At 44.5% G+C, this 72,089-nt stretch overlaps 1 protein-coding gene across 1 annotated transcript; it reads left to right on the top strand.

The window, feature by feature from the left end:
- The first annotated feature begins 31,688 nt into the window (after nucleotides 1-31,688).
- Nucleotides 31,689-54,379, top strand: LOC106601594 (neurexophilin-1). Its single transcript, XM_014193917.2, has 2 exons — nucleotides 31,689-32,247; nucleotides 52,642-54,379. Exons 1-2 carry the CDS (start codon nucleotides 32,194-32,196, stop codon nucleotides 53,407-53,409), a joined length of 822 nt encoding a protein of 273 aa, XP_014049392.1. The 5' UTR covers nucleotides 31,689-32,193; the 3' UTR covers nucleotides 53,410-54,379.
- The last annotated feature ends 17,710 nt before the right edge of the window (nucleotides 54,380-72,089 follow it).

Genomic DNA, 72,089 nt, shown 5'->3' with positions numbered 1-72,089 from the left:
AGTCATACAGTATCACCATACAGTATCACCATACAGAATACACTGACTACATGGAGAGAGAGAGTCATACAGTATCACCATACAGAATACATAGACTACATGGAGAGAGAGAGTCATACAGTATCACCATACAGAATACATAGACTACATGGAGAGAGAGAGTCATACAGTATCACCATACAGAATACATAGACTACATGGAGAGAGAGAGTCATACAGTATCACCATACAGAATACATAGACTACATGGAGAGAGAGAGTCATACAGTATCACCATATAGAATACATAGACTACATGGAGAGAGAGAGTCATACAGTATCACCATACAGAATACACTGACTACATGGAGAGAGAGAGTCATACAGTATCACCATACAGAATACATAGACTACATGGGGAGAGAGTCATACAGTATCACCATATAGAATACATAGACTACATGGAGAGAGAGTCATACAGTATCACCATATAGAATACATAGACTACATGGAGAGAGAGAGTCATACAGTATCACCATATAGAATACATAGACTACATGGAGAGAGAGAGTCATACAGTATCACCATATAGAATACATAGACTACATGGAGAGAGAGAGTCATACAGTATCACCATATAGAATACACTGACTACATGGAGAGAGAGAGTCATACAGTATCACCATATAGAATACATAGACTACATGGAGAGAGAGAGAGTCATACAGTATCACCATATAGAATACATAGACTACATGGGGAGAGAGTCATACAGTATCACCATATAGAATACACTGACTACATGGAGAGAGAGTCATACAGTATCACCATATAGAATACACTGACTACATGGAGAGAGAGAGTCATACAGTATCACCATATAGAATACACTGACTACATGGAGAGAGAGTCATACAGTATCACCATATAGAATACATAGACTACATGGAGAGAGAGAGTCATACAGTATCACCATATAGAATACACAGACTACATGGAGAGAGAGAGTCATACAGTATCACCATACAGAATACATAGACTACATTGAGAGAGAGAGAGTCATACAGTATCACCATATAGAATACATAGACTACATGGAGAGAGAGAGTCATACAGTATCACCATATAGAATACATAGACTACATGGAGAGAGAGAGTCATACAGTATCACCATACAGAATACACAGACTACATGGAGAGAGAGAGTCATACGGTATCACCATATAGAATACATAGACTACATGGAGAGAGAGTCATACAGTATCACCATATAGAATACATAGACTACATGGAGAGAGAGAGTCATACAGTATCACCATACAGAATACATAGACTACATGGAGAGAGAGAGTCATACAGTATCACCATATAGAATACATAGACTACATGGAGAGAGAGTCATACAGTATCACCATATAGAATACATAGACTACATGGAGAGAGAGAGTCATACAGTATCACCATATAGAATACATAGACTACATGGAGAGAGAGAGTCATACAGTATCACCATAGAGAATACATAGACTACATGGAGAGAGAGAGTCATACAGTATCACCATATAGAATACATAGACTACATGGAGAGAGAGTCATACAGTATCACCATATAGAATACATAGACTACATGGAGAGAGAGAGTCATACAGTATCACCATACAGAATACATAGACTACATGGAGAGAGAGAGTCATACAGTATCACCATATAGAATACATAGACTACATGGAGAGAGAGAGTCATACAGTATCACCATATAGAATACATAGACTACATGGAGAGAGAGAGTCATACAGTATCACCATACAGTATCACCATACAGAATACACTGACTACATGGAGAGAGAGAGTCATACAGTATCACCATACAGTATCACCATACAGAATACACTGACTACATGGAGAGAGAGTCATACAGTATCACCATATAGAATACATAGACTACATGGAGAGAGAGAGTCATACAGTATCACCATATAGAATACATAGACTACATGGAGAGAGAGAGAGTCATACAGTATCACCATATAGAATACATAGACTACATGGGGAGAGAGTCATACAGTATCACCATATAGAATACACTGACTACATGGAGAGAGAGTCATACAGTATCACCATATAGAATACACTGACTACATGGAGAGAGAGAGTCATACAGTATCACCATATAGAATACATAGACTACATGGAGAGAGAGAGTCATATAGTATCACCATATAGAATACATAGACTACATGGAGAGAGAGAGTCATACAGTATCACCATATAGAATACACTGACTACATGGAGAGAGAGAGTCATACAGTATCACCATATAGAATACACTGACTACATGGAGAGAGAGTCATACAGTATCACCATATAGAATACACTGACTACATGGAGAGAGAGAGTCATACAGTATCACCATACAGAATACACTGACAACATGGAGAGAGAGTCATACAGTATCACCATACAGAATACATAGACTACATGGAGAGAGAGTCATACAGTATCACCATACAGAATACACTGACTACATGGAGAGAGAGAGTCATACAGTATCACCATATAGAATACACTGACTACATGGAGAGAGAGAGTCATACAGTATCACCATACAGAATACATAGACTACATTGAGAGAGAGAGAGTCATACAGTATCACCATACAGAATACATAGACTACATGGAGAGAGAGAGTCATACAGTATCACCATACAGAATACATAGACTACATGGAGAGAGAGAGTCATACAGTATCACCATACAGAATACATAGACTACATGGAGAGAGAGAGTCATACGGTATCACCATATAGAATACATAGACTACATGGGAGAGAGAGTCATACAGTATCACCATATAGAATACATAGACTACATGGAGAGAGAGAGTCATACAGTATCACCATACAGAATACATAGACTACATGGAGAGAGAGAGTCATACAGTATCACCATATAGAATACATAGACTACATGGGGAGAGAGTCATACAGTATCACCATATAGAATACATAGACTACATGGAGAGAGAGTCATACAGTATCACCATATAGAATACATAGACTACATGGAGAGAGAGAGTCATACAGTATCACCATATAGAATACATAGACTACATGGGAGAGAGAGTCATACAGTATCACCATATAGAATACATAGACTACATGGAGAGAGAGAGTCATACAGTATCACCATACAGTATCACCATACAGAATACATAGACTACATGGAGAGAGAGAGTCATACAGTATCACCATACAGAATACATAGACTACATGAGAGAGAGAGAGTCATACAGTATCACCATACAGAATACATAGACTACATGGAGAGAGAGAGTCATACAGTATCACCATACAGAATACATAGACTACATGGAGAGAGAGAGTCATACAGTATCACCATACAGAATACATAGACTACATGGAGAGAGAGAGTCATACAGTATCACCATACAGAATACATAGACTACATGGAGAGAGAGAGTCATACAGTATCACCATACAGAATACATAGACTACATGGAGAGAGAGAGTCATACAGTATCACCATACAGAATACATAGACTACATGGGAGAGAGAGTCATACAGTATCACCATATAGAATACATAGACTACATGGAGAGAGAGTCATACAGTATCACCATACAGAATACATAGACTACATGGAGAGAGAGAGTCATACAGTATCACCATATAGAATACATAGACTACATGGAGAGAGAGAGTCATACAGTATCACCATATAGAATACATAGACTACATGGAGAGAGAGAGTCATACAGTATCACCATATAGAATACATAGACTACATGGAGAGAGAGAGTCATACAGTATCACCATATAGAATACATAGACTACATGGAGAGAGAGAGTCATACAGTATCACCATATAGAATACATAGACTACATGGAGAGAGAGAGTCATACAGTATCACCATATAGAATACATAGACTACATGGAGAGAGAGAGTCATACGGTATCACCATATAGAATACATAGACTACATGGAGAGAGAGAGTCATACAGTATCACCATACAGAATACATAGACTACATGGAGAGAGAGAGTCATACAGTATCACCATATAGAATACATAGACTACATGGAGAGAGAGAGTCATACAGTATCACCATATAGAATACATAGACTACATGGAGAGAGAGAGTCATACAGTATCACCATACAGAATACATAGACTACATGGAGAGAGAGAGTCATACAGTATCACCATACAGAATACATAGACTACATGGAGAGAGAGAGTCATACAGTATCACCATATAGAATACACTGACTACATGGAGAGAGAGATATTACTGTACATCTTGCTGGATTTTATTTCACAGACATCTTTACCACCAACAATCATCTCTTCTCTTTTCAACCACCATGGGAAACAAAGATGCAGGAGCTTCATGGTAAGCCCTCAGGTGGGTCCACCAATACAAACAAGAACGTGTCACCTTCCTCTTGGAGTTCAGTCAATAAAATGTTAACCTCTTCAAAGGGCACTGGATTTATGGGCCTGGAAAAGCCTTTAGCAGTTGAACTAGAGGTTAGGCCTTTAAAACGAGAACATACTCCTACCATTATATTAGGTTTTGTGCAAAAAATTAAGAAATCTAATACAATTATTTTGACTGTATTCTTTACATTACCTCACTGAAAAAGTGCCATGATTTTGCCCCCTTATGCCTCTTGGCCTTGTAGTCTTTCTAGAATATTGTATTTAAAATCTCTTTATAGAACATTGTATATAAAAGCCCTTTATAGAACATTGTATATAAAAGCTCTTTATAGAACATTGTATATAAAAGCTCTTTACAGAACATTGTATTTAAAAGCCCTTTATAGAACATTGTATATAAAATCTCTTTATAGAACATTGTATATAAAAGCTCTTTACAGAACATTGTTTATAAAAGCTCTTTATAGAACATTGTTTATAAAATCTCTTTATAGAACATTGTATATAAAATCTCTTTATAGAACATTGTATATAAAAGCTCTTTACAGAACATTGTTTATAAAAGCTCTTTATAGAACATTGTTTATAAAATCTCTTTATAGAACATTGTATATAAAAGCTCTTTATAGAACATTGTATATAAAAGCCCTTTATAGAACATTGTATATAAAAGCCCTTTATAGCTCCATATGGCAAACAGCTTAACATAGCTGTGTTTGGGTAGCCTAATTACACCAATGTATAGTTTACCATGCCATGCTTACATTGACACTGAGTTTTCTCTTATCACGGATGGTGTGTACAGTATCAGTGCTGTTGGACTGAGATCAGAGAGGAGGGTGAGAACAGAGACATTGCTCTTGGCCCACCCTGTTGACATGACTAGGACACTTCTCAATCAAACCCACCTCACACAGTGCAACAGTACATTCACTTAGCTAGAGAGACCATCCCAGAAGTTACAAAGCGGGATTGTGGAATCAGGCAGAGGCGTGGCACTTCATCCAAGACATGCAAACCCCCTCTCTGGCTCGGAGGAGCCCCTGGACTCAGACAGTATTCAGCTGACAGATGGTAGTTAACACAGGTATCGCCTGTCAGGCAGAGCCAATCGAGCTCAGATCAAACAAAGAGGGAGAGAATGGAGAGCTTCCCCATCCTGGCGCTGTATTGTCCTGGCTACAAAAGGACCACAGTTATGTTCTGCTCCTCAGGGCCTGGAGGGGGACAATGACCCCGAGGGTCAGACACAGACAGAGACAGGACAGGGCTTGACACAAGCCACATGGACACTGGGTGATGATAGAGGCATTCTGAATGGACTCACCTGAGACCCAGCCAGCAGGCCTGTATAGTAGAGGCAGTCTGTAGGATAACAATGTGCTGTATGGCCATGTCTGCAGTGTAGGGGCTGAATCTCTTGAATAACCAGAGAGACAGAGAGATAGAGAGAGGAAGGGAGATATACAGAAAGAAAGAGAGAGAGAGAGGGGAGGAGAAGCGAGGAGGGGAGTTGCAGAGAGAGAAAGTGAGACAGTAAGTGCGTGTCCAGCTAAGACAGACAGTATCATGAACATCTCTAAGAGGAGGGAGAGAAAAGGAGAGGAAAGGAGAGAGGGTGATAAAGAGAGATGGAGTCTGAGCCGTGCCCTGGCCGCCGGTGCAGGAGAGCATCTCGATCGATGGCAGCGCCCGGGGTTAGATTACAAATTGAGTTTAGCAAGGCTGCTTTTCCCCTCTTTATTTCCGCAGTATCCCCCAGCGAGGCTCCACTCCAGGCTATTTACGGTGCCCTCTGCCTGGGTAAGTTAATAATGGGGGCCCAGGCTCGATGCACTCCAATTGAGTCATTTGGCCAGGAATTGCTCCGACACACCCAATCAATCAGAGAGTGGCAGGGTCATCCCCAGAGCAGTGCCCCGCCTCACCCCTCTTGGTCCCTCACACCTAATCAATACTCAGGAACTATTCTGGTCATAATTGCATTAGAGTTTTAACACTGCGCAGCAAAAACAGCATCCCCTCAGGAGTCACATGCTGGCAGGCCGCTGAACACGGACCATATTGTTGATCGTATTTGTGTGTTTAGCTAGATGTATTGAACGGAGTTCATTGACCTGTGTTTATCAATTCCGTCTATTGTGCTTATGGTCAAATGCAGCTCCTCCAAAATAATGCATTTCTAATGACTATGAAAATGAAGGCATGCGACAGGCCGGAGGCCTTCCATGGCAACCAACCAGAAGCCAGCGTGGCCAGAGCCAGACATCTGTGTGACAGCAGGTCGCCCAGCAGCACAAGCTGGAGAACCAACACACAGAGACCATGCAGGGTAAATAATCCGTACCTCTGCTCCTCTCCTATCTGCCTGTAGACAGAGTCTGTGGGGCTGTACATGACTCAACAATGTCATAATACTATAATGTCAATATGCAGCAACAGCAATGACATCAAGGGAAACTGGTTGGAGGCCAAGTAAACAAAGATATGAAGGCTTCTGTCTAGAATAGTAATGAAGCTGGCATCACTGAATAATAAACCTCATTGAAGTATTGAGACCAATGGTCCTGCATCTTAAATCACTGACTTGCTTTAAACAATGGTGATACAGTACTGAGGGTGATGGTGAGGCTGAAGGTTAGCTATCAGCAGTATATCTGATGGTGAGGCTGATGATTAGCTATCAGCAGTATATCTGATGGTGAGGCTGATGATTAGCTATCAGCAGTATATCAGCAGTATACCTGATGGTAAGGCTGATGATTAGCTATCAGCAGTATACCTGATGGTGAGGCTGAAGGTTAGCTATCAGCAGTATACCTGATGGTGAGGCTGATGATTAGCTATCAGCAGTATATCTGATGGTGAGGCTGATGATTAGCTATCAGCAGTATAACTGAGGGTGAGGCTGATGATTAGCTATTAGCAGTATACCTGATGGTGAGGCTGATGATTAGCTATCAGCAGTATATCTGATGGTGAGGCTGATGATTAGCTAACAGCAGTATATTTGAGGGTGAGGCTGAAGGTTAGCTATCAGCAGTATATCTGATGGTGAGGCTGATGATTAGATATCAGCAGTATACCTGATGGTGAGGCTGATGATTAGCTAACAGCAGTATATTTGAGAGTGAAACTGAAGGTTAGCTAACAGCAGTATACTTGAGGATGAGGCTGAAGGTTAGCTAACAGCAGTATACTTGAGGATGAGGCTGAAGGTTAGCTAACAGCAGTATATTTGAGAGTGAAACTGGTTAGCTAACAGCAGTATACTTGAGGATGAGGCTGAAGGTTAGCTAACAACAGTATATTTGAGAGTGAAACTGAAGGTTAGCTAACAGCAGTATACTTGAGGATGAGGCTGAAAGTTAGCTAACAGCAGTATATTTGAGGGTGAGGCTGAAGGTTTGCTTACAGCAGTATACTTGAGGGTGAGGCTGAAAGTTAGCTAACAACAGTATATTTGAGGGTGAGGCTGAAGGTTAGCTAACAGCAGTATACCTGAGGGTGAGGCTGATGGTTAGCTAACAGCACTATACCTGATGAAGAATCTGGTGTTTCTGAGGCTGATGGTATTGAGGATGACAGTAGTGGTGTGGGCGGAGGCAGGTTCCAGGGGGCGAGGGAGGGACGAAGCCACTCTGCAGGTCAGGGTGTACCAGTGGTGGGTGTGCTCAGCAGCTGTTTATGGCTTAACCACGGGACACTAATGAGACAGAGGGAGGCAGTTAGGGCAATTACACTAAAGGTCGTCTGGAACCTAGGAAATCTGAAGCAGTGAAAGGTGGGGGAGCAAGAGGGGGGTATGAGCTGGTGTTTGGCAGCCAAGCATGTGGCAGTTATGGCAGCCATTTTAAGCCCCCGAAGCCTCACACCACAGCCAACCAACCTCCTGGCTGTCTTGATTGATTGATTGAATTTATTTGACAATTTGTAAAATACATACATAAGAGCGTTCCAGCCGGTGACGCCTCCACATACAATTTAAGAAAATCATCAAGGATAACACAATAAAGCTTAACAGCTTATTTCCATTGTGGTGCTTTTGAAGAGGGAAGAAGGGAGGGGGAATGCAACAAGGTTAGTCGGCAATAGTAGTGGCAACAGTCAATGACAGACAAAACTGTTGTTTGTTTCATAACATGAGATAATTAGTACAATTTCCTTTCCAAATAGACTACTCTGGACAGGTACTTCTCCCTTGTCTCACATGCCCGTAGTATATAAAACAATCAATCCCTAATATATACAAGACAATCACAATATAATTAACAACAGGTACTGTACCAAAAGGCAGACCATAAACGATCCCGGTCATTTCCTCCTCAGCCACGTACTATAATCTTACTAATTACTTTTGAGACATGCTACTATTTAGCCATTTTTTTCAGTGAGAACTTGAAACTATAAGTTTCAAATTCTTTGGAAGACTATCCCAAAGAATGGCAGTTGAGTATAAAAAAGTTTCTTTCCCCATACCACTTTTAAATCTAAAAGGAACAGCGTCAGTTTCACTCCTTCCAGTTGAATAGTTATGGTTATCCCTTACTAAGTTAAGGTAGTTACACTACCTGGGGACCATACTGTGGACAATCTGATGAACCAGACACAATTTCATCTGAGAGACTCTCTCCTCCACTTTGAGCCATCTCACGCTTTCAAAGTGGGAATAGTCAAGATGCGTATGTGCTGGAAGTTTAAGAATAATCTTGACTAATTCTTAGTTTGTCTTCTTCTTCACATTCCCCCCAACACCCACACTCTCTCCAGTCAGAACTGGAAACCATGTGACTGAGCCTCTCTCTCTCTCTTTCTCTCTGTGTGTGTGAGAATGTCTGTGGGCTGAAACCACATTAACCAGCAGACACAGAGTAGAAGTTACCAATCTGATCCCAAACAAAGTGGGCTGAAACCACATTAACCAGCAGACACAGAGTAGAAATTACCAATCTGATCTCTGTGACAGAGAATGAAGGAGAGAGGGAGAATAAAATACATGCACTACCATAGAATACACCACAATGGTTGAAAGTGGTATCAGATGCCTTCGTGGCCTCGGTGAGATCTGAGAGTCTGGTGAAGGAGCATGAGAGAATGAGGTGGTGGGGGGAACACAACTCACTGGGAGGACTACGTCCACTGTGTCTGTGCAGTAGACCACAACACTGAATCACAGGTCTGTTACCCAGAGAGGCTGTTGGGGAACATAACATGGGGTCAAAGGTGAACTCTGACATCCTTGGGAGCAGACACGACACACAGATTATACTCGTTCTCAGAGGAACCCTGGGATTTCTAACATCAATAAGCAACACTTATTCCACATCAATTCCTCTTAGCAACCCGCCTTGGCAACCAATAATAATAAACTGCACCCCCTGATTGTATGAGGAAACTTCAGGAAAGGTTGATTGACTGGGAGGAGTAAAGGGAAGAGAGTGGGGGGGAGATGGGGTCACGGGCGGGGGTGTGGAGGCAGACAAATTGAGCAGTAATTAAAGTAATCATCATTAGAGATTATTGTGCTTAATCTCTGATTTAGAATGACAAAAGCCTGCTATTACTGCGCATAAAAAAGGTGGAATGGGCACATTTGTCACTTCTCTGGGGAAAAGAAAGGAGGGTTGATGAAAGAAGAGAAGAATGGAGGAGGGAGAGCAGAAACACTGCTCTGTCTGTCTCTCACTGGTTCTTTGTCCCCCGCCAATTTGAAGGTTAGTATTCCACACAATGGAGGTATGATCAGAACCCGATGTAGGGTCTACAGGTCTAATCCCCCCTATTGGAGACTCTAAATGATGATCATGAGAGACAGCAATGACTCACTCACTGCCAACACACAGAGAGAAAAGAGACAGGAGAGAGAGAGAAGAGGGACAGGAGAGAGAGAGGGACAGGAGAGAGAGAGAGACAGGAGAGAGAGAGAGAGAGACAGGAGAGAGAGAGAGACAGGAGAAAGAGAGAGAGAGACAGAGACAGGAGAAAGAGACAGGAGAGAGAGAGACAGGAGAGAGAGAGAGAGAGAGACAGGAGAGAGAGAGAGACAGGAGAGAGAGAGAGACAGGAGAGAGAGACAGGAGAAAGAGAGAGAGAGAAAGAGAGAGACAGAGAGAGAGAGAGAGACAGGAGAGAGAGAGAGGCAGGAGAGAGAGAGAGGCAGGAGAGAGAGAGAGGCAGGAGAGAGAGAGAGAGAGAGAGAGAGAGAGAGAGATGGATGGATGGATGGATGGATGGATGGATGGATGGATGGATGGATGGAAAGGCATGTCAGTCATGTTGTCACTATGACAATGTTCAATTATTGTACCAACCCAAGTTCTATTGTCCAAATGAGTTGTAACATACCACACATGTCATTAGGACTTTGATTCAGCTGTTAAGAAAACACATATACTGTAATACAGACACGACCTGTTGTTCCCTCTCAGTAGAATTCTATATATCAGCAAGAAAATACATGTGTTAAGATTACATAAAACATCATCTGGGACTTCAAAGCAGGCACCAACAATAATGATGCTGTCTACAACCTAGACAAGGGGATCCACACACACACACACACACACACACACACACACACACACACACACACACACACACACACACACAAACCAACAACATAACACTCACATACTTCATGTTAATGAGTCTTGAAGTTTCCAGTGTTTTCTCTTGAACCTTTGGTGCTAATGTAGCTTCTCACATTAGCTCCTACTCTGCATTCCTCTACACTGGACCCCATACTGGGCAATAAACACACAGGTGAGGGTTGGCACACACACACATGCGCACACACACACACACACACACACAAAGGTCACGCTCTGGCAGCACCACACACTGAGAGGCAGTGGATCAAGACCATTACCTCCATGACCACCTTACCAAGCCCTATGAAAGCATGTCATTATATAGTCAGACAGACCACCATCACACAGTGTGCTTCATGCATGTTGTGTGTACAGTAGTACACCCCAGACAGGTCCTGCTAATTAACCACAACAGTGGCCAAATTACCAAAGCACCCAACTAGACCACCAATACGGTACAAACCAGGCCATGTGGACTGTAGTGTAGTGAGCTGAAGTCAAGTGTATCCATGCACTGTGGTTTGGCATTCCTGTGTGCCAGCTTTCACAGCAGCAGCCATCAGTTAAAACCGGGTGTGACAACTGTTTACATACCCGCCCACACAACCACCCGCCACCTTCCTGTATGATCCACACATATTCAGGCTGGAGGATTGGCTGTTGTGACAGTCCACAGATGTAGATGGAAAATGGCTTTGTACGTATGCCCTGTGTAAGATGCATATGGTATGGTGTACGTAACGTATGGCTAAAGTCTACAGTGCATATCTGTCATATGTTAATGGTCAGCAGGCTATATATTGGCTATATGTTTGAAGTGATGGAGCCCCATTCCCTCTCGGTTAATGTCGCAGAACTACAGTGTATTTCCTTTGTTAAACTCGTTTACTTGATTGGAGGGATTACTTCTCGGTGGCCGCTCACAATACATTACATAGTCCTCTATGCATAATTAATGAGGCAATTGGTACCAAGTATCAATTATGAGGACGGAACAGAACAGCAGTGTCCAATTGAAGATCGCAACCATCTGCTCCAATGGTAGTGTCACTAACCACTCTTCACGCTGCTCTTCTCTGCTGCCTATGAACAGAGAGAAAGAGAGTGTGAGAGAGAGAAAGAAAGAAAGAGAGAGAGAGAGAGACAGGAGAGAGACAGGAGAGAGAGAGGGAGGAGAGAGAGAGAGAGAGAGAGAGAGAGAGAGAGAGAGAGAGAGGAGAAGAAAGAGAGAGGGAGGAGAGAGAGACAGGAGAGAGGGAGAAGAGAGAGAGGGAGGAGAGAGAGACATGAGAGAGAGGGAGGAGAGAGAGACAGGAGAGAGAGAGAGGGAGGAGAGAGAGACAGGAGAGAGAGAGAGAGAGAGAGAAGAAAGAGAGAGGGAGGAGAGAGAGAGAGACAGGAGAGAGAGAGAGGGAGGAGAGAGAGACAGGAGAGAGAGAGAGAGAGAGAGAGAGAGGGAGAAGAAAGAGAGAGGGAGGAGAGAGAGACAGGAGAGAGGGAGAAGAGAGAGAGGGAGGAGAGAGAGACAGGAGAGAGGGAGAAGAGAGAGAGGGAGAAGAAAGAGAGAGGGAGGAGAGAGAGACAGGAGAGAGGGAGAAGAGAGAGAGGGAGGAGAGAGAGACAGGAGAGAGAGACAGGAGAGAGAGACAGGAGAGAGGGAGGAGAGAGAGACAGGAGAGAGAGAGGAGAGAGAGAGAGAGAGAGACAGGAGAGAGAGAGGAGAGAGAGAGAGAGAGAGAGAGAGAGAGAGAGAGAGAGAGAGAGAGAGAGAGAGAGAGAGAGAGAGAGAGAGAGAGAGGAGAGAGAGAGAGAGAGAGAGAGAGGAGAGAGAGAGGGAGGAGAAAAGGGCATAAATAAAACTAAAGCAGGCCCCAATCCAGACCAGCTGTGTCTTTGTCATCTGAGCACCATGAGCAGGATGTTTCTAAATGTCAGAGATAGAGAGAACGAAGAGAGAGGAGAGGAGGAGAGGGGACAGAGAGGGGGGATAGAAAGAGAGGGAACAGGGAGAAAAAGAAGAGAGAAACCTGAAAAAAAGGTGAGACTCAAATAATGAGATGGAGGAAAGGATGAAGACAGTGACAGACATCAACAGAGAGACGGAAAAAGAGAGATGTGGAGATCATGGCATTTCACTACGACAAAATAACAAGGGGGGAGAGATACAAGTATAGCCTGTTGGGATAGATTAGTCTGTATTCAGGGAGGGCTGTTGGAATAGATTAGTCTGTATTCAGGGAGGGCTGTTGGAATAGATTAGTCTGTATTCAGGGAGGGCTGTTGGAATAGATTAGTCTGTATTCAGGGAGGGCTGTTGGAATAGATTAGTCTGTATTCAGGGAGGGCTGTTGGAATAGATTAGTCTGTATTCAGGGAGGGCTGTTGGGATAGATTAGTCTGTATTCAGGGAGGGCTGTTGGAATAGATTAGTCTGTATTCAGGGAGGGCTGTTGGAATAGATTAGTCTGTATTGAGGGAGGGCTGTTGGAATAGATTAGTCTGTATTCAGGGAGGGCTGTTGGGATAGATTAGTATGTATTGAGGGAGGGCTGTTGGAATAGATTAGTCTGTATTCAGGGAGGGCTGTTGGGATAGATTAGTCTGTATTCAGGGAGGGCTGTTGGGATAGATTAGTCTGTATTCAGGGAGGGCTGTTGGAATAGATTAGTCTGTATTCAGGGAGGGCTGTTGGGATAGATTAGTCTGTATTCAGGGAGGGCTGTTGGAATAGATGAGTCTGTATTCAGGGAGGGCTGTTGGAATAGATTAGTCTGTATTCAGGGAGGGCTGTTGGAATAGATGAGTCTGTATTCAGGGAGGGCTGTTGGAATATGTTTGGCAGTAAACCACATCCTGTGAGCCAGAGTTAAAGCAGAGTGAAGGAAGGAGGGGGAGGAGGGAGGTCGCAGAGCAAATGAGATACATATTCTAAACATTTCAGTGTACACATGGGAGAAAACTTAGGTTTACCACAGACTGAAACACAGTTCCTTCACTATTACACCAGTCCAATAGACTGACAGACTCAGTAGACGTGTCATCATCATCACAGTCAGACAAGTGTGATCGTCCTCACAGTCAGACACCATAAAACACCAAGCATATAGCAACAATCCTGACAGTTATTCCAGCCCAGTCTCTTTTTCTGGCCCTGTCGATAAACCAACCCAGCCATAACAGTGTTAACCTTATTTCCAACTGAACACAGACCAGTACTTTAACAAGCTCAACCCTGAGATGAGGTTCAAAGAAAGGAACTCTTAGAATAGCTTAACAGCAGGTGTGAAGTTATAACATTGTCTAAAATTGGTTGATAACATGAAGGACTACCAGGAAGGAAAAATACACAGAGGTACCTTTTCAGAAAGTTGAATAAATACAAATGGAGCTGCCAGCTTGTATGCCATTTGATCTGCTGGGTCTTGGAGCGCGTTCAGAACTATACTTAAATAGAAACAGGCGATCATAACACAAGCTGCGTGTTTTTCCTAAACAATGGGATGACATGCAACTAATCCAATGTCTTTTTCCACTAGGGAGAACTCTTTCATTTACGTCTCAAATTACAATTTCTGATCGAGTGTTGACATCTGGAATTTGCCACATTTTTGCTACATCCATGAGATTGGTACCAGAGCAAGCAAAGAAAGAAAGAAAGAAAGAAAGAAAGAAAGAAAGAAAGAAAGAAAGAAAGAAAGAAAGAAAGAAAGAAAGAAAGAAAGAAAGAAAGAAAGAAAGAAAGAAAGAAAGAAAGAAAGGAGAGGAGTGTGTGTGAAGGATGATGCTCCGAACCCCATTGTCTCTCACTGATCGTCATTCACTCAGATTGATCTCTTTTCTAGCAGAGACTCCTCTGCCTTTAAAAACACATTTATAAAAATAATTCCCCCTAATTCTGACAGCTGCCTGGAAGGCATTACAGGAGGCGACACATCCCAGACCAGCACCAGGAGCGAGATTAGAGCATTAACCAGACAAATTAGCCTCTGTGCTTCACTATGGCAACATTAACTCTCTCCCCCCTTTGTAAACACAAAGTCCTCATGTTCTTAATCTTTCTCCTCACCTACCATTCAGGCCACCCGGGTTCCACCATGCACAGATCAATCTCTCTCTCTCTCCCTTTCATTCTGTCAGCTACATGGCCAGTGATAAGGCCAACATGGTGCAGTCAAGGCCATTTGAAGTGATGGAAAAACAAACAGGTTTCAAAATGGCCGACAATGTTTGGGGGTGTGAAAATAAACGGCTGGAGGAGACATTACTTGCCGTGTCAGAACACTGATTTGATGTGTTTGCTTACTGTTCTGACAGACTTTCATGCTTCGTCATGAAACTCTCAACGCTCACAGCCATTCCTCATTCTAGGTTTAAACATGAAATAATGAAAGTCTTGTGAGTAATACCAGTTCACATTACACCTTGCCTCTGGATATCAAAGAGCAGGACTAATGTACAGTATTATAGCACCAAAACGGAAAGAACCGCTGGCGCCAGAGGAACAGGAGCTTTCTCTCTTCCCAGGTAGAGACAGGATCAGGCTGTGTGCTACTGCATTACAAAGCAGAGCACAACCACTATCCATCATTGGACAGGACAGAGGCTGGTAGAGCAGAGCAGAGGCTCTAGCCCTCCCTGGCCCTCCATGACCACAGGTCCAGGGGTGAGTTCAAAGACCAGGTGGAGAGACTCCAACCCCCTCCTCTCCCTCTCTGAAGGAGTATTAATCACAGTGATGAATCTGTGGGTGTGAGGGAGTCATCTCTGGAAGGTGTTGACAGAAGGCTGGTGTAATCAGGGACATCTGATCCATATACAATCAGAGCTGAATGATCACTTAACAATGCCTCAACTACGCTCTTCAACAGTTTTTATACATCACTCTTTGTGGTGATGCGCAGGGTTGGGTAGGTTATTTTCTAAATGTATTCCGTTGCAGTTACTAGTTACCTGTACAAAATTGTAATCTGTAAAGTATTTTTGGATTACCCAAACTCAGTAACATAATCTGATTACTTTCTGTTATTTGTATTGGTCTGTTTTCAGTTGGAAATCAGGTTAACACTGTTATGGCTGGGTTGGTTAACTTTCCCCTTAAGAGGCATTAGAAGAACACAAAAAGGATCCTTAAAAAACATTTGGTGTGTTATTATAGTAGTCTCTGATTTGTGGTTAGACTCGCTCAGCTGGAACAAACTTTTCTTCCTCCTCGCAAACATCCTTTCTGATTTTAAAAGTAATCATCTAGTTTTAAATAGTATATGTATTCTGATTACAATATTTTTGCAGGTAACGTAACTGATTACATGTACAACCCTGCCGATGAGTCATATGAAGTGGGACATTTCCCTCCCTTTCTACCCACACAAACGTAGGCCTCCTGATTGTTTGGTAGAAACATCGCTTGCTAAATTAACTGCGCTATCGCTAGTCACATTAAACATTGTGCTTTGTATATAGAGTGAACAGAAAACACCAGCATTTGGTTACCATTATTCACAAAATGTTAAGCATTGTTGTTTGGTATCACTAGCCTGTACTAGGTCCAGGCTTCCTAGATGAGCGCGAGCTGATCTAGTTCCCAGCATTACACCACGATAGCTTCGCCCTCATGTGGATGCTACAGTAGCAAGCATACTAGGTAGTGCTAGGTATCAACAGCCAATCCAGTAGGGGCTGGAAGCTGTAGTGAGCTTCGATTGGTCAATAGCGCCACAATGTCGCAGATTATTTGCATAATATTCAGCTTTCCCAACTTTGGTCCCGCCCTGTTCACGCTTTCTCGCCCATGTTCACATAGCCCAACATTCCCCCTGCCACTTTGCTTCCCTCCCTTGAAAATGAACAGCTTCCGATGTTTCATCGCCCCATATCGTGTTCAGTTAAGAGGTACCGTTAGCTACGTCTCTCCCCCACGGGATGGTTGAGCTAATGTAGGCTAATGCGATTAGCATGAGGTTGGAAGTAACAAGAACATTTCTCAGGACATAGACATATCTGATATTGGCAGAAAGCTTAAATTCTTGTTAATGTAACTGCATTGTCCATTTTACAGTAGCTATTACAGTGAAAGAATACAATGCTATTGTTTGAGGAGAGTGCACAGTTTTGAACATGAAAAGTTATTAAAAAATAAATTAGGCACATTTATGCAGTCTTGATACAACATTTTGAACAGAAATGCAATGGTTCATTGGATCAGTCGAAAATGTTGCACATGCCAATGCTGCCATCTAGTGGCCAAAATCTAAATTGCGCCTGGGCTGGAATAATACATTATGGCCTTTCTCTTGCACTGCAAAGATGATGGTACAAAAAGACACAAAAAAACGCATGTTTTTTTCTTTGTATTATCTTTTTCCAGATCTAATGTGTTATATTCTCCTACATTCATTTAACATTTCCACAAACTTTAAAGTGTTTCCCTTCAAATGGTATCAAGAATATGCATATCATTGCTTCAGGTCCTGAGCTACAGGCAGTTAGATTTGGGTATGTCATTTTAGGTAAAAATTGAGGCGGATCCTTAAGAGGTTTTAAGGGGTGTTCTCATAGTTTTTCACGAATGAGTTAGTTATTGACCATTATAATGTTAAGTGTCCAATAGTATTGCCGTTAAAGTGTATTATCACTGTTCATAAAAAATGTAGTCTACCTGTTTAAAGGTGAATGGTTTATGCCAAGTTAGGGCAGATCCTTTAAGGATCCCCACTCTCTCCACTTAGGGAAGAGCTGCTCTTGAAGTAACATGTTGCTAGAAGTTTTGCTATTACTCAGCTGTGGGAGTTTGCTTTTGAAACTGTCAATTCTAGGGTGTTTTTGCCTTGGCCAAGTAAGTTTATTGGTTTTTTTCAAGTTAATTATTTGTGTCAACTATTTTCATCATTTTTACCATCTGTACATTTTTGTAAATACAACTCTCAATTCTGGATTCAGTCTTCTTCATCACTGCCTGCACTGTAAATAAAAACCATCTATTTGTTCACCTGAACCTCTGACTGGATCAACAGTTGTTGTTCCACAACCAACTAAATAGGCTGCCGGGTCCTATTTCTTAACACCCTCCATCTCGCCCTCTTGTTTGTCATGTATTTTGTTTCTGATGGAATAATCTCCACCATCATCATTCCACATAGCCAGATTAGACAGAGCGCTACCACAACCTACTCTAACTCCCATCAATCAAACCGTCCTCTCTCCCTCCCTACCTGGTACCAGTCAGTCACCATACTGTCCTGGTATAATCAGCAGCACCACAGGCCTGTACGAACACACAGCAGCTCAGAGAGACCATAAGGACCAGAGAGAGGGACTACGTCAGTCTGCTCTGTTCATCCTCAAAGTCACTTTTCTCCCAATAAACAGACATTTTCATAAACACAGAGAAAGTGACTGTATATAAATGGAAACTATTCCTGGAATGACTGAGTGCATGTATGGTGTGTGTGAGTATATTATTTCATATTCTGTTTTTTTGGTGGTGCAGTGCAGTAATCCACCTATAATCTGCACATAATCTGCAGGTAATCTACAGGTAATCCAGCTCTGGGAAGCATCTTCAGGCCATCTCTGACAGGATAACTGGGACCTTCATGTGGTTGACCATCATGGTCTGGTTTATCCTTCAAACCAGTTTAATGCCTCTCACACTGCGGTATGCACACTAAAACCAGACCACTGCTCCAATGAGAAAGAACTTGTTCTCATAAGGAAATGTGCTCTGGGCTTTTTGTCAGTCTGTTAATGCATTATTTTCAAATACTTCAGATGTAGGATCTTCATTTGATCACCCTGTTGCAGGAGAACTTTCCTGCAATGCAGGAAATGTAAAACTTGTAGGGTATTTTAGGTTTAAAAAGGTTTCTGAAGTTTGTAATTTCCACTTAGAAATTTCTGACTTGATTTTCCCTAATGGAAAGTGTATCAACACCTACAAAAATGTCCATTAATTATAATCCACATAATAATTTACATTTCCTGTTGCTACAGGATTATTTTCCTGCTGTAGCAAACTTGCTCAAATTAAGATCCTACATCTGGAATGCAGGCAATGTTGAAACGGTTCAGTGCCGGCACTAGTCACGGTCCCCCCCTCTCCTCTTCAGTATGTGTATTCATTGCTGTATTGGATTAGCTGTGTTTATAAAGGTCTGGTCTGAGTACTGTTCAAGAGCAAAGGTTTGAGGTTTAAAATAACTGGTGGGTGGATACACATGGACAACATTAGCACTATCAGAGAGGCAGAGAGGGGGAAACAGAGAGAGGGAGTAGGAACGGGGATGGGAGGAGTGTAGAAAATGATAGTAGGACAGATATTTAAGAGTGATACTGTCCTACATTTGTGCTGGCCCATGAGTCAGTGGTGCCCTTCCTGTCCTTTGGTCTGGGGCCAGGTCTAATATCCAGGCTGTGTCTGAGGGTCATAGCTGACAGACAGACAGATGGACAAATCGGTCATCACTCCCATCAGCACCACCACAGGAGCACTGCATGCTGGGACAAGATCAGTTAGAGGAGGAGGATCACATCTATTTACAGGAGCAACATTAAGGATACAATATACCCTTCAGACACTTTCACTATCTCTCATACCCTCCCTCTCCCTCTCTCTACCTTACCATCTACTTCTCTCTCTCTCTCTCTCTCTACCTTTCCATCTGCTTCTCTCCCTTCCCATCTGCTTCTCTCCCTCTCTCTCTACCTTCCCATCTGCTTCTCTCTCTCTACCTTTCCATCTGCTTCTCTCCCTCTCTCTCTACCTTTCCATCTGCTTCTCTCTCTCTACCTTCCCATCTGCTTCTCTCTCTCTACCTTTCCATCTGCTTCTCTCCCTCTCTCTCTACCTTTCCATCTGCTTCCCTCTCTCTCTCTACCTTTCCATCTGCTTCTCTCTCTCTATCTTTCCATCTGCTTCTCTCTCTCTACCTTTCCATCTGCTTCTCTCCCTCTCTCTCTACCTTTCCATCTGCTTCCCTCTCTCTCTACCTTACCATCTACTTCTCTCTCTCTCTCTACCTTCCCATCTGCTTCTCTCCCTCTCTCTCTACCTTCCCATCTGCTTCTCTCTCTCTCTCTCTACCTTTCCATCTGCTTCTCTCCCTCTCTCTCTACCTTTCCATCTGCTTCCCTCTCTCTCTCTACCTTTCCATCTGCTTCTCTCGCTCTACCTTTCCATCTGCTTCTCTCTCGCTCTACCTTTCCATCTGCTTCTCTCTCGCTCTACCTCCCATCTGCTTCTCTCTCTCTCTCTCTCTCTCTCCCTCTCTCTACCTTCCCATCTGTTTCTCTCTACCTTCACATCTGCTTCTCTCTACCTTCACATCTGCTTCTCTCTACCTTCACATCTGCTTCTCTCTCTACCTTTCCATCTGCTTCTCTCTCTACCTTTCCATCTGCTTCTCTCTCTCTACCTTTCCATCTGCTTCTCTCTCTCTCTACCTGTCCATGTGCTTCTCTCTCTCTACCTGTCCATCTGCTTCTCTCTCTCTCTCTCTCTCTCTACCTCTCCATCTGCTTCTCTCTCTCTCTCTACCTTTCCATCTGCTTCTCTCTCTCTACCTTTCCATCTGCTTCTCTCTCTCTCTCTACCTTTTCCATCTGCTTCTCTCTCTACCTGTCCATCTGCTTCTCTCTCTCTACCTGTCCATCTGCTTCTCTCTCTACCTGTCCATCTGCTTCTCTCTCTCTACCTTTCCATCTGCTTCTCTCTCGCTCTCTACCTTTCCATCTGCTTCTCTCTCTCTCTCTCTCTCTCTCTCTACCTTTCCATCTGCTTCTCTCTCTACCTGTCCATCTGCTTCTCTCTCTCTACCTTTCCATCTGCTTCTCTCTCGCTCTCTACCTTTCCATCTGCTTCTCTCTCTCTCTCTCTCTCTCTCTCTCTCTCTCTCTCTCTCTCTACCTTTCCATCTGCTTCTCTCTCTACCTTTCCATCTGCTTCTCTCTCTCTACATTTCCATCTGCTTCTCTCTCTTTCTCTCTCTCTCTACCTTTCCATCTGCTTCTCTCTCTCTACTTTTCCATCTGCTTCTCTCTCTCTCTACCTTTCCATCTGCTTCTCTCTCTCTCTACCTTTCCATCTGTTTCTCTCTCTCTCTAACTTCCTATCTGCTTCTCTCGCTCTACCTTCCTATCTGATTCTGTTTCTCTCTGTGTCTGTGTCTGTCTCTCTCTCCCCTCTCTTTCTCTCACCCTCTCTCTCACTTCCACCTCCTCTCCCTAAGCTTGTTCTGTTTGGTTGCCTTGCCTCCAGTGCAAATAAATACACTTCAGTGATATCGGTTTTCCGTGCTGCTCTGACCCCCAGACGACAGAAACATGTCAAACCACACAAATAAATAGCTCCCCTGGAACCCAAATAGTCTAATTTCTCAGATCCTGCATGAGGACCATCTCAGATCCTGCATGAGGACCAGCTCAGATCCTGCATGAGGACCAGCTCAGATCCTGCATAAGGACCATCTCAGATCCTGCATGAGGACCAGCTCAGATCCTGCATGAGGACCTGCTCAGATCCTGCATGAGGACCAGCTCAGATCCTGCATGAGGACCAGCTCAGATCCTGCATGAGGACCATCCCAGATCCTGCATGAGGACCAGCTCAGATCCTGCATGAGGACCAGCTCAGATCCTGCATGAGGACCAGCTCAGATCCTGCATGAGGACCAGCTCAGATCCTGCATGAGGACCAGCTCAGATCCTGCATGAGGACCAGCTCAGATCCTGCATGAATACCAGCTCAGATCCTGCATGAGGATCATCTCAGATCCTGCATGAGGACCAGCCATGGAGTCTTGCAGAAGAGTGGGGTCACCACATCCCATGCCGGAGGAAAGGAGAGCCTGGATTGAACACCTCTCCCTGTAGCCCAATCCTCTCCTGTTTCTGGATCCAGGCAGGGGGTCTACTGCCTCATCCATCCCATGGAGTATGCATCAAAACCTCAATATGTCAAGTAGAGTTGAGTCAGTTTCATCGACCTGGGCTGATACTACGGAGTGGAAGAGGTATAGAGAAACCTATAGTCTCTGACCCTAAGCTCTCACCAAACCCAGACCTAAAACTCACACCAGCCACCCAGTCAGTCTTTACCTTCGGGTTCCCATGCTGAACAGAGGGAAATGTTTTGCTATGGTAATATTGGATAGTGGAGGTCCACTGGAGAGACGATTGGATACTGAGAGAGAGAGAGAGAGAGAGAGAGAGAGAGAGAGAGAGTGTGTGTGTGTGAGAGAGAGAGAAAGAAGATGCTTTCCTTTCAACCTGAGGAAATTAAAATTGTTTTCAAATGTTTTCCCAGCTTGTGAGAGTTAGAGTTCATAACCCACTAATCACAACCACAAGGCCAAGTCTATCACCTGACACACTAATTTCACACACTAACGCAGAGACACTCACTGTCTTAAACTACAATGAAACAGATCACATCATTCTAAAACCATTCTGATCCAGTTCACAACTCAAAAGAGGTTGACAAAATGACATTGGATTCATTAAAATGCACATTCCCGTCCAGTGCCAATATGATCATGCATCCATGTACCTGTGTGTGTATGCACTACAGTCTTGCAGTCCAGTAGTCATAGCTACCAACCTCATACATGGATACTGTACCTCATTCAGAAATCTATTTCCACACTATCTGTCTTTTCTCTTCTGGTCCTGATGAATATTTATGTTGACCATGTTTGCATTAGACTGTGGTGCTGTCATCATTAGCTGGAAGCAGCTTCAAAGGCTGAGGAACCATGTCTATGCTCATCACACAATATTTACAGTGGTTTGCAAGCAAAATAAACATTTTCTGGACATGCAAACACGAAGAGTTTGATTGGGGGCCCTGTGGCTATGGGCCTGGGCCTATAATCAACATACTGGTAATTACGTCATGGGATTGATACTGTATATTACGGAATGAAGCAGCTGCAGTGTTCTCATGGTGCAGAGTCTTATACTCCCTCTAGTGGTGGACATTATTAGAGACATCACTATGACCCCACACCAATATCTGTGTAAAAACAGATTGAGACACTTACACCAAGTCTGAAGCCATCCTCTAGCTCTCCTCAACCCCTCCCTTCCTGTCCATAAATGAGTCTGTGTTTTTAATCTGAAATTGTCCTGCTCTGATCACTCAGCCGCCCCCACCCACCCCCGCACCCTGCCACCTCCCCCAGAGGCACACCCTGCTCTAAAAGCTTTTTTAATTACGGTGCCCATTAGAGTTGGGCTGGCTCTCTGCTCCGCTCTGTCCTGCACACAAACTGTCCTGCTTTGACTTAATGGCAAAAAACCTGCAGTGACATTGACCTGCTCCATGTGTCTCTCATCTCACTTATGAACAGAGAAGGGATGTGAGCTGGACGCTCATCAGTGGAAAAATAGAGTGAGGCGGGAGAGAGGTAAAGAGACAGAGTGAGGGGGAGAGAGGTAAAGAGACAGAGTGAGGGGGAGAGAGGTAAAGAGACAGAGTGAGGGGGAGAGAGGTAAAGAGAGAGTGAGGGGGGAGGTAAAGAGAGAGTGAGGTCGGAGAGAGGTAAAGAGACAGACAGAGGTATAGAGACAGTGAGGGGGAGAGAGGTAAAGAGACAGAGTGAGGGGAGAGAGGTAAAGAGAGAGTGAGGGGGAGGGAGGTAAAGGACAGAGTGAGGGGGAGAGAGGTAAAGAGAGAGTGAGAGGGAGAGAGGTAAAGAGACAGAGTGAGGGGAGAGAGGTAAAGAGAGAGTGAGGGGGAGGGAGGTAAAGAGAGAGTGAGGGGGGAGGGAGGTAAAGGACAGAGTGAGGGGGGAGAGAGGTAAAGAGAGAGTGAGAGGGAGAGAGGTAAAGAGACAGAGTGAGGGGAGAGAGGTAAAGAGAGAGTGAGGGGGAGGGAGGTAAAGAGAGAGTGAGGGGGAGGGAGGTAAAGAGACAGAGTGAGGGGGAGAGAGGTAAAGAGACAGAGTGAGGGGGAGAGAAGTAAAGAGAGTGAGGGGGAGGGAAGTAAATGTAAATGTGGGAGAGAGGTAAAGAAGGAGACAGAGGGGAAATGGGAAAGAGAGAGTAAGGAGAGAGATGTAAAAGAGAGAGTGAGGGGGAGAGGTAAAGAGACAGAGTGAGGGGAGAGAGGTAAAGAGAGAGTGAGGGGAGAGAGGTAAAGAGTGAGTGAGTGAGGGGGAGAGGTAAAGAGACATAGTGAGGGGGAGAGAGGTAAAGAGACAGAGTGAGGGGGAGCGAGGTAAAGAGACAGAGTGAGGGGGAGCGAGGTAAAGAGACAGAGTGAGGGGGAGAGAGGTAACGAGACAGCGTGCAATAAACCTGGATGTTTCTATTCATCTCCCTGAAGTGGAGACGTCTGGCTTTGGCAGGCTGTGCACAAAAAAAGAAATAAGTGCATGTAAATATAGAAAGGGAAATGTAGTGGACAGTGTGACTCAACTATTGAACAGCTATTAGTGTACTTTACATATCCATTTTCATTTATACACATCTACGCCGACCATGAAATCAAAACGTCACTGCCATATTTTGTGTTGCATTAACCTGTGACTGTGTATGAGAGAAAACAGAGTAAACTTCACAGGCACAGCAGGCGGACAAAATGTAGTGTGTGTGTGTGTGTGTGTGTGTGTGTGTGTGTGTGTGTGTGTGTGTGTGTGTGTGTGTGTGTGTGTGTGTGTGTGTGTGTGTGTGTGTTTGTTTATCTATGCTCCTCTGGCTTTCTGGTCTACATAAAACACTAATCCAATAGTCACCGCTCTGAGAAAAGTGTTCTGTTTCTGACCCCTGGTTCACGGTTGCTTCCTGTTCCGACCAATCAGGCAAGTCTGTCCGTCGTTGACTGGCTGCTACACAACCTCTCATGTTACTCTGGGATCAAATGAGGCTTGGAAGCAGGGTAGCGTTCCTATGGAGGCCATACAGCTACAGCGTCTCAAACCAACCAGCTTCAAAGGGTGCCAGTCCACCCCCTGAAGGCACCCTGCTGCACCCCCCCAGTCTGGACCACAATGCCAGGTGACACAGGGTGCTCAGACAGACCTTGAAGTCTGACACTTTCACACCATGGTCCCTAAGCCCCACCCGGTGACCTTCTCTGTCTGTGAGCCACAGAGCATCCCAGCTGAGCAGGGCCATACTTTGATCTGATGGGAACTATGGAAACTTCATTGACACCATAGAACTGAGCACTAACTTAGATAAGATCAGCATATGGACCATGGAATGAACGCAAGACATTTTGGAGACCACTGCTTTTTAATGGTTATCAGGTGTTGACCAGAGCCCGAAGAACAACGACTAGGCCATTAGAACAGGGGCTCACCTGTTCTGTGGTTTGTGATTGTGCATGTCAGGAGGATGTGGTGAGGGAAGGGGCTGAGTGATGATGATCCTCCACAGGGAGAGAGGTGATGCTGACAAATCTCTATTATGAACAGAGTGGAATTCCATCTCTTTCAAATCAACAGAGGTTATTACCACTCCAAATCACTAGCATTGCAACCTTGTCACACATAGTCATTATCTGAGAGAAGGGCAAGGGACTGAATTATCCTCAATTATGTACGAGGACAATCAGTCACGTTGATTAGCATGCTACCTGGTTAAATGGATTTCCCATAGAAGAGCCTGTGACAAAAATCCAAATGGACTGAGTATACGCCCTGGGTGACACCACGGTGATGCATGGTCTTAGTAACCAACCAGGAAATGCTTGTGAGCTGAGTAGTTCCCATGTTTAGGGTTAAAGGTCGTGAAAATGCCAGATTGGTTTAAGCCATGTCACTCAATAGAGACATAACGGAGTTTGAATGAACCTCAGCAGCAAACCCTCAAGGGGGGATGGAAAGCTACCTCCCCTCCAGGAGATGTTTGTTTTTGGTATTAGAGGGAGGTTAAACGGTTTAAGCTGAGCAGAGGTGGAATAAGAATAACCCTCTAGTGTTAAGACTGAGCACTTCTCTCTCCCATAGTGTGTAAACCCAAACAAACATCAACGCGACGCCGAGACGCTATGAGATACTAACACCAGACACTTAAACTAGACACTAAACACCAGACATAGACTGAGGTATTATCAGCAAGGACAAGATGTTGATCAGAAGCACATGGGGGTGAGCGTATTAACCCCTTCTGTCTTTCTCATCTTATTAACATCTTTCTCTCTATATGCCTCCCTTTCACTTCTCCTCCGTCTCCCCATCTTTCTCTCTATATGCCTCCCTTTCACTTCTCCTCCGTCTCTCCATCTTTCTCTCTATATGCCTCCCATTCACTTCTTCTCTGTCTCTCCATCTTTCTCTGTATATGCTTCTGGCTCTGCTACACACAGTAACAGCTCTATCTGGACTATAGATTTCACAGAACAAGAGAAAACAAAAAATGTCTGAAATTAAAGGAGTCATTTCACAGAGCACTGGGTCGGACTGTCAGTATGTCTGGAAGTAATCCACTCTTAAGACAAAAACAGAAGAAAAAATATGACAAGCTTTCAAAATCTTCTGTCCTCCTGTTGTGACTCAATTAACCCACCGTGGTCCACCTACCCAACATTAACTTTCTATTAGACTCAATTAACCCACCGTGGTCCACTTACCCAACATTAACTTTCTATTAGACTCAATTAACCCACCGTGGTCCACTTACCCAACATTAACTTTCTATTAGACTCAATTAACCCACCGTGGTCCACTTACCCAACATTAACTTTCTATTAGACTCAATTAACCCACCGTGGTCCACTTACCCAACATTAACTTTCTATTAGACTCAATTAACCCACCGTGGTCCACTTACCCAACATGAACTTTCTATTAGACTCAATTAACCCACCGTGGTCCACTTACCCAACATGAACTTTCTATTAGATTTGCAGGCAGAGCCAGGGGGAGACAGGGGGCTGATACTCAACATGGGACAGCTTCGGGAAAAATAGACCTCTGGGGAAACACAAAGAAAACACACAGGCACTCAATGCACAGACACAATCTTTCACAAACCACATAGAAAGACGGAAGGCTGTGAGAGCAGGGACCAGCGGTGGTTATGGGAAAGTGAAAGAGAGAGTAGAGGCGCAGCCACGGCTGGTGGGTTTTCTTTCCCTTGCTCTCTCAGAGGAAGAGAGGAGGAAATGAAACATAAATAAAGGAGGGATCTATCAGGATTAATGGAGCCTGAGCCTCAACAGAGCTGGAGATTTATAACCTCCTTCCATCCTCTTTCCTTTATCCTTACAATTCCACTTCTCCACTCTTCTTTTCCCCCTTTTACCAGTGGTGGAAAACGAACTCAGAAGTCATACTTGAGTCAAAGTAAAGGTACCTTAATAGAAAATGACTCAAGTAAAAGTGAAAGTCACCCAGTAAAAAACTACTTGAGTAAAAGTCTAAAAGTACTTCGTTTTAAATATACTTAAGTATCAAAAGTAAATGGAATTGCTAAAATGTACTTAAGTATCAAAGGTACAAGTTATTATAATTTCTAATTCTTTATATTATGCAAACCAGACAGCACACTTTCTAGTTTTTTTAAATTTACAGATAGCCAGGGGCACACTACAACACTGACATTCATTTACAAACAAAGCATTTGTGTTTAGTGAGTTCTCCAGGTCAGAGGCAGTAGGGATGACCAGGGATGTTCTCTTGATAAGTGAGTGAGTTGGAACATTTTCCTGTCAAGTACTTTTGGGTGTCAAGGAAAATGTATGGAGTAAAAAGTACATTATTTTCTTTAGGAATGTAGTGAAGTAAAAGCTGTCAAAAATAAATTGTAAAGTAAAGTACAGATACCCCAAAAAACGACTTAAGTAGTAGTTTAAAGTATTTTTACTTAAGTACTTTACACCACTGCCTTTTACATTTATATTTTAGTTATTTGGCAGACACTCTTATCCAGAGCAACTTACAGGAGGAGCAATTAGGGTGAAATGCCTAGCTCAAGGGCACATTGACTGATTTTTCAGTCTAGTCGGCTCAGGGAATCTGAACCAGCGACCTTTCGGTTTTTGGCCGAAAGTGGATCCTATAGTTGTGAAATCCCCGGAGATTGTCAGAGACTTGAAGTAAGAGAGCGAGAGAGCGAGAGAGAGAAAGAGAGAGACCCAGGTGTAACTCTGCTACTGCTGCTGATGACAACCAGACCACCTTCCCCTCTAATGCCGTTATATTTTGTTCCTCAGCATTTTCCTTTCACAAAAAAATTGACTTGTAGATTGCAGGTGAAACAGACTCTCTGATGAGGGAAGCACTTAGCTGGAAGACTTGGCAGAGACTTGAAGTTTGATTCATCCCAACCAACCACCCAAGGCCCAGCCAAAAAGAAAAACTCTCCTAGTATTTCAGTTGATGTGTTTCTAACAGCAGGAGATACTGTTAGACAGAATATACACAGACATGTTGGGGCGGCAGGAAGCCTAGTGGTTAGAGCGTTGGACTAGTAACTGAAAGGTTGCAAGATCGAATCCCCAAGCCGACAAGGTAAAAATCTGTCTGAACAAGGCAGTTAACCCTCTGTTCCTAGGCTGTCATTGAAAATAGGAATTTGTTCTTAACTGACTTGCCTAGTTAGATAAAATAAAAATGTTACCTTGTTCATGTAACATATTAAATTATCCCATGTCAGATACACACTGCACAGCACCTACACACATACATACAAGTAACTGCCAAAATAAAGGAAATAACATAAAGTGTCTTAATAGGGTGTTGGGCCCCAATGAGCCAGAACAGCTTCAATGCACCTTGGCATAGATTCTACATGTGTCTGGAACTCTATTGGAGGGATGCAACATATTCTTCCACAACAATTCCATAATTTGGTGTTTTGTTGATGGTAGTGGAAAACACTGTCTCAGGCACCGTTCCAGAATCTCCCATAAGTGTGGAATTGGGTTGAGATCTGGTGACTGAGACGGCCATGACATGTGGTTTACATCATTTTCATGCTCATCAAATCATTCAGTGAGTACCCCCTGTATATAGCCCCGCTATTGTCATTTACTGCTGCTCTTTAATTATTTGTTATTCTTATCTCTTACTTTTTGGGGGGGATTTTCTTAAACATTGTTGGTTAAAGGCTTGTAAGTAAGTATTTCACTGTAAGGTCTACACCTGTTGTATTCGCATGTGACAAATACAATTTGATTTGATTTGAGTACTCGTGGACTGGGGATGGGGATTTGTCATCCTATGGGGGCATAGCCATGGTAGCCAAAGTGCCTGCCCAACATTTTTAAACATGACCCTAAGCATAATGGGATTTTAATTGCTTAATTAACTCAGGACCCAGATCATTTACTCGTGTTTCCATTATTTTGGCAGTTACCTGTATCTACATCAGCCTCACTGCCAGTAAATGTCTGACAGATTCACATGCTACAATAGCTCCCCCTATTGTCAACTGATCAAATGGCTACTGTTTTCTAAAGACTGTTGACTGGACTAAACTAAGACACAAATGTACTTAGTAAGGACAACATTTATTTAAAATTAGAAATGTTTCAGTATTTAGTATTAACCAAAACATTGGTATTGAAAAATGTATTTTCTAGTCTAGCTTCTTGCTCCATTGATAAAATATGCATCTGACAGCTTGAGTTTGACCCTTAGTTAAGCCACTATGTCAGCAGGGTGTGTCCAAACCTGGACACTAGAGGTCGCCCACACCTCAGTGATCACACCAGCACACCCCAGACCAGCTCTCACCATGCTCCCTCTGCCTGGCTGTCGCCTGCAGCGCCTCATTGAAATTGAATTATACAGTGAAATAGGATTACATGATAGAGCACTATTGTTGGAGTCTGGAAGAAAAGTAGACTCAATTCATATTACACAAACACACATTTCTGTCTGGCATTCTGATTCAAGTCTTGAATAAAACTAGACTGGGAGAATATATTGTTACACATGCAGTTCCCTGGTGTAGCATGACGACTTATTTTAGCATTCAGCCTCTGCTTATCTTGAGTGAGTAAAGAAACTGAGTTATGGGCCTATAACAATGTGTGGTGGTGAATGAAACAGTGCTGATTTAAAGACACTTTATTATGGCTGGTGTTCTACTAGATAGTGGGTTGGGGAGCTGATATCCCTTTATAGACGGGTTGTTGCTTCTTCCATGACCCTCTCTGGTACACAGGGCCGCCTCTGAGGCAGAATACAATTAAAAAGAGGGAAGTTTATAGAGTCTAAAATAATCTAACAGACATCTAGAGCCCTCCTGAGCCTGGGTACTCATTCTTAACCTTCATCAGCATTTAGTGGTGCGTAATGAGAATAGAAAGGGGGACTATTGAGTGTGTGTGTGGCGTGTGTGTGATGTGTGGTGTGTGTGTGGTGTGTGTGTGTGGTGTGTGTGTGTGTGTGTGTGTGTGTGTCAGATGGATAGAGGAGAGCACATGTCAGAGACCTCCTTCTCTTTGATGTCTCAGTCATATGGCTGATTGACACACTCCACAGAGACCTTATCCTCCAGTGACTTCTCACCTCTGACCTCAGTCTTGTATGAGGGTAGAGTCTCTGGCCATCACAGATTTATAGCTAATTAACCCCTGAACTGAGATCAATTAACCCTGTAACATCGCCTTAATAGATAGCCAAACAAGCTGGATTAGCAGATACAGATAACTCCAAAGTTCAAAGGGTAAAGTAACATTAGAGATCCAGAGGAAAGCAGGAAGCTGAGGAAAATATATAATCTATCAGATAGAAAAAAAGGTAGGCGGATAGACAGACAGACTGACAGACCGAACCGGACTGACTGAACCAGACATATAGACAGACTGAACCGGACCGACTGAACCAGACATATAGACAGACTGAACCGGACCGACTGAACCAGACATATAGACAGACTGAACCGGACCGACTGAACCAGACATATAGACAGACTGAACCGGACCGACTGAACCAGACAGACAGGCAGACTGAACCGGACCGACTGAACCAGACAGACATAACTTTATGTTTCTATCTAATGAAGTGGAAGTAGAGTCGAGCAGTGAGCAGCAGCAGTAATATGCTGAAGTGGCCAGATATCCAGTAGTCCGGCCCATTAACCTGCTCCTAATGAACTGTGTTATAGGAAGTGTTTTTATTAATCACACAGCACCGGGTGACGCACGTGTGCTCTCCAGGCTCACTGTGTACATCAATAAGCTTCAACAAGGCTGTAGATTGACTAGACACCCTGCAGGAAACTACATCAGGGCCAAACAAGCTGCTCACAGTGTTCCTGTGTCCATCCGAATGAAAAGGGATCAATTCAGCTTTGGGACTGGCATAACAAAGTCAGAACCGGCCCTAACCAAAAAGGTCAGTTCCTGTCCTTCAGATGTCAATGAGGAAAACGTTATGTATGCCCCATGTGTGTTGGCATTGGTTAACACTGAAATGTGACTGTGACATGGTCATGGTCACCACCTGTTGCACACAGCAGGTGAACCACAATGGTCAGGGACAGTCTGTTAGTCTACAGAAGATCATATAAAAGTTTATTCCAATCACTTGCATCAATAGCTTAATTCCCTAAATGGATTTCCAAACAGCAGCCATCATTATCATACATAATGACATGCTTGGTTCCACTGACATAATGTGTGCAAACGTGCAAACCAGTCAATTAGTTTAGTAGAACCACTGTGGGTTAGACTATATTCTGCTTGACTGCTGATGAGAAATAGTGTGAGGGGATGAAAGAGAGATAGTTGGGGGCACACGCATGAGGGGCAGGGGGAGAGAGACTGTTGAAACGTCAATGCCAGTATACGATTCCTTGTCAGTCCACACACGCTGATATGAGCAACGCCAAGGATTCCATTCATCAACTAGGCTTCACCGCCGTGGATATACGCTGATACAGCCGAAAAGATATGATCTACTTCATTCTCACTCATTCTCACCCCACTGTTGCAGGTTGAGCAGGAATTGCATACACAATTTTTCGTGGATGGTAATGCGGTACATTCTCATGGATTTCCAATGTTGTAGTGATTGGACTCAAACCCGGGAAAAGTAAAAGGACAGGGCGTGTTGAAGGTGCCCAGGTGTAGCAACTGAGCCTGCGTTGGACATGGGACCGTATCTTAGCTTTGGGGAATACAGTACGGAAGGAATAGCGTCTTCGTGAAGGAAAGCTGACTTCGGGCTGAAGCGGGAATCTGAGGCACTGCGCGCGGCAGAAAAATGCGTTCCAACCACGGCTTTATCTTGCTTCTCCTTAACGGAACAGCGTGCTTGGTAAGCAAGAAGGGGCGGCGGTGCCCAGCAGTGTAAAAAAGTTACACCAGTCATATGTGTGTCTGTGTCCATAGTTCCATGTCCATTCACCCCCGTCGTTACTAGTCTACCTCTTCCTTCAGACATGTGCCACTCATTTGTTTCGCGAAAAGTGAAGGGAATTAACCGTGCGTACGGTGTCGCACGAGCTACTGGACCCGACAATGTTCCCTCTCCCAGGGCAGAGACCCGCGTGAGTGGGTACGCTGTGAGCGGTTGCCATGGATAGCATGCTGCGCCACGGACAACGGTCCCGTACATTAAGTGTGCCTCGAATCTCCATATTGGAGTTCCTCGGTTGAAGCGTATTCTATCCATTGATGAAGTTATTTGTTGATGGACAACGAAAGGGGACTTTCTTTGACCGATCATTACTATATGTTATTGAAAAAATAAAAAAGTTAACTTAATAACGGTACAAAGGCGAGACGAATAGGCTACCAGACATGAGACACAGTGCAACGTGTCCCCCATACAGGTAATGTCTGGTCAATATTTTAATGTTTCATTGTGCAAGGTTAAGTAAAAAAAAAAAAAAAGGAATTTCTATAATTTTTTATTGACCACTAGCTGATTATTGCAGGCAACACAATTCGACGTTAGTGCACTGTAGCCTATGCCATTTCATGTACCACATTGTGCAACCCGGTGTATACTCAATCAAAATTATGTTGTGATTAATGATCTGCAATTACCACAGGATTTAGAGTGCTGGTAAATTAAACGCTTTTAATGAGATAAACAAGAATAACATCACGATGAAACTAAGTGCCTTATTGGGCATGTTTATTGACCATGTTGTGTGCACAATTTTAGCCTGGACTTTAATATTCTAAACAAATTTACGTCATCATGCTTTACATGTATATCTATATATAGAGCAACAATCTAATTTGGCAAATTTAGAGGCAAATTGTAGCATCAAGAACAAAAACTGAATGACGTAGGCTAAATTCAAGTGTTGTCGCAAGGTTGCTTCTTTGATGTGTTGTGTTCTGTTGTGACACCTTTATGTCAGAGCGGCCGACCTTGTGGCTTTGTAAAGGCACACACACTGAATAACCTTGGGCGCTTCTGACTGAACAAGGACTGTAGTCTACAGGTGAATTGTAGGCTATAATAAAGTATTCAAAGAGTTATTACCGACTGAGCGCAGATGTCAGTTCAACGTCTAGTTATCGTTGAGTTGGCAACTAATGTAAAGTCAAGGTGAAATCAACAAAACATGTCACCATGTCATTGGATTTAGGTTAAAAGTTAGGTGAAAAAGACGAAATCCCCTTATGTTGATTATTTTTTTCAAATCCAATCAGTTTTCCACATTAATTCAATGTCATCACATTGATTTATTTGATTGAAATGGCGTGGAAACAAGTTGATTAAACCAGTTTTTGCCCACTGGGTAGTTGCCTAATCCAGGATTGTAAGCACAACAAATTCGTAAAATATAGTAAGAATTGGATTCTTAACATATCATACGATTTGTAAAAAATTATTAAAAAAATATTGCAGGATGTAACCACAGAGTTTCTAAACCCAGAGGTGCAACATCGCAAGACTTCCTGGGAACACTTGCGAAACAAACCAAGCAGAGCAGGCTGGGGTTTGAGAAGACAGCGAGAGAAGTGACATTTATTTTCTTGACATCTAAAGGCACAACCTGGAATCGAGCCAACGTCTTAAGTAGTTGAACATATTATTACTCCAACCTCGTGAAAGTGACAAACTGACACCTTTTCATTTTCCTCAAAACCAACATTATATGGAAGCACTGCCTTTGATTTGACGGCCAGCACATCGCAGTTCCCCTTAGACCCAGTGACTTGTTTCAGCCCACTCGCCAACGTCACCATGACATCGCCTATAAGTGTGATCAGGGATTTCTATTGGAGAAGCAGTTTCTGCCTACATACTGTACTGTCTTTGATGTAACATATTACACGAAATGGATGACTTGGTACACAATTTGATGAGGAAGTACACAAAAAACGGGGACAACTTTTTGCTCGAGCACCACTTTCAAAACTGCTGGCTGAAATTATACAAAAGTTTGAGAGTGCATCTTAAAGTAGGTAACCTATTTTAAATAAAGACATAGGACACTGTTTAGCCTACGTGAAATTAAAATGAGATTATGGATAATTCAAAATAAAAGTCATCATTAGGCCAAATGTACCACCGTCTCAAAATTATTTTTTTTCATTGATTGAACATTTGCACGTCTTACAAAGGATTTGGGTTGTAAAGACATATTATTAATAGATGACATTGGCCCTATTACTTGACAAATTGAATAAATGTTCCCCTTCCATTTCCTCCCATCTAAGAGAGAGATTTTAAGAGTCGGAGAGCATGTTTACGCTTCAAGGTGTATGTTCACACATGCTTGCCACATACTCTCAAACGCAGCAGGATTGCACTAATGATGTAATTAATTGGAGTGCAGTTTCTATCAATATTCTACCATGTTTCCTATCTAAAAACTGTGGCGCATCACATCTCTCAGCAGGGAATCTTGGGTAATTCATTAGCAGCATGACATTGATAAATTATAGAGCAATTAATACATTATCCAACTTATTACACAATAGAGCTCAGATGAATAATGATAGACCATGCATTTATATTCAAATTCAGCTGATTGTACTATTGTACCACCCCACTCAATATCAGTGTGTAGCCTTTGTCTCTAGGGTGTATAAACCCACTCTGTCTGGATGGAAATAAGGTTATTAATACACTATCAACACGAAGAAAGCAACAATGATGTGATGGATTTAGCGTCTCAAATGTTAATTACTATGCCATGCATTGGTTGATATGAATAATATAAACAGTCTTAGTCGGAGTGCTTTGAAATTGACTGCTATGCTGAGAAATTATAGTATGTTTTTGGCGAGGGTTTAGCAATTTTTCATTCTATGACATGCAGCTCAGAGATTGGATTCATTTGTTTTTAATGGACTAAATGGCTCGAGCATTCAGTGTTATACAGTCAAGAGCTTATTACAACTAATTTGTTTGTTAAATGTTTATAGTAGGGCTATTAACCCAACACTAGTCTCATAGCCATACCATTAGATCCTTACAGTAAGACAGGCAATATCAGGGGTTATTGTGCTTTCTCCAGGTTCACACGCACACACACACACAGATCGAGAGAGAAAGAGAAAGACAGAGCGAGAGACAGGTAAGGGGAGTCTGGCTCCTAGCATATCCACTGTGTGCCATGTGCCCATGCTCATAATGACCGGGCTTACAAAAGGGCTGAATAAGGAAGAGAGTGCAGAAAGGGAGAGTTAGCAGTCAAATACAGGGTGAGGGACAGCCTAGTGTGAATAGGATAGAAAAAGACAAGGAGAGAAATGTGTAGAACAGCATACAACGAGAACAGAGAGTGTGGAGAGAGACAAAATTAAATGAAAGAGTTGGGGGAGAGAAAGACGGAGGGAAGGAGAAGGATTGAAATGGCTAGAGCATAGAATAGATGGAGGAGTAACAGTAGTAATAATAATAATACATTTTCTTTGGCAGACGCCTTTCAGGACAGTCAAGGACATCTTCCGTTAACAGTAGGTCTACATCAAATCAAGTGTAACAATCAATGTGCAATTTAAAATCAAAGGACCAGACAAAACAGGACAAATAAAATGAGGAGGGAGGGCTTGGGTAGAGGATATAAACCCAGTTTAGGGTAAGGGTTTGGGTTTAGGGGGTCGGGTTGGGAATAGGCAAAGGGACGGGTTTAGGTTAAGGGTTTGGAGGGGACACATGGATACTGAGAAGGGGTGTAGGACAGAGTCAATCATAGACTACAGGCTACAGGTTATAGGCTTCCTATGAAGAGGTGTGTTTTGAGGAGGTTTTTGAATGAGATGACTGTGGCTTCATGTTGTACAGTGAGGGAAAAAAGTATTTGATCCCCTGCTGATTTTGTACGTTTACCCACTGACAAAGAAATGATCAGTCTATAATTTTAATGGTAGGTTTATTTGAACAGTGAGAGACAGAATAACAACAACAAAATCCAGAAAAACCCATGTCAAAAATGTTATAAATTGATTTGCATTTTAATGAGGGAAATAAGTATTTGACCCCCTCTCAATCAAAGATTTCTGGCTCCCAGGTGTCTTTTATATAGGTAATGAGCTGAGATTAGGAGCACACTTTTAAAGGGAAGCAATCAATCAATCAGATTCCAAACTCTCCACCATGGCCAAGACCAAAGAGCTCTCCAAGGATGTCAGGGACAAGATTGTAGACCTACACAAGGCTGGAATGGGCTACAAGACCATCGCCAAGCAGCTTGGTGAGAAGGTGACAACAGTTGGTGCGATTATTCGCAAATGGAAGAAACACAAAATAACTGTCAATCTCCCTCGGCCTGGGGCTCCATGCAAGAGTTCACCTCGTGGAGTTGCAATGATCATGAGAACGGTGAGGAATCGCCCAGAACTACACGGGAGGATCTTGTCAATGATCTCAAGGTAGCTGGGACCATAGTCACCAAGAAAACAATTGGTAACACACTACGCCGTGAAGGACTGAAATCCTGCAGCGCCCAAAAGGTCCCCCTGCTCAAGAAAGCGCATATACATGCCCCTCTGAAGTTTGCCAATGAACATCTGAATGATTCAGAGGACAACTGGGTGAAAGTGTTGTGGTCAGATGAGACCAAAATGGAGCTCTTTGGCATCAACTCAACTCGCCGAGGAATGCTGCCTATGACCCCAAGAACACCATCCCCACCGTCAAACATGGAGGTGGAAACATTATGCTTTGGGGGTGTTTTTCTGCTAAGGGGACAGGACAACTTCACTGCATCAAAGGGACGATGGACGGGGCCATGTACCGTCAAATCTTGGGTGAGAACCTCCTTCCCTCAGCCAGGGCATTGAAAATGGGTCATGGATGGGTATTCCAGCATGACAATGACCCAAAACACACGGCCAAGGCAACAAAGGAGTGGCTCAAGAAGAAGCACAATAAGGTCCTGGAGTGGCCTAGCCAGTCTCCAGACCTTAATCCCATAGAAAATCTGTGGAGGGAGCTGAATGTTCGAGTTGCCAAACATCAGCCTCGAAACCTTAATGACTTGGAGAAGATCTGCAAAGAGGAGTGGGACAAAATCCCTCCTGAGATGTGTGCAAACCTGGTGGCCAACTACAAGAAACGTCTGACCTCTGATTGCCAACAAGGGTTTTTCCACCAAGTACTAAGTCATGTTTGCAGAGGGGTCAAATACTTATTTCCCTCATTAAAATGCAAATCATTTTATAGCATTTTTGACATGCGTTTTTCTGGATTTTTTTTGTTTTTCTGTCTCTCACTGTTCAAATAAACCTACCATTAAAATTATAGACTGATCATTTCTTTGTCAGTGGGCAAACGTACAAAATCAGCAGGGGATCAAATACTTTTTCCCCCTCACTGTATGTGTGGGCATAGTGCATTCCAGAGCCTGGGTGCTGAGCAGTTGAATGCCCGGGCACCCATGGTGGAGAGGCAGAATGAGAAGGATGTGTTCAGTCGATCTGGTGCGGGTGAGGATTCTGGCAGTTTAGTTCTGGACCAGCTGGAATCTGTTGGTGAGTTTGGTGAGGATACCAGGGAGGAGAGTGTTGCAGTAGTCCAGTCGAGAGGTGATGAAGGCATGGATAAGGGTTTCAGTGCAGTAGTATGCAAGTGATAAGAAGTGAATTGTACTGGTAAAACTAAGACAATACTGTATATTACACATTCACAATCTCGCTTTCTCACTCACGCACGCACACACACACCACACACACACACACACCACAGGGACGCGTGAGGGGTTATTTGCCATGGAGCACTGGTCTGAAATTTGCATTGTAACCTTCAACAGCAGGGATCACCAGGGATGAAGGAGCTCTGCTCTCACACACACGCATTCAGTGAGCTCACACTCTACCCAGTTTTGGAGAGGCAGGCATGTATTGAACAAGGACTTCTATAGGCTAGAAGCCTCAGGTTCTCAGAGACCTTGAGAGGTTGCACATGTCCTCCACAGATTGTCACCCACTATACATACAGTAGTTGTCAGAGAGCATGATTTCCAATGTATTAACTATAGTTTTACAATTCTATGTTTAAGGGGAAATGAAATGGGAACAACAGAGAGGAGCCATAGGCCAACAGAGGTGTGTGGAATATTCGCCCAGTAAGAGATCTGAGGTGCTGTCCAAGGATCTGAAGAGGCTCTCAACTTTCGTGGGTTTTAGCATTAGTTGCGCTCCCTTTCCATGGTGCTGAAAATGTCTTCTATGTTCCCGTGTAAGTTGTGGTTCCTGTCCATGGTGCTGAAACATCAGTGTGATGTCTTAAGTATTACCTGGGGCTTCTCCCAATGAAGTTACGCTGCAGACAGCACTCTGATCTACACAGATCTATGTTTTCTGGTTATAGGCCGGGCATCTGCAGCTACATGACTGATCTATGTTTATACAGCTATGTGTTGTATGAGCTTTATGTATATGTTGAGCATCAGGGTCTGTTCTCACTGATCTGTTTTTACTCCAGCCTTTCTACCCCTGTCCACTATGAAGTCTATAGGACCATTACATAGCTGACATCTAGTTGCCAGTGCAATTTTAGGTGTTTGTATATATATTAAACAGAGCGTCTTTCCACAGCGTGTTGTGTTATTTAAGGTTAAGAGACTGGCTGAAGGTCATTTTAACCACATGCAGCTCTTTTCCCTCGTTTGTCTTGTCAGAAAGTCTTTGAGTCATCTTTCTTAGATACCCAGCCCTCCCTTCACGGTCAGTGACCTTGTCCACCCAGATTCATCCCTCACTAAGCAGGACAACACCAGCCATGCTCCCCCTGTACAACAACAATACATCCAAAGCATTCCAAACTGAGACAGAGAGACACAGACTGTACATGGCCACACAAATATGGTACAATACAGCAATGCTGTATCATCACAAACACATTAGATGACTGCCAATGCAAAGCTGTGCGTTATAGTCCTAGTGCCTCTCTGTCTTGCTGTCTCCAGGTTCAAGCACATCCGCAAACAGCATCAATCAGTCACAAACAGTACAGTTATACTATGGCCTCACAAACATAGATAAGCTATAGCCATATCTCTGTCGCTCATTTTTTGTATTGATTGTTTTGTTTAACCTTTATCTATCCAGGTTTCATTGAGATCAAAACTATTTTACAAGACGGACCAGGTCCAAGACAAGAGCAGGCAGGGTCACGGTCTAACAAGAGGTTACAGACATTAAAACACCTCCCTGTGGACAATGGATTCTTATTGTACTTCAATAATTTCTCCAACAGACAAGAGCTAGACAGACACACTAAAGTGAATGAGAGGAGCTTTAGAGAAGAGGCATAGAAAAGGGCTAGTGGTGTTATTATGGACAGGCTGTCACATCCTGCTCGGGTTATAAAACAGCTTGAGTTATGCGCAGGCATGGCATGGATGACCCTAGAGGTGCGCCATTCTCCTGCCCACCCAGCGAGTACCCCAGCACTGGGCCTCAGGCCGCCCTCAGCCCCCCAGGCCCTCAGCATCCCCAGATGCCTGCCTGCCTGACTGACATACAGCAGTAGAGAGAGGCATGATGGGTAAAGGGAGATTGTGCTCTGTGACACATCACCAGACAGACACAAAGCTGCCTGTCCACAGACAGAAAACACTTTTCTGCACAAGCGCAATTGTCAAATCAAATTTTACAGATGTAGACCTTACTGTGAAATTCTTACTTACAAGCCCTTAACCAACAATGCAGTTTGAAGAAAATAAGAGTTAAGAAAATATTTACCTAATAAACAAAAGTAAAAAAAGGAACACAATAAAATAACAAAGGCTATATACAGGGGGTACCGGTACCAAGTCACTGTCAAACGCTCCCTAAAACACTTCTGCGAGCAGGCCTTTCTAATCGACCTGGCCCGGGTATCCTGGAAGGATATTGACCTCATCCCGTCAGTCGAGGATTCCTGGTCCTTCTTTAAAAGTAATTTCCTCACCATCTTAAATAACCATGCCCATTTAAAAAAATGTAGAACTAAGAACAGATATAGCCCTTGGTTCACTCCAGACCTGACTGCTCTTGACCAGCACAAAAACATCCTGTGGCGGACTGCAATAGCATCGAATAGTCCCCGCGATATGCAACTGTTCAGGGAAGTCAGGAACCAATACACGCAGTCAGTCAGGAAAGCAAAGGCTAGCTTTGTCACGTTCGTTGTACGAAGGAGACCAACTGTGAAACTATGCAAGAAATACAAATGAACTACTAAACAAAACAACAAACCGTGACGAAGAGGTGCAACATACACTAACTCAAAATATAATCTCCCACAAACCCAGGAGGGAAAAACAACTATTTAAATATGATCCCCAATTAGAGACAACGATGACCAGCTGCCTCTAATTGGAGATCATCCCCCCAAAAAACAGCATAGAAAAACAGAAACTAGAACCACACAACATAGAAAATTTAAACTAGACAAAACCCCGTCACGCCCTGACCTACTCTACCATAGAAAATAAAAGCTTTCTATGGTCATGACGTGACAAGCTTTTTCAAACAGAAATTTGCATCCTGTAGCTCTAACTCCAAAAGGTTTTGGGACACCGTAAAGTCCATGGAAAATAAGAGTACCTCCTCCCAGCTGCTCACTGCACTAAGGCTAGGTAACATGGTCACCACCGATAAATCCATGATAATCGAAAATGTCAATATGCATTTCTCTACGGCTGGCCATGCTTTCCTCCTGGCTACCCCAATCCCGGCCAACAGCTCCCCCCGCAGCTACTGTAACCCCAGTCATTATGAGCATGAGCCTCCCCAGCTTCTCCTTAACCCAATTCCAGATAGCAGATGTTCTGAAAGAACTGCAAAACCTGGACCCGTACAAAATCAGCTGGGCTAGACAATCTGGACCCTCTCTTTCTAAAATTATCCGCTGCCATTGTTGCAAACCCTATTACCAGTCTGTTCAACCTCTCTTTCGTATCGCCCGAGATCCCTAAAGATTGGAAAGTTGCCGCGGTCATCCCCCTCTTCAAAGGGGGTGACACTCTAGACCCAAACTGTTAGACCTATATCCATCCTGCCCTGCCTCTCTAAAGTCTTCAAAAGCCAAGTTAATAAACAGATCACTGACCATTTCGAATCCCACCATACCTTCTCCGCTATGCAATCCGGTTTCCGAGCTGGTCACGGGTGCACCTCAGCCACTCTCAAGGTCCTTAATGATATCATAACCACCATCGATAAAAGACAGTACTGTGCAGCCATCTTCATCGAACTGGCCAAGGCCTTCGACTCTGTCAATCACCGTATTCTTATCGGCAGACTCAACAGCCTTGGTTTCTCAAATGACTGCCTCGCCTGGTTCAGCAACTACATCTCAGATAGAGTTCAGTGTGTCAAATCGGAGGGCCTGTTGTCCGGACCTCTGGCAGTCTCTATGGGGGTACCACAGGGTTAAATTCTCGGGCCGACGCTTTTCTCTGTATATATCAATGATGTCGCTCTTGCTGCAGGGGATTCCCTGCTCCACAATAAAAAATAAAAATGTGCGGGGGTACAGGTTAGTTGAGGTAGTTGAAGTAATATGTACATGCAGGTAGGGCTAACGTAACTATGCATAGGTAGCGAGTAGCAGCAGTATAAAGGGAGGAGGATGAAGGTCAATTCAAATAGTCCGGGTAGCCATTTGATTCATTGTTCAGCAGTCTTATGTTTTAGGGGTAGAAGTGGTTAAGGAGCCTTTTGGACCAAGACTTGGCGTTCCGGTACCGCTTGCCGTGCAGTAGCAGAGAGAACAGTCTATGACTAGGGTGGCTTGAGTCTTAGACAATTTTTTGGGCCTTCCTCTGACACTGCCTAGTATATAGGTCGTGGATGGCAGGAAGCTTGGGCCCTGTGATGTACTGAGTCATATGCACTACCCGCTGTAGTGCCTTACTGTCGGATGCTGAGCAGTTACCATACCAGGCCGGTCAGGAGGTTCTCGATTGTGCAGCTGTAGATCTTTTTGAGGATCTGGGACCCATGCCAAATCTTTTCAGTCTCCTGAGGGGGAATAGGTGTTGTCATGCCCTCTTCACTGTGTTTGGAAAATAATAATTTGTTGGTGATGAACTTGAAGCTCTCGACCCGCTCTACTACAGCCCCATTGATGTAAATGGGGGAGTGTTCAGCCCTCCTTTTCCTGTAGTCCATGATCAGCTTCTTTGTCTTGCTCATGTTAAGGAAGAGGTTATTGTCCTGGCACAACACTGCCAGGTCTCTGCCCTCCTCCCTATAGGCTGTCTCATCGTTGTCGGTGATCAGGCCTACCACCGCTGTGTTGTCAGATAACTTAATGATGGTGTTGTTCTTGGCCACGCAGTCGTGGGTGAACAGGGAGTACAGGAGGGGACTAAGAATGCACCCTTAAGGGGCCCCCGTGTTGAGGATCAGCGTAGCACGTGTTGTTGCCTATCCTTACCACCTGGGGGTGGCCCGTCAGGAAGTCCAGGATCTAGTTGTGGAAGGAGGTGTTTAGTCCCAGGGTCCTTACATTAGTGATGAGCTTTGTGGGTGCTATGGTGTTGAACGCTGAGCTGTAGTCAATTAACAGCATTCTCACATAGGTGTTCCTTTTGCCCAGTTGGGAAAGGGCAGTGTGGAGTGCAATTGAGATTGCGTCATCTGTGGATCTGTTGGGGCGGTATGCGAATTGGAGTGGGTCTAGGGTATCTGGGATGATGGTGTTGATGTGAGTCATGACCTGCCTTTCAAGCACTTCATGGCTACAGACGTGAGTCATTTAGGCAGGTTACCTTAGTGTTCTTGGGCCTTGTGAATGTTGATTTGTTTAAAGGTCTTACTCACATCGGCTACGGAGAGCGTAATCACACAGTTGTCTGAAACAGCTGGTGCCCTCATGTATGCTTCAGTGTTATTTTCCTTAAAGCGAGCATAAATTGCATATAGCCTGTCTGGTAGGCTCGCGTCACTGGGCAGCTCGCAGCTGGGTTTCCCATTGTAGTCCATAATAGTTTGCAAGCCCTGCCACATCCAACGTTCACAGAGCCGGTGTAGTAGGATTCAATCTTAGTCCTGTATTGACCATTTGCCTGTTTGATGGTTCGTCAGAGGGCGTAGCGGGATTTCTTATAAGTGTCCTGCTCCTTGAAAGCAGCAGCTCTAGCCTTTAGCTCGGTGCGAATGTTGCCTGTAATCCATGGCTTCAGGTTGGGATATGTACGTACGGTCATTGTGGGGACGACATGATCAATGCACTTATTGATGAAGCCGGTGAGTGAGGTGGTATACTCCTCAATGCCATCGGATGAATCCCAGAATATATATATTTTTTTAAACAAAGCAAGTCAGTTAAAAACAAATGTGTATTTACAATGACGGCCTACCCAAACAAAGCTGGCCCAATTGTGCGCCGCCCCATGGGACTCCCAATCATGGCCGGTCGTGATACAGTCCAGAATCGAACCAGGATCTGTAGTGATGCCTCTAGCACTGAGATGCAGTGCCTTAGACTGCTGCGCCACTCGGGAGCCAACATATTCCAGTCTGTGCTAGCAAAACAGTCCTGTAGCTTAGCATCCGCATTATCTGACCACTTCCATATTGAGCGAGTCATTGGTACTTCCTGCTTCAGTTTTTGTGAGTAAGCAGGAATCAGTAGGATAGAATTATGGTCAGATTTGCCAAATGGATGACGAGGGGGAGCTTTGAAAGGGTCTCTGTGCATGGAGTAAAGGTGGTCTAGAGTTGTTTTTCCACTGGTTGCACATGTGACATGCTGGTAGAAATGAGGTAAAACGGATTTAAGTTTGCCTGCATTAAAGTCCCCAGGTCACTAGGGGCACTGCTTCTGGATGAGCATTTTCTTGTTTGCTTATGGCCTTATACAGCTCGTTGAGTGCGGTCTTAGTGCCAGCATCGGTTTGTGGTGGTAAATAGACAGCTACGAAAATATAGATGAAAACTCTTGGTAGATAGTGTGGTCTACAGCATATCATGATGTACTCTACCTCAGGTGAGCAAAACCTAGAGACTTCCTCAATAGTAGACCGCGCACGAGCTGTTATTGACAAATTGACACAGACCCTCACCCCTCGTCTTACCGGAGGTAACTGTCTTGCCGATGCACGAACACCCATCCAACTCTATATTATCCATGTCGTCATTCAGCCAATTCGGTGAAACAAAATATATTACAGTTTTTAATGTCCCATTGGTAGGATAGTCTCAAACAGAGCTCATTCAGTTTATTCTCCAGTGATTGCACGTTGGCCAATAGGACGGATGGTAGAGCCGGGTTACCCACTCGCCAACGAATTCTCACAAGGCACCCGGATCTGCGGCCCCTGTATCTCCGTCTCCTCTTCATGCGAATGACGGGGATTTGGGCCTGGTCTGGGAGCAGCAGTATATCCTTCATGTCAGACTCATTAAAGAAAAAAAATCTTTGTCCAGTTCGAGGTGAGTAATCGCTGTTCTGATATCCAGAAGCTCCTTTCGGTCATAAGAGACGGTAGCAGAAACATTATGTACAAAAATAAGTTACAAGCAACGTGAAAAAACGCACAAAATAGCACAATTGGTTAGGAGCCTGTAAAACAGCAGCCATCCCCACCGGCACCATTGTGTGGCACGGATGACCCTAGAGATACGCCTTTCTCCTGCCCAACCAGTTGTGTCATTCTCCTCTGAAACACTGGGGGCACATAGAAATAAAGGGCCTTGGATGAATTGTGCTAGAGAATATGTTACAGTATGTGTCTGTCAGGAATTGTTTGAACCACACAACAATAATATACAATGGTTGTAAAAGGCTCTGCATGGTCAATCCGACGTCTGCTGTGACCGTACAGCATTTACTGCGATGGGGCCTCCGCAGAAGTCAGATCAAACATTCGTGCTCTCAAATTTTTTAACAATACGGATGGCTTTGTATAGCTCCACATTGACATTATTGGTTGACAGAAGGTTGGGGCGGGAGGTCCTGTATAAACACAAACTCACTTCCTTGACAACTTCCTTCACAACAGCTCTGCTGTCAACCAATCATGTCAATGCGGAGCTATACAGAGCCCTCTGCATTGTTAAAAAAATTGAGAGCACGCGGCAATGCGGTACAGAGCTTGATTTGGTCTCTGCATGCCTCTGGATACTCTGCAATTGCGTCACACCCTCCATACGAAGCCTCCGACCACATTTTCAGATCAAGCATAAATTGGCTTTAAGTTATAAATTGGCTCTAAATCCATAGAATTATAAGTAATTTCACCTTTGATTATTAGGAAGGAAGCGTCACACAATTTCATTCCTCTGAGAATGCTAGCCACTCGAGAGCTTCCTATTTGTGCTGAATATACTTTTATTTATGTAAATAAATATTTATGTAAACAGCTTTAAAGAGCGGACGGTGGCAGAACTCCTTTTTACCGGAAATAGAAGCAGGTTTATTTGAAGAGGGGACATCTGTCACCATCTGCTACTACAAAGAGACCACTAGTGATATCCTCCTGATGATGCAGTGGGCTATGGGTCCCATGCTGACCTCACCAGGCTGTGACGGGGGCTCCTGGTGACATCATCAGGGGGTGATGGGGCTTCTGCTGACCTCACCAGTCTGTGACGGGCTGTTTGGTTACAGTAGAGAGGGAGAAAAGACACACAAGTATCTACCCACTCCAACAACCAGCTGACTTAGGGGCCTCCAGGGTGTAGTCCCGAGATGTTGAAGTGATCTGAAGGACTGGAGTACTATATGTCTCCAAGGGTAGTGCTCTGCTCTGGAAGGGTTTTCTGAGTTTGTACTGTAGCTTAAAGGAGATGTATGATGTAGGTTGGAGCCATGACAATGTCGATGGAGATGTCCACACTGTTGATGTTTGTGTTGGTACTATAACCAGACACAAAAACCAGATAGTATTAACTATATCCACTGATATGACCTCAAATGAAAGTTAAGCCCAGTATTCCACAGTGCATCACCACAGAAAGAGTGTTAGAGAGAGTTAGAGGGAGGGAGGGAGGGAGGGAGGGAGGGAGGGAGGGAGGGAGGGAGGAGGGAGGGAGGGGGAGGGAGGGAGAGAGAGAGAGAGAGAGAGGGAGGGAGGGAGGGAGTCCAGTCCCCTCTCAGGTCCTCTCAGACAGGTGGGCATATACAGTAGCAGAACTCTGCTTTAATCAGTTCTATCCCATCAACCCCTGCTCTCGCTCTCCTCCTGCTATCCTGCTCCAGCACCGCACTCCACTCAGCCGCCTTGTCGATATCTTATAATGTACAAATTTGATAGCCAATTCAGAGCAAGGTCTCTTCCTCAGCATACTAAATGAAGCTGCAGGTCCAGTGGGATGGTAGAACTGAACTTGTCCAAAATGAGTAAGGAGCTCAAAACATAGAGAAAGAGGCTGAATGTAGTGAGTTCATCCACCCAGCATAGAGCTGAATGTAGTGAGTTCATCCACCCAGCGCAGAGCTGAATGTAGTGAGTTCATCCACCTAGCGCAGAGCTGAATGTAGTGAGTTCATCCACCCAGCGCAGAGTTGAATTTAGTGAGTTCATCCACCCAGCGCAGAGCTGAATTTAGTGAGTTCATCCACCCAGCGCAGAGCTGAATTTAGTGAGTTCATCCACCCAGCGCAGAGCTGAATGTAGTGAGTTCATCCACCCAGCGCAGAGCTGAATTTAGTGAGTTCATCCACCCAGCGCAGAGCTGAATTTAGTGAATTCATCCACCCAGCGCAGAGCTGAATTTAGTGAGTTCATCCACCCAGCGCAGAGCTGAATTTAGTGAGTTCATCCACCCAGCGCAGAGCTGAATGTAGTGAGTTCATCCACCCAGCGCAGAGCTGAATGTAGTGAGTTCATCCACCCAGCGCAGAGCTGAATTTAGTGAGTTCATCCACCCAGCGCAGAGTTGAATTTAGTGAGTTCATCCACCCAGCGCAGAGCTGAATTTAGTGAGTTCATCCACCCAGCGCAGAGCTGAATTTAGTGAGTTCATCCACCCAGCGCAGAGCTGAATGTAGTGAGTTCATCCACCCAGCGCAGAGCTGAATTTAGTGAGTTCATCCACCCAGCGCAGAGCTGAATTTAGTGAATTCATCCACCCAGCGCAGAGCTGAATTTAGTGAGTTCATCCACCCAGCGCAGAGCTGAATTTAGTGAGTTCATCCACCCAGCGCAGAGCTGAATGTAGTGAGTTCATCCACCCAGCGCAGAGCTGAATGTAGTGAGTTCATCCACCCAGCGCAGAGCTGAATTTAGTGAGTTCATCCACCCAGCGCAGAGCTGAATTTAGTGAGTTCATCCACCCAGCGCAGAGCTGAATTTAGTGAGTTCATCCACCCAGCGCAGAGCTGAATTTAGTGAGTTCATCCACCCAGCGCAGAGCTGAATTTAGTGAGTTCATCCACCCAGCGCAGAGCTGAATTTAGTGAGTTCATCCACCCAGCGCAGAGCTAAGCTCCGGTGATCCCCTTGAAGCTGACGTAAATTATTAATTAAGAGTCAAACGCCTTGTTTCTTGTGAAATTACCTTTCCCTCCCCCGGCCCTCCCGTCCACGCTAGCCAGTGGAATAATTAGTTATAAGGGCACAGCCGCTCTCCGATTTTAATCATGTAACAGAAGGAGAATATTCCTACAGTGAACACATTAGGTCTGGAGTTTGGTGGGAGGGAAAAAACCCACAAAGCGTCGGTGAACACTCTGGAAATATGAGCAGGCGCTTGAGCCTTTAATTAAAAATGTATGTCATATTAGAGATGAAGATTTCAACTCAACAGCCAGAGGAAAATTGAGAGCTTATTGAAGCCATCTGCTGCCCAGGAGAAGGATGTGCTGTAAAAACACCTGCTGTGTGCCTCTATATGATCAAATACCATATACACCGTCTCTATACACGTGGATATTGATGAGAAGACACATCTGAATAGGTAAAACTCTCTATTTTCAGTAGCAGTATTTCTCTAGTTGACACCATGGTCTCTCATCACCACCTGAGCACTGGGACAGAACAGAACAGTTAGTTCAGAGATTTGAGCTAACTTTCTCCATAATCTCTGTTCTGGCTTTTAGCAACGGTGTGCTGTGACGCCAGGGGAACGGGAGGGTAAAATGGTGTAACTGTCACTTTAATAGTCTGAATATTTCCTGTGGAGCTGGTGGGCTCTTGTTGATCATTTCCTCCCTCTCATCCTCTCCCGTTCCTCTACCCCCTGCCGCGAGAGAGGCCCCAGGCCTGTACTCACTAACGCTTAATGCGTCACAATTACCACAGTGATGGAGCCTGCAGACCCCCCACATTCCCTCCAACCATTTCACAGACTCACACATGACAGACAGACGACAAAATCACCCCCCGCCAACAACCCTAGACTCTGACCTGATTGAACCTTCGCCCTCATTTCAGCTTTGTGTAGCTCAGATCGGCTGATAAGCACTCTTTATGAAGCTTCATAAGTACTTTGAAACCTAACACCAACATTGTTCCTCGGATTACACCTCAGCCTAATACAGCTGCTGATAAACAGGTCTATTCATCTTCTTCAAACTGCTGTGCCGTGCTATGTCAGTCTTATACAGCACTATTCAGCCTCATAGCATGTGTTTCCATCTTTCACTTCAGACATCCGTCAACATAAGCAGGCCAGTGCATAACCTTCAGCACGGTGACTCACTCTACAGAAGCGTTCCTTCAAGCCGTTAACCATCTGCTCTAAAGCGAGGGGGATCTCATCCTCATTGTTTTATTACCCCAGTAATCATCCATGAAGCCCGTTCTGACATGTCTCCCACACTGACGCTGTGCACTTCAATCGTTTGTTCTACAGCAGCACTCTCTCTTCCCTAACCTCTAACACACACGTCCTTTCTCACCCCGAATGCTCTGTTTACATATTCAGCTCCTTAAACGAACACATCTCATGCAAGTTATGGCTCAGTGAGATTGTATTATAGAGTGGGCAATGTCTTTGTTGTTCAGCTCTTCTCCTTGCCGCCACTGCCTGTCTGAGTCACTGAATCACTGAGTGTCTGGGAAATGAGCTCAATGTAAACACAAGAGACAGAGTGTCATAAAGATTCATGCAGTGGCACATTCCACACAACCCTGGAGGGCACTGTGATGGCCACCACTGAGACTCTGCAGTGCCACCTAGGGAGACTGGCAGACAGGCAGCGTGCTGCTCTTTGCCCACCAGACACTGTCCCATGAAGGGAGAGGGGTCAAACCCAAAGTGGCACATCATTCAGGGACAAGGGGGAATAGTGTATTTGCAATCACAGTCACAGCGCCTGGCACACACTCGCAGGCAAGAGAAGGCTTCTGAATAGATTAAAATCAATATGTCTTCTGCTCCATGTTTTTTATTCATTATTAATGAAGCCAAGGAGGAATTCTCAGGGACGCTATCAGAAATGTCAAATAATATCACATTTTAGCCAACAGGGTTCCTTGTCAGGCTGATGTGTTTGTGTCTGAATGAGGGTCAGCTCTCTGTGGGAAACATGGGAGACAGTGTTGACTGTGGCCCAGCCCAGGTAAACAGACCAGGGGTGTGTAGTGTTGACTATGGCCCAGCCCAGGTAAACAGACCAGGGGTGTGTAGTGTTGACTGTAGCCCAGCCCAGGTAAACAGACCAGGGGTGTGTAGTGTTGACTGTGGCCCAGCCCAGGTAAACAGACCAGGGGTGTGTAGTGTTGACTGTGGCCCAGCCCAGGTAAACAGACCAGGGGTGTGTAGTGTTGACTGTGGCCCAGCCCAGGTAACCAGACCAGGGGTGTGTAGTGTTGACTGTGGCCCAGCCCAGGTAAACAGACCAGGAGTGTGTAGTGTTGACTGTGGCCCAGCCCAGGTAACCAGACCAGGGGTGTGTAGTGTTGACTGTAGCCCAGCCCAGGTAAACAGACCAGGGGTGTGTAGTGTTGACTGTGGCCCAGCCCAGGTAACCAGACCAGGGGTGTGTAGTGTTGACTGTAGCCCAGCCCAGGTAACCAGACCAGGGGTGTGTAGTGTTGACTGTGGCCCAGCCCTGGTAACCAGACCAGGGGTGTGTAGTGTTGACTGTGGCCCAGCCCTGGTAACCAGACCAGGGGTGTGTAGTGTTGACTGTGGCCCAGCCCAGGTAACCAGACCAGGGGTGTGTAGTGTTGACTGTGGCCCAGCCCAGGTAACCAGACCAGGGGTGTGTAGTGTTGACTGTGGCCCAGCCCAGGTAACCAGACCAGGGGTGTGTAGTGTTGACTGTGGCCCAGCCCAGGTAAACAGACCAGGGGTGTGTAGTGTTGACTGTGGCCCAGCCCAGGTAAACAGACCAGGGGTGTGTAGTGTTGACTGTGGCCCAGCCCAGGTAACCAGACCAGGGGTGTGTAGTGTTGACTGTGGCCCAGCCCAGGTACCCAGACCAGGGGTGTGTAGTGTTGACTGTGGCCCAGCCCAGGTAACCAGACCAGGGGTATGTAGTGTTGACTGTGGCCCAGCCCAGGTAAACAGACCAGGGGTGTGTATTGTTGACTGTGGCCCAGCCCAGGTAAACAGACCAGGGGTGTGTATTGTTGACTGTGGCCCAGCCCAGGTAAACAGACCAGGGGTGTGTAGTGTTGACTGTGGCCCAGCCCAGGTAAACAGACCAGGGGTGTGTAGTGTTGACTGTGGCCCAGGTAAACAGACCAGGGGTGTGTAGTGTTGACTGTGGCCCAGCCCAGGTAACCAGACCAGGGGTGTGTAGTGTTGACTGTGGCCCAGCCCAGGTAACCAGACCAGGGGTGTGTAGTGTTGACTGTGGCCCAGCCCAGGTAAACAGACCAGGGGTGTGTAGTGTTGACTGTGGCCCAGCCCAGGTACCCAGACCAGGGGTGTGTAGTGTTGACTGTGGCCCAGCCCAGGTAACTCAAACAGCCCTAGAGGGACCAGACAGAAAGGCTGAGGTCTGGGGACTTCTCATCTCCTCCAGAGTCTGAGTCCATAGCTAGACCATAACACAACAACATCAGTAGGGAATCCTCTACAGACTGCTGCAATGCAAGTTGTTATGAAAGGAAATACATGTTTTAGAGCGACAGAAAATCAATATTACAAGACTGTCTAAAATGCAAGAGAACAAATCTGGGTGAGCCTGTAGAAATCTGTATAAAATGGAGTAAGAATGAGTAAAACTTCATAATCCTGACTAAGCCCGTATAAGGAAGCCCTGACACTCAAAACAGTGGATGGATCAGAGCACAGACAGAGCAGCATGCATTATGAATCACTGTATAACAGTGGGATCACTGGGGAAAAACCCTGCGCTGGCTGGCTGGCTGGCTGGCTGGCTGGCTGGCTGGCTGGCTGGCTGGCTGGCGAGAGAGAGAATGCACACAAACACACTTATGCCTCGCTAATAGGGTACTGTCCACACACATTCCGGCAACCATCCATTGCATAATGACACTAACACAAACAGAGGAACGGCGACACAGACAGACTCCTATCCTCTCCACGGTTAGATCAAAAGGACAGAAGAGCACTCTGGGCTCCCACAGCCGACAGTGCCTACCTGTTAATAGATCATTACCATCTAATAATTACCCATTACAGCCTGCTCTCACACACACTCACACACTCCACAAAGCCACGGCTGAGCCCAGCACGACTATCTTATCTCTCGCTCTCCTTTCTCCTCACTCACTGTTAACATCTGACAGCTTTGTGTGTGTGCCAATACAGATTTTTTAATTAAAACGTAAAAAACCTTAATTGCACATCAAGGTTTATTCGCCTGCCCCTCCTCCAACCCCACACCGAAGGCACCGAAGCAATAATTGTTTCTCCACTCAGGCCTGCACTATGGGGCTTAAATCTCTACCTTCATCCCCCCAGGCCTCTCAAGTAGCTGAAGGTATAGGAGTCGATTTCTATTTCATCTGCTGCCTGGGGAGCAATATAGCTTCTCTGAAAACCAGACATTAAGGTATATCTGTTCTCAACCTGAATAGACACCAGAATGTAACAGAAGCAACATATATACCTGCATACTCAAACATTCATTTAGAAAATACAACATTGATAGAATGTTACAGTTGATACCTATAGCACCAGGAGCTAAATTAAGTATCGATTACATCTTTCATTCCTTTTCTGTCCTTGTTTCTTACTCCCTTGATAATAACTCCACTTTCCCCTTTTTTCTCCTCTTTCCATCTCTCTTTTCTCTCTCTCACTTGCCCTTTCACCCTTTTTCTCTCACACACCCTCTCCCCCTTTCCCTCTCTCTCACTCTCTCAAACACACACACACTCTCCCCCTCTCTCACTCTCTCTTTTTCTCATTCTCTCTCTCCATATCCCTCTATCTCCAGCTGGCCCTGGGTCAAGAAGATGACTCTCCAAGCCCCAAGAGCTCCTCAGCAGACGGATCGTCCTCTAAGACAGTGGGTCTCCTGGGGAGTCAGACTCCCCTTTCCCCCCTCAGTCGCTGGATGCTCCAGAGTAAAAGTCGGGCAGCCAATGCCACCTCCCTGGAGCTGCCCTACCGCTCACCCATTCCCTTCTCCAAGCAGGAGTTCTGGGAGATGCTGGGTAGTGACCTGATGAAGCCAGACACCTCCTCTTCCTCCCGCGTCAAACGCCGGCCCATCGTCAAGACGGGCAAGTTCAAGAAGATGTTTGGCTGGGGAGACTTTTACTCTAATATCAAGACGGTGCGCCTAAACCTGCTGATTACCGGCAAGATCGTAGACCATGGCAACGGAACGTTCAGCGTCTACTTCCGCCACAACTCCACGGGCCAGGGCAACATCTCAGTCAGCCTGGTGCCGCCGGTCAAGGCGGTGGAGTTTGACCTGGAGCGCCAGAGCGTGGTCTACCCCAAGGACTCTAAGATCTTCAACTGCCGTGTGGACTATGAGAAGGTGGACCGCAGCAAGCGCACGTCGCTGTGCAACTACGACCCGTCCAAGACCTGCTTCCAGGAGCAGACACAGAGCCATGTCTCCTGGATCTGTTCCAAGCCCTTCAAGGTCATCTGTATCTACATCTCCTTCTACAGTACAGACTACCGCCTGGTCCAGAAGGTCTGCCCGGACTACAACTACCACAATGAGATGCCCTACCTGCCCTCGGGCTAGAGGGGGACACACAGGAGGGCGAGAGGAGGGACGAGGGGAGGAGTGATTCTGTAGGGTGAGGGGCCACCAGATTGAGCTGGATTAAACTTTTTATGTAATTTGCTGCAACACCTCACCAGACAACCCCTCGCTGTAGCCAGACTACTGTACCCTGTAAAAACATATATATGCAAAAAATACAGTATGCACACAGTGAGGCATTGATATTTAGAGTGCTGTCATGAAGCATTCATCGACAGGAACAGTAGTAACTAGCACACACAACATCATCACACACGTTTACCTCAACTCAAACCTCTAATCTCGCTACCTACTTTGCTAAATACAGAAAACACCTACGAATGTTTTCGTGAACTACTGCACACTGTCATTCAGGTGAGGTAGCATTCTCCTTTCAAAAGGACATCTTCCATTTGTTTCTGTATGGACCCTTCCTCCAATCTTTCCCAATGCTCCCATATCCCACCCCAACCCTCTCTCTCCCAACCCCTATGTCATCCCGATAGGCTATCCCAGCCCAATCCTCTCTCTCCCCACCCCTATGTCATCCCGATAGCCTATCCCACCCCAATCCTCTCTCTCCCCACCCCTATGTCATCCCGATAGGCTATCCCAGCCCACCCCTATGTCATCCCGATAGGCTATCCCAGCCCACCCCTATGTCATCCCGATAGGCTATCCCAGCCCACCCCTATGTCATCCCGATAGGCTATCCCAGCCCACCCCTATGTCATCCTGATAGGCTATCCCACCCCACCCCTAAGTCATCCTGATAGGCTGTCCCACCCCACCCCTATGTCATCCTGATAGGCTGTCCCACCCAATGTTTATTCTAAAGGTATGACATTCTATCAATCATCTCTCTCTCCCTGAATTATGTAACCTCTATATTATAGACAAGAGAGATTGAGAGAGAGAGTGTGAAAGAAAGAAAGAAAGAAAGAAAGAAAGAAAGAAAGAAAGAAAGAAAGAAAGAAAGAAAGAAAGAAAGAAAGAAAGAAAGAAAGAAAGAAAGAAAGAAAGAAAGAAAGAAAGAAAGAAAGAAAGAAAGAAAGAAAGAAAGAAAGAAAGAAAGAAAGGAGAGAGCAAAGAGAGAGAGCAAAGAAAGAAAGCAAAAGCAATCGCCAGACAAAAATATGGGACAGGGCTTAAGTTCAACGTGAGAGAAATAACTTGATTCTGCATAGAGATAGGCACTTGCCTCTCCACACATGATAGAGAGGGAGGGGGAGAGAGAGAGAGTGAGCACGAATGTGGGAGAGGGAGAGGGGGAGAAATGAGAGATTCAGAGAGCTCTTTTAATTAAAGTGGAGGAAAGAGAAGGAGATGTAGAGTATTCAGCTCCTTCTATTGTCCCCTCTGTATGAAAAAGATTACATTTTGTTGCAGTCAGGATTCCTGATTTCAAGCTTTGATAACTTCAGCTGTGTGTGGGAGATTTCTCTTTCCTGACAAACGCCGTGTGTTCACTAAAGTCTGATCGTTATCTGGAATAAATTAAAATAAAACTAATTAAGGCTTCACCGAGAGAGGGCGAAATGTATTCCTGGAAATCAAGTTAGGATTATTAGGATGCGAGCGAGGAGCACAGTGAGGGGTATAGTGGATAGTTGTGTTATGGCTCCCTGACCCAGCAGCTTAGCCTTCAGTTAACAGCTATATCATCAAGATGAATAGCCACTGGCTGGCTGAACTCATGTCCATTTCACAAACAGCAACACTAGACAAAATACTTTATTTATCTAATTTAGGGACAACTGATTCTGTCCTGACAATATGGGCTGTTTGGAAATGGACTCATAGCACCTATATAGACTACGTAATGATTTCCTGACTATGTATTTTCCAATGGCAGGTGTCATACTTTGAACACTGAATGCATAATATATGGTATTACTAATGTATTTGTAAAAAGGAAAAACCTCAATGTAACAGAAGTGATTAAACCCCATGGCCTTTGGCACTGCTGTGCTCTGATTGGTCTGGAGAGAGCTTAGTGGGGTTTCTGTAGCACTGAGGCCTGGGAGGCCAGTGTGTGACTTGGATCAGGAACCACTCACTATAAAGTCCTCCTCCTGTGGGGGGTATGGGAGCATCACGTCAGGTAGAGATGGAGCGATGTGACTGTGGGGAGAATAGAAGAGAGAGACAGAATCAAAGAGAGAAAGGCTCACTCACAAGGCTATATATGGGAAGTACTGTAAGTGAGATCTGAACATAAAAGTGTTTGGGTGTTTCATTTAATGTTAAAGAGGGGAGTAGCTCCTGTCTTTATGAGGCCATAACCACAACATCTCTGTTAGGCTGCTGCCGTTGCTGCTTCTCTCAGGCTGCCTCTCTCAGGCTGCCTCTCTCAGGCTGCCTCTCTCTGCTGCCGTTGCTGCTTCTCTCAGGCTGCCTCTCTCAGGCTGCCTCTCTCAGGCTGCCTCTCTCTGCTGCCGTTGCTGCTTCTCTCAGGCTGCCTCTCTCAGGCTGCCTCTCTCTGCTGCCGTTGCTGCTTCTCTCAGGCTGCCTCTCTCAGGCTGCCTCTCTCAGGCTGCCTCTCTCTGCTGCCGTTGCTGCCTCTCTCAGGCTGCCTCTCTCATGCTGCCTCTCTCAGACTGACTGTCTCTGCTGCTGCTAGAACAGCCCTGCAGGGTCCAGCAGGGAACTTTAACCACTAACATCACAAAGACTAAATTATCTTTTAAGATATTACTGTCTATTCAGACGCATAAACCCCAGTCTACACTTCAGACCCCTGATGCTTACTGATGATTTGGTTTTCCTCTGAGCAAATGTTTTACTTGAAAAGACAATATGCAGTGGTTTGGCTGTGGTGGTTCTCCCTCGTTCAGATGATGTTTGTAAAATAGATCTGTCTGGTTTATCACTAGTGTCACAGTCAATCCTCATAGTCACACCTGCTGTGTTTAAATGCACACTAATAATCTGCTATTAGTCAGAATTAAATAAGTCTGAATTAAACAAGTAAACACCCGTATTAGACAAGAAGAGTCCAGTAATCCGAATGAGCTAATTTCAAGTGAAACGAGTGTACAATACTCCTTTCCTAAACAATTTGTTTGGGATTTATTAAGTCAGTATTTGGCATGTAAACATTACATTCAGAGTACGGTTGTTTGCATGACAGCTTTCTAGTGAATATTTGCAATTGTTAAGAGGCGGTTTTGGACCTCTTAGGAACAAATTAAACATGAAAGGAAGCGATTGAAGTAAAAGAAAATGATGTAACGCTCTGCATTAGTTGTTAGTGCTTGCTACCTTTAGGGAAAATGTGCCTCATGCAACCATCAATGGAATATCAATATACAGTAGTAAGCATGCAAACAGTCTAGACAGTATTCAGAACATATTAGAGTCCAAGTGCAGTTTATTTGTTTGTTTATTGGGATCCCCATTAGCTTTTGCAGAAGCAGCAGCTACTCTTCCTGGGGTCCACAGAGTTCATCTGAATACCCAGATACTCCAACAGAATTGTGCATGTAAGCATAGTACCTTCTCTGTCTCATAGTAAACTGATGCAAGTAGTGCCTGGCAAGACCCTGTCCCTCTCAGAGTTGGCATGCAGGGAAGTATAGCCTCATGTCGCAGTTTGTAATGTTGGGATTTACCAACTAGTGTGTGGAAGTCTGCCTTAGGACTAAACTCATCCCACTCCTCTTCCTACTCCTCTCTGCCCATCTGGGCTCTCTTTTCCCCTACCCATAACATGCCCTCCTATCCTCTCTGTGTCTCTCCTCTCACTGTGACCTGGCCAGCTCCCCTAACCTCCATGCCCCCATGTTCCTGTGTCGGGGCTACCTCCACTGCCCTGGCGTTGAACTCCACTGTGGGCAGGACCTCATCCATCTCTCTTTCTCTCCCTCTATCCCCGCCCGCCAGAGTCCAGCTCGGAGCTCATCTGGCTAATCTCTCGGCTTAACAGTGAGGCCAACTGAACCCTCACAGTGAGAACACACACACACGCCGGCGCAAACACACACACATCGCAGTGCTACAGAGACCTGAACGAAGAAGATTATGTAGACACACAGGCTGGTATGGGTGCTCCTGCTCCTATTTTACCTCAGCCTCCTTCCAATCTGTCAGATTAAAGACAAGAAGACTTCCTGGAAAGCAGGCTTAGGCCTAGAGGTGTGCCAACCTGCCTAACCTACTGACACCCCACTCACCTCTATCCCTCCACCCCTCCACCAGCCATGTAGCAGAACATCTGGATAACACATCTGGACACACCTTTCAGAGGAGACATGGAGTAAAACGCCTTGAGGTGGAGCCCCACCCCCTCCTGCCAACTAGAAAACTAACAGAGACACTGCTGGACTGTTATGACTGCTGGGTCACATGTACCGCCTCTCTACCTTCCTCAGTCCCTCGCTCCAATCCTCACCCCATCCTCGCAAATTAACAGCAATATATCACTGAGACTCCACCGTGCCCCTCTATGGCTGCTCAAACAGAGGGTGCTGCTGGTTGGAAGAAGAGATAATGTTGCTGTAGGATGGGCAGTGTTGTTATGGTGACAGTCTTATCGTTGTCCAATGGAGTGCCAACAGACTTGTGGACAGTTGGCCTTCCATAGGCCACAGGGCAATGCTTGTCCTCTCAGCACACAATAGAAACAGAACTGACCGTCAGATATATATACACATATACACATATACAAACTACAAGTTCTCCGACCTAAATAAAGTTGTATTTAATGTGGGTCATGCCGTGGAGTTGTCTGTTTTATCTTTTCACATTCTTTTGTTTCAGTGTCATGTTGATGATATAGTGTAAGGATGATATGATGGCATTAATTGTGGTTTCCAACATTCAAAAAATCAATAAAGTACACGAAAGAACTTATTACTTCAATTGTAGAGAAACAGGCTCCAGTCTTATATCTTGTTTCGCTTGACAAAATCACTGGGAGCCAGAACGTGTCAATGTCGATGAAATCTTTATTTTGTCTAATTTGCATATACTCATATTGTGCGCCAACGGCAAAGAAAAGATGTGACAATGTGTGCTAATGGCCCTTACAGAGACACGAAAAAGAGCGAGAGAAAGAGGAAAGAGAAATAAACTAGAGAAAAGGGGGTAAAGTTTCAACTAGGATAATGCATGCAACTCCTTTAATGAGCCTCTCCTTTCTTTCTTTCTTTCTTTCTTTCTTTCTTTCTTTCTTTCATTTGTGACTTTTCTCTCTCCTTCATTTTGGGAATGTAATTGACATTAAATCCGTTCGGCTTCTTAATTAAATCCCAGACAACTGTTAACGAGGAGATGAGTTCCAACATTCAGCTTACTACATCCCTTTAAACAAGATCGATTACGGCATGGCTGGCGGCGAAGCCCCTCTCCTCCATCTCCTCATCCCTCTGCCAACGCCCCCTTGTTTCCATAAAAGCGCCGCCTGCCTCAGGGTAACCTTGCTGGAGATGATGAAAGAAAAGGGAAAAAGTCAACAAGATAGAAGAATAGAAATGTAATTTGGAAGCCAGGGTTCTTGTGAATGTGAAATCTATATAACAGCAATGTAGTGGCTGACACACAGGGAGAGAGGAAGCTGGTAGTGGTGAAGGAGAGTGAATAGAGTTTACATGGAACAGTCTAAAGGGAGAGAGGAAGCTGGTAGTGGTGAAGGAGAGTGAATAGAGTTTACATGGAACAGTCTAAAGGGAGAGAAACAACGGACACCAGTGTTGTCGTACTGGCACAGACTGAGGCGTTTTGGCTCTCTCTGGGAAGAGAAAACATTTTGTGAGTGCGAGCATCTGGTTGTGGAAGTGGCGTTTCAGCAGGAGTAATAGGGAACAGGACCATAGTCAATTGAGAAAATAACTAGTGATGGCATGAGAAGGTGGGAGGAGGCGTGCAAAGCTAAAAGTGATAAATAGACATTCACACAAGTAACCTTGAGCTATGAAAAAGTGTATCCGAAGAGCAAGACAAGACTTGAAGAGCGAATGAGAGAGAAACAGAGAGAGACAGAGAAAGGGAGAGAGAGAGACAGAGAGAGAGATTATTTGCAGGGCATGCGTACTATAAGTCACCCACCTACTAATTATACCCAACATGCCGTCTATACGATTAATATTACCAGCTAATCACTGATTGCCCATTATTGTCTGAGTCAACAACAGAATACTGTACCTCACCTGCCTGGGAACATGACCTCAATTGTAGTACCTCAATTTGCAACATCATCCCTTCATAGAGGTATCTGTTACCCAACAATACTAAATCTATCACAGGTTCCTTTATCTACAGGGCCTATATCCCATTCACTTTACTAATACCAATATCAAGACTATCCTTTCTATATTCAGCGGCTGTATCGGTGAGCTGTGTCACTATTTGGCCCTAGGATCTATTTCCACACACCAGGCACGGTGGCTTGGCTTCTAAGACCACCAGTCTTATGTAAGTTGATTAGGCTACAGTTACCTGGGTACCAACCCTGTTCAGAAGATGGTAATTCCAGGAAATGACCTTTAAAGCTGCAAAATGTTCTGTCTGCCCCATGGCACAATGAGTAAAATTGCTTGAAATGAGTTTTAAAACTGCAATATTTTCTCTCCGCCCGTGGCAAAATTTGCAGAATTGCAGAAAATCTACTTTAAAATTTCTAAACATTTGACCCACTAGGTGGGGGGCCCCCAAATCTTGCTGAGGCCTCCCAAAAAGCTAGGGCCGGCCCTACACACGAATGCTCTAAGTGGTTTCATGTTCCAGCATTCTAATGGTCTGTCTGGACTGCCATTCCAATCATGCAGAGCAGTGGGTGTGTGGGGCCTGGAGGTTATTAGCCCAGTGTGTTAGATTAGAGGCCCTCAGAGCTGGTTCATATGTGTGAGGGAAGAACAAACAGAGGCCAAGATAGCCAGCCTGATTCTGTGCCTGAGCCTGCATGATCCCCCAGCTCTGTATCCATGGCCCTGATGGAACACTAACTGGGCCTTATGCACTATTCACCACTTACACAGGCAGTGACAGAGGCTGAGCTATGATCCCTTATTGTTGTCACTTATTAAATCCACTTCATTTAGTGTAGATGAAGGAGAGGATACAGGTTAAAGGAGGATTTTTAAGCCTTGAGATAATTGAGACATGAATTGTGTATGGGGTAGGGTGGTATGTGGTGGTCTGCTTTCGAGACTTTGTAGAGTCCATGCCCTGACGAATTGAGGAAGGTGCTCTTAATGTTTTGTATTTTATTTCTTAACTTTTTTATTTTATTTATTAACTTTTATTTAATCAGGGGAGCCCAATTGAGACCAGGGTCTCATTTTCCAATGAAGCCCTGAGACCACAAAGCAAATGGAAAGTTGCAGATACGGAAAGATAAAGAAAAAGTCAAACTGTATGTGTGTGAGTATGTGACGCAGTGAGAGATTGTTGGAAAGGAACAGGAACAGCCCGGAGGATACAGTGGAGTCAAACTGAATCAACTAATTAGATTAGAATCATTTCACAATGGCTTCAGACACTGTAAATCATTATTTTATCCTATTATTCTTGTGAAGAGAAAAACAAAGCCTTTAGTATAGAAACATGAACAACCATCAACAATATAGTGAAACTACAATCAGTTGTCACATACTAAGCAAGTCACTTGTTTCATAATCCTGCTACATTTCAACTGACCTTGTAGATGCAGTTTCAAAGAACTGCTGTCCATGGTGCTGAAATCTCTGATTGCTGCTATTTGCTTAACGTTTCCATTGGACATTTCACGTCACTCAGTCCTCTGGGATGCAGTTGGCTTTCTGTTCTGGTCACGGACGTGTCACAGAAAACCTAAAGGTCCTCAAACCTATTATGACCATGACCACAATGATCAATAAATACATCATGTTACTGTACCAACAATATGAGCCCCCTCCAGTGTGTCTCAATGGGGTCAACTGTTCATCTGTGCACAACAAAGAGAGATATGTGTCCATCACAGTGTTGACATTAAGGATAATATCTGTCTGCGTTAGCCAATAAGACAGTGTTATCTGTAGGTTATGATGAAGGCATCAGGTCTCTGGTCTCTGGATCAGCCAACAAAGAGGACATTTCCACTTAACTAAGCAAAGCTGAGGAAAGGTGTGATTAAAATTCAGTGACAGGCCTTTAAATACCAGCCAGGGATGACAGTGGTGCCCTTTGGCAAGGTAATTATTCACTCTGCTGAAAGACCATCAGGTGTGTGTGTGAATGTGTGAGGGGTGGGTCTGAGTTTGAGCCTTTAGCTTTGAGGCGGTGTGTTTGAGAAATACAAGTAACAGCATCTGTTCTTTCAGTCTAGATGTGAGAAGTGTTTGTGTCTAACTCAGTAATGCCGACAGACAGCTCTGCTAAGGGCCTTTAATAGGCTGGTACATATGAGATAAGGACATTAGACAGCGAAGAGAGAGAGAGAGAGAGAGAGAGAGAGAGAGAGAGAGAGAGAAAAGAGGGAGATCAAGTGAGAGAGGGAGGGAGAGATAGTGAGAAAAAGAAAGATCAAGCAAGAGACAGAGAGGAAGGAGGGAGAGAGGGAGGGAGAGACAAACTGGTAAAGGTTAGCTTTCTACCGCTCCATCACTGTCTCTGTCTCAGCCTCTCCAGACCTCCATCTCTCTTTCACCTCCAAGCGAACAACATTTGATATGATCTACTGAGGAAGTGCTGTCGTCCTCTCACACCGAGTAGAGACCCAGACTACAGCCCAAGGCCTGATGGGATGAGACTCTTATTGAGAAGCTGTCCTTTAAAAACTGCCGCTTGACAAAAAAATGAACAACATTTTTCCTCCTTCTTGTCTTTCTGTAACTCCCTCTCCCACCTCTCCGGGTATGTTTCTTCTGACAGTCTGCCTACACTGGGGTTCTTGATAAGAGTCATGCGGGGAGTCAGGTGGTTAGGGGCTGTATCTTTGGGGCTGATCACCCCCCTTTTGTACCTCCCCCTCCCTTCATTCGCTGTGTGAGTGGCTTGGATCATTATCGGCAGCCCTGAATGGGATTCATCATGCGATGTGCAGAGTCAGCTGCAGTCAACGTGCAACACCCTTCGCCACTTCTCAATCAATCTTCATTTGCCTCTTTTCCTCATTTTTGGTAGGGGAGACAGATTTCTCTAGTGAGAAACTTTAGTTCCTTTAGTTTTCCACTCTTAGTAAACAGAATAGAAAGTGTTACATTTTTGCCCAGGACGGTTTCTAAAACAGAAAATAGGTTTCAAAAATAGTTTGAGTCTTGTGTCCTGCTGGGCTGACTGTTAGTAAAACAGAAAGTAGGCCTTGAGCACTGGAGGAATACTGAAATCATCCATAGATATCCCCCTGCAGGCACTATTACAACTACAAGTCATGAATATTACACACTAATGAAACGCCACATCCACAGAACCAGCTACAATTTAGGAAAGAGGAGTTTTTCTTTGTGCAGCGCTAGGACATTATTGGAATCCCTTAGATGTAAAGATGACAAGTTTGGCCATGTTCCCTGTATAAAATGCCTGAATAAAAAGCTTGCTGACAGACTTGTCTCTTTTATGGCTGTGAATGGATTGCATTTTGTGCCTGGGTCATATCGTTTACAGCACAGTAAAAGAAGAAAGCCAGAGAGAGGGAGATTGTTGCGGGGAAATCATTGGGAAGCCTATGTTACTGTGACATGGGAATTCATTTTTGAGTCCTTCATAGTTTACTTTTTGACATGAATTACCTCTATATGTATGATTTGTGAAAGGAAACCTGCAGGTCCTAAGGAGGTTGCAGTCAGATCTGGTAGAACTGAGGCCGTAACACGAACACTTGGCCTATGGGTTCATACTCTGACCCAGTGGTAATCAAACTTTTTCAGAGGGGAGACCATTTTTTATCACCAGAATTTCTGGGGCCCCCATTTTTTCCCCAATAATTTATTGCGACCCAACTCCACCCCAAAGCTAATGACACAACCTAAAAATCTGTAAATGTTGATGTTTACAAAATGAAAAGAAAGCAATAAATACATTTACTCAATAATCTTTATCTTTCTCAAAAACGTTTGTATATGGTCCCATACAATAATCTATACTCTTAATTTTGTAAAAAAAAAATGTTTTATGTGGGGCCACCCCACTGCAGTGGGGTCATGACCCCGACTTTGAATACCACTGCTCTAAGCCTATTGTTGTGTACTATAACCCTTGTGAGCTACTGTCTGTAATCATAGCTAGTTCTAGAAAAGCTCAGGCCTACCTTCAAGCAGCTCATACCATGCCTCTAGCCAGCACCATGTAGCTCTTTGTTTCCCAATAAAAAGACACTCAAACAAAGACCAATGTTTCTATCCTTGTTAGATCTCGGTCCTGGCAGAAAAATGACTTTTGTCAGTGTCTATTTTCAGAGAGTTACAGTGTGCCTGAGCATAACTTAAGACTTGTCTCCAGTCTCACAGACCTTATCTCTAACAATAACCATGGCGTTAGTCATGATTGCCTCTGTCATTCAAACCTTCATATATCATCAGGTCTCTGCAGCGCATATGAATTGCTTATGTCTTCATAAAATCTTCGGACACCGTGACGGCCTCCTATCCTATAGCCCTAATACCGTCTACACTATCCTATTGCCCTAATACCGTCTGCACTATCCTATTGCCCTAATACCGTCTACACTATCCTATTGCCCTAATACCGTCTACACTATCCTATTGCCCTAATACCGTCTGCACTATCCTATTGCCCTAATACCGTCTACACTATCCTATTGCCCTAATACCGTCTGCACTATCCTATTGCCCTAATACCGTCTACACTATCCTATTGCCCTAATACTGTCAATGCTATCCTATTGCCCTAATACCGTCTACGCTATCCTATTGCCCTAATACCGTCTGCACTATCCTATTGCCCTAATCTCGTCTGCACTATCCTATTGCCCTAATACCGTCTACACTATCCTATTGCCCTAATACCGTCTACACTATCCTATTGCCCTAATACCGTCTACACTATCCTATAGCCCTAACACCATCTATATACTATCCTATAGCCCTAACACCATCTACATACTATCCTATAACCCTAACACTATCTACATACTATCCTATAGCCCTAACACCATCTACATATTATCCTATAGCCCTAACACCATCTACATACTATCCTATAGCCCTAACACTATCTACATACTATCCTATAGCCCTAACACTATCTACATACTATCCTATAGCCCTAACACTATCTACATACTATCCTATAGCCCTAACACCATCTACATACAATCCTATAGCCCTAACACCATCTACATACTATCCTATAGCCCTAACACTATCTACATACTATCCTATAGCCCTAAAACTATCTACATACTATCCTATAGCCCTAATACCGTCTACATACTATCCTATAGCCCTAACACCATCTATATACTATCCTATAGCCCTAACACCATCTACATACTATCCTATAGCCCTAACACCATCTACATACTATCCTATAGCCCTAACACTATCTACATACTATTCTATAGCCCTAACACCATCTACATACTATCCTATAGCCCTAATACCATCTACATACAATCCTATAGCCCTAATACCATCTACATACAATCCTATAGCCCTAACACCATCTACATACTATCCTATAGCCCTAACACCATCTATATACTATCTATCCTATATCCCTAACACCATCTACATACTATCCTATAAACATAATACCGTCTACATTCTATCCTACAAGCCTAGTACCGTCTATATACGATCTTGTAGTCCTAATACCGTCTATATACTATCCTATAACCCTAATACCGTCTACATACTACCCTATAATCCTAATACCATCTATATACTATCTTATAGGCCTATTACCTTCTACATACTATCCTATAGCCCGAATACCGTCTACATACTATCTTATAGGCCTATTACCTTCTACATACTATCCTATAACCCTAATACCATCTACATACTATCCTATAACCCTAATACCGTCTACATACTATCCTATAGCCCTAATACCATCTACATACTATCCTATAACCCTAATACCGTCTACATACTACCCTATAATCCTAATACCATCTATATACTATCTTATAGGCCTATTACCTTCTACATACTATCCTATCGCCCTAATACCGTCTACATACTATCCTATAGCCCTAATACCATCTACATACTATCCTATAGCCCTAACACCATCTACATACTATCTTATAGGCCTAATATGTCTACATACTATCCTATAGCCCTAATACCATCTACATACTATCCTATAGCCCTAATACCATCTATATACTATCCTATAGCCCTAACACCATCTACATACTATCTTATAGGCCTAATACCGTCTACATACTACCCTATAACCCTAATACCATCTACATACTATCCTATAGCCCTAATACCATCTACATACTATCCTATAGCCCTAACACCATCTATATACTATCCTATAGCCCTAATACCATCTACATACTACCCTATAACCATCTACATACTATCCTATAGCCCTAATACCGTCTACATACTATCCTATAGCCCTAACACCATCTACATACTATCCTATAGCCCTAACACCATCTATATACTATCCTATAACCCTAATACCATCGATATACTATCCTATAACCCTAATACCATCTATATACTATCCTATAGCCCTAATACCATCTATATACTATCCTATAGCCCTAACACCATCTACATACTATCTTAAAACCCTATTACCGTCTACATACTATCCTATAACTCTAATACAGTCTACATACTATCCTATAACTCTAATACAGTCTACATACTATCCTATAACCCTAATACCATCTACATACTATCCTATAACTCTAATACAGTCTACATACTATCCTATAACCCTAATACCATCTATATACTATCCTATAACCCTAATACCATCTATATACTATCCTATAACCCTAATACCATCTACATACTACCCTATAACCCTATTACCGTCTACATACTACCCTATAACCCTAATACCGTCTACATACTACCATATTGCCCTATTACCGTCTATATACTATCCTATAGGCCTCAACCCTCTCCATGCCCTTGACTGTACCTTGGTGTCGAAGTCTTGATGCTGGCTATAAAGTGCTTCCATTGTGGATACTGACAGACTCGGGACCTGGTGGTAGTTGGCAAGATACAGTGTGTGTGTCTGCTCATTACCTTTAGCATTTTAGAATACTAGCATTTTTTACTGGGTTGTAGAGGTCGCATAGACCACAGGAATCCAATTCACTGTTGAACGCCAACAGAATTATTATGATTAATGGCTGATTGTGCAGGGTTGAGTTGACTTCATTCCTTTTTAGACCCAAAAACCATTGGCTTAAATGTACCCCTCTGGAACGCAATGTTAAATTGGGAGATGGTCTGAATAGAGAGAGAGAGATACAGTAAAGAGCAACTAAAGAGAACAAGTTGCACAATAAACACACAACACACATACAGAATGACTGCTCAAATGCACGCACGCACACGCGCACACACAGCCAGTTCCAGCCGCTCAAGCAAAGCCAATCCCTTCTCACACTGAGGGGATTTGGGACAGTATCAAACAAGCCAGCCAATTGGAATTATGAGCAGGGTCAATGCTTCACACAAGACACAGAGACTCCTCTGCCACTAAAATCACTCTCCCTGCCTAGCCTTGGTCCTTGACCGCTTTTGACCTCTCCTCCGTGGGGATTGAGTTATTCGACCCTGTGGCCCGGTGGACATCACCCAGCAGCCATCACTTTACCACCTTACCTTCCTGCCACGGAGAAAATATGGCAGATGGAACAGTGCTTATTGACGGGGCCTGTGGTGGTGGTGAAGGGGTTGGTATGAGGGGGGCAACAAGGTGAGGGTCGGGAAGTGGATGTTTTATGATGCCCTTAACATTTAGTTCCCCAGCATTTCAATCCGCATGTCTATTAAAGATGGCTGCTCCTCCTACGCGTTCCCCATCCATCACACCGACAGAGAGCCACCCCACACTGACGGACAGCTCAATATGAAACAGAGAGAGAGAGAGAGGAGGATGGAGAGAGGGAGGGAGTGTACAGCAGTAATGGAACAACCGAGACAGAGAGAGTAAGACAGATAGAGGTAGCCTACAGAGTGTACAATTACCGATGAAAACAAGGAAAGGATTTGGCAGAAGAACCAACAATATGGACCAACAGAGAGCTCCTCACAGAGCAGCATCGTCACTTTACTTCCAATATGGCTCCTTTATAGCCAACAGTAGTGGTAAGTTAGGAGCAGTGAAACAGACTCCATAGTCGGAGCAGAAACAAAGCTTCTGGTTGGAAAATGAAGTCAAACAAGCGGTAAATAAAAACAGACCCTGAGAAATAGACGAGGTCTCAGTTCCCCAGGCAGTGTGTGTGTGTGGGACAGACAGGGCTCCCGCTATGTTCAGGCTCTGGTAATATGCTGGCCCCTCCATGTCACTGCTATTAACTACAAAACGTACCCAGCTCTCCCTCCATTAATCTAAATTTAGAGGCAGAGTCCAGCCACCGCCTGCTCCTGCCAAGATCGCTGGGAACCGAGAGAACAGAGCCCTGCTGCCTTCGGACCAATCACATACAGTATCCACTGCTCTCTGGCCAATTGGAGCCAAGGCCTGGTAACTTCTGACCAGTCAGGGGGAAGGCTTCAACCTCCAGCCATTGAGAGCCAAGGTAAGCTGACTGCTGACCCACCGCAGCCAAAAGCCTGCCCCATTCTGACCACTCAGAACAGAACACACACAGATAAACACATCTACTGCAGACCACCGTGCAATTAGCATTACGTTGATGAACAGCTGTTGTGGGTCTGCTCACCTTCCTGAGGCCTTTTATCTTAATTAACAGCCGCACACATATGTGCAAGAATGCAATCCCACACAACACCGGCCCCACCCCAGCCCAGCTCTCACTGGCTACAGTACATGTGTAGGTCAGACAGCAGACAGGGGAGTCTGCTCACAACACGTCAACAACAAGGAGAAGAGAGGGAGTGGAGAGAGAACGAGAGAGGGTAAACGAGACAGAGACAAAGATAGAGAGCAAGTCGCTGAGGGAGACAGAAAGAGGGAGAGAGAGAAAGGGAGCTAGAGAGAGAAAAAGGAGGGTATACCGTGCTGCAACCTTATGTCCCTGCGCCAGACTGTCCCTGGGTCGCCATGCCCACCTCCAGCAATTAATCATCTGATACTGAGCTTACTCAACCGACAACCAGCTCCCCCACATCCTCATTAACACTGGCGCAGGAGAGGAGAGGAGAACACAGTGTGAAAAAAGAACGAAGCAAAAAGAGAGGGAAATAGCGGAGGTGATAAGAGAACAGAGGAGAGAACAGGGGAGAGGACAGAAGAGGAAGAGAAACTTGCAGAGGGGAGACGTAAAAGGAGGAGATCAGAGAATACACAGACATTGCCTGGGAATGTAAAGGAAACATAAGGAGGAGCTGTGCCAGCCTCTGCAGAATACCATCTCTCTCTCAGACTGGTGAGGCAGGAAACATGCTGGCACCAACGGTATTCTAGCCACCATACTGAGAGAGAGAGACTGTGACAATGTGTGTGTGCACATCCGTGTGTGTGTGTGTGTGTGTGTGTGTGTGTGTGTGTGTGTGTGTGTGTGTGTGTGTGTGTGTGTGTGTGTGTGTTTGCACATCTGCAGTGCCTGCATTCTTGAGCAACACTTACATCTCTGGTCTAGAACACCAGGAAGCTTGATGTCCTCCTATTTTTTCTCTCCCAGAGCCACACTAGTGTTGCCACGGCCACCTGCCAGCCAATTAGCAGAGCGGGCAGCAGCAGCAGCAGCAGCTGCCCAGGACAGGAGCAGGTGGAGGACCATGCCCAACATACCCACCGCCTGCTAATGCTAATCACTGTGCTCACTGCTGGGACCACTGGACTGGACTGAAGGGCACAAGGGGCTGGGCTGGGGGGGCTGGAGGAAGAGGTGCTGGGGGAGCTAATAGTAGGACACTGCCTGGGTAAACCAGACCCTGGCCAACTTACAGTGTTCCACTTCTCCTATACTGCAAACCTCTGCAACGGTGCTGAACCACTGGAACAAGCCCACCTTACTTATCCTGTACCTGCATACCGTGACCATCAGTGCATGTTTCCCTCAACCTTCTATCTTTCTCCCTCTCCCTCTCTGCTCTGAAAACTAGCTCCATCTACAGGGGTTGGGTGATGGAGAGAGGGGGGGGGGCAATCAGAGCTGAAATAGGCCCGCTCCTCTCCAACTCGTTAAACCTCTAGACCTTTTTTCACTTTTATGGATGGAGTAATATATTACTTTATTTACGAGGACAGAGCCTGACAGATTTAATATTTTAATTCAGTTTTATGGCCTGAACATGGGGCGCACCACTCTCTTTATGGGTCCTGCTCCGCCACCACACAGACACCGGATCGGTCGGGTCCGCTCGGCCGGGACAGGAGAGCAGGGCCTTACAGACATAACCATCCCTCATGTCACGCTACCAAAAACACAGAGCATCTGTACCTCTGTGTTCCAGAGCCCCCCCCTCCTCCTCTCCACCTCCTCCTCCCTCTCTCCCTATAACTCCTGGGAGTAGACGTGGCCATGGTGCAGACAGACAGTGCAGGTCTAATAGAAGAGAGATTGATGGTTGAAATGTTTCAGGGCTGATATTGAGGGGAGATTCATATTTCAGACAACTCAGGGATACTGGTATAGAGATTTATAATTCACACCATACAGGTCGCAACTTTGGTCGTTTTCATTGTTTCAACGATACTCCGCCAATATTTTCGCAATTCATGGTTTAGACTATTAGCAGCCAATATTGGAAGGAGATTCATGGATCACAGGACTCTATAGCAGAGGGTGATCACTCAAACACTTCAGGACTAAATATCTCGGAGTCGTGGTGTAGGCCACTTCAAAAACACAAATCAGAGTTTTTCACAATGAAGAAATACCCACGCGCATCTATCATGAAAAGTTTGATTACACTTTAATGGAAATCAATAGGCTTTCAGCGCACTCTCTCCAAAAGAATTTTTCAATCAAGAGAAATTCATTACTTTGGCAACATACCATTTAAGAGTTTTCTCGCAGAAAGGCAGAAAACAAATGCCAGACAGCCCAGATAGCCACAAAGCCATGTTTTCTGTCCAATACTGCCAACTAAGACAGTTCCCAGAAGTTCTATTCCCTGACTGGTCTTCACCAGTGACTTTTAGCGGGAAGTTAAAAGCCCCAGTACCAATGTGTGAAACCAATACAGAGGTGGACTACAGTATCTCTCCCTATGAGGAGTCTGTATCAGGCACCTAGAGAGCAGTTCCCATGGGAACGGGCTAATCACTCTCTGTGCTCCCCGAGATCTCCCCTGACTTCCCCCTCCAGCCCCACCCTGTCCCCCCCTCCCACAGGGAGAGAGCAAGGCGATTATCGATCAGTCTGAGGGGTGGGCAGCTCAACCAATCAATGAGTCTCTGAGCCCTCAGGGGTTTATGGGATAGAAGAGGGGGACTGTTCAAGTGGCTGTTCCAGAGTGATTTCTGTCCAACACAAAGTGATTTCTGTCCAACACAAATCACCAGTCTAATTGATGGGCCTGGAATTGATGTAATCGACCTGGTCATCCCAGCCGGTGACACATCAGTGGGCCATTTATAGGTGTTCGTTTAATTTCCCCCTCATGGGGAGCAGAGAGGAGAGATGGCGTCAGGGGGTTAGCAGGCCAGGCCAGGCCAGGGCCGCAATACTGGAGGCTGCAGTTCTTTGCTAACACTTTGCTACCCTGCTATCTCTTAGTCATGTAGACCTATGTCTCTGAGAAGATACTGGGATGCACCACGGTCACATTGCATACTGACTTCACTATACTGACTTCACTAAATGAGATAACTGTGGAAAAGACCAGGTATAAAAGCTATATCCATCAGAGGTTTAACTTCACCAAGGAGACAGACTGACAGACTACACATAATTACACACAACATAAGAAGACAAAGATGATGGCAAAGATGGATCAGATCAAACAACCACCACAACCATATAAGAAGTAGAACCAAACCAGAACAGAGGAAAGAGCTGAGTAGACAGAGATCATGTTAGTGTGGTCGAGAGAGAGAGAGAGAGAGAGAGAGAGAGATACAGAGAGAAACAGAGAGACAATTGATTCACAGCCTGGATAGCTGGGGAAGAGAGATAGAGGTAGTGAGCTCATGTACTCCTGAGTTCTTCTGCAAAAAGATAGAATTAGAGTTGGATACATTTAGATAAACTTGCATTTTTTTCACAGGGACGTATACAGGATATTAACCTCAACATCAAAACCTCAAATCCAAATTCCATACCTAAAGCCTTCATTTTGGACAAAATTACCTGAATGGACTATTACTACGAAGAAAAAACAAACAAACTAAAACCTGCAGAAAACACGGCGGAACCTGGAAATACCACCCAACACATAACTGAGTAAGTAATGTTCAGTCTGAACCTACTTCGGAAGTCAAAAAGTAAAAGACAATCTTGTTATATAAAGCTTAATAAATAAGGCTACTAATCTACCAAGCTGCTAGAACAGAACTGACCTGGCTGCAACCTGGCTGCAACTTCAATTAGAACTGAAGTGTGAAGTAAGAGGTATGAAAACTCTTAGGCCTAACAATGGCAGGAAAATGTAATTGAATTGAGTTTCACAGCCCCCCCCCACCAAATGCAGAGG

Source organism: Salmo salar, chromosome ssa03 (assembly GCF_905237065.1).
Source record: "Salmo salar chromosome ssa03, Ssal_v3.1, whole genome shotgun sequence".
Classification (NCBI taxonomy): domain Eukaryota; kingdom Metazoa; phylum Chordata; class Actinopteri; order Salmoniformes; family Salmonidae; genus Salmo; species Salmo salar.
This window is presented reverse-complemented; position numbering and strand designations above follow the sequence as displayed.

What these genes read in the sequence shown, in the direction of transcription:
- LOC106601594 (XM_014193917.2), top strand. Translation starts at nt 32,194, where the DNA reads ATGCGTTCCAACCACGGCTTTATCTTGCTTCTCCTTAACGGAACAGCG. An exon ending in TTAACGGAACAGCGTGCTTG is followed by an intron (nt 32,248 to 52,641) that starts GTAAGCAAGAAG and finishes CTCTATCTCCAG; the next exon opens with CTGGCCCTGGGTCAAGAAGA.